Raw genomic sequence first — 71,399 nt, 5'->3', positions numbered from 1 at the left:
ATCCGAATTTGAATCCAATCATTGGATTAGCTGCTGATTTCTTCAAACTGAATTTTTGAAACTATTTCTGAATCTGCAGAGATTGCAGCAGCAGTTTTAAATCAGAAACTTCTGCCTCTGAACAATAACAATGCTATCTTCAAGCATCTCGAGAAAGAAGGTGGAACTGAAGTGTTTATACAAAGATCATTCTGATCCCTATGTACAGAGGAAACTAGATAAAAGAAAATAGAATAGAAGGAAGGAAAACCAAGGGCTGCAAAAAATTTGAAGGGAAGGAAAATGATGAGAATGACACTTTAGGAGCTATCTTGGAATGAGATTTAGTCCTGCTATAAGGTTCTTGAAGCTCCATTGAACTCGAATCCTAATTCTGAATTTCTGAAATGGAGCAACTAAACCTGGGAATCTGATTCTGGAAATTTGAAGCTGCATCAACAGATGAAGAAAAAAACATGTTCGTGCCAAAAGTTAATGCTGTTTTTGACCAATACCAATCTGATTTTACTCTCCTATCAATTCAGTGCCAAATGATACCCTCATCCTAGCTGAATTCTATTTAATTTAAACTGAAGCTATCTCAGAATCTCAATTCTGAAACTTAGGCCGTAATTATGAAAATTCTGGTTTTGAGTTCTAAAGTTCTGAAGCTTAAAGTCGCAGAAACTCCTTAAGATTTCTGGAACTGATCTATGGAATATGGCGATGCAGAAATCCTTCATGCTTGAGCCTGAAACTAATTTATGAAGATCCTGGAACGTGCGGAAGCTCAACTTAGTGAGGTTATGCTGGATGTTGTTTTCTTTGAATCTGAAAGTGATCTTGAAGATTTGAATTTCTGATCCAACTTCTCAGATTCAAGCTGTGGTCAGAAGCTAAATACTGTACTGTTTTGATATTGGATTAAAATGTTGAGCTTCCATTATAGTGTCACTTACCCATACAGTAGCTCTAATCCAATCTGCAGCTCTCCAACCTCAATTAAAGCTGAATTCTGGAAGGTTGAGCTGAATCTGATACTCATTTGAAATTTCCAGAATTGATGGGATTTCAAGGGAATGGGGTAGTTTAACAGTAGAAAGAATATCTGAGTTCTGTAATTGCCTTTAATGCAAATGCTTTTGAGTAATCCATGTGCCAATTTGGAAGCCTATTTTCAAATTTTTGGAGAAACAAATGTCATAAATTCTTAGACGTAGGGTGAAGTTGATACAAGGTAGCAATTGGAAGAGAAAATTTGCAAACTTCAGATACAGTTTTGAAAGTGGAATGTTTTCAAGAATCTAGAAATACTCAACACATAAAGGTGAGAAGATTTTGAGAGATGAAAGTGTCGTGTTTGAAACTAATTAGAAGCTGTAATTTTCAGCATTTAACAAGAGTTCGGTTCTGAAATTTTGAACCAAGAAACGTTGAAAGAGCATCACTTCTTCATTGATTCATGGTGAAGTTATATAGAGACATTCCCTTATATAAATCTATCGGCCAACTCATCAGGTTTATTCTTGCAAAACTCTATCACTACCTCATTGATTCTTTTCCTCATACCCATTTTGTTTGCTTCACTTAGTTCTTTTGAATCTATTTCATTTCTTAATAAATGTTTTTGATTCATGCATCCTATGTGTTTATGGTGATGGAGAAGTAGAAAATAAGTAAGCTTATGGTAGTGAAATATTGTGAGTGATATTCAGTGAACCCCCACTTCCATGTCTGAGTGTGAGAGTTAGAATAGATGCATTTATCTTGTGAGATTGAATCTTTCTTAATTGTTCAAATGGATGAAATCACCATGTGTCAAATTTTGTTCCAACATAGCATAAGCATATAATAGTTTACATATATGAAATGAGTTGAGTTCTTGATATACTTCAATCGACGTTGTTGTAAACTCTAGAAACTACGAACAACTCGTAATCGGGATAATAGTCACAAGTATCGAACTATTATCATTGTTTCACGTCTCAACCCTCGACCTAGTGATATGCAACTGTGAACGATCGACTCCTTCCGCAAGCAATCTACAACAACCTCTAGCAATCTCCCCTTTTTCCACTTTTCCACCTCAAACCTTTTATATACTAATGCATATTATGGGGATAATGGGGATTAGGAGGTTATAGATAATGGGTCATGATCCCATGATCCACCTTTGCATGTTAATATGCCCCAATGTGGGCAAATACCAACAACATGCTTATTGATTATTACAGTGATTGTATTCATGATTGTTTTGATCTTTAGATGATCTTAGTTAATTATCTTTTATGATCTTCTAAATATTGCTAGAAAAATTAGGGAGATGATTTTTTGTTTTGTTTTGTCTCTTAGTTTTATTTATTTGTACGATATTTTGACTCATAGATGTATAATTGATCTTCTCATGTATTAATTTCATGTTTATATCATATTTCATGAGTTGCATTTATTTTTGAACTTAATTACAAATTATCTACTATTTTTAGTATTTGATGCTAATATTCGAATATATTATTTATAGGCATTAAAGGATCATGGACCTAAGTCAGATCGGACCAAATTGAGCTCAAATCTGGATATAAATGAGAAGATCAAGCTCTGAAGAAATCTAGACTATCCAACCAAGATCTAAGGAGATTCGAGTCATCCATCATGATCTGATCCATCCAAGCTCAAGGGAAAATAGATGATCACCATAAATTAAGATCTGACCCTTTGATTCCATATTTGAGTTGTTCCGGCATTGATCCAAATGCAGAGTAATTATGGTTGTTGATTCATATCTGATCATATTCAAAAGAAGGAGAAGTGAACCCAGAGAGGTAACATTTTTGATGAAGGATAGAAGGTGTGTGATCACGCAACAGAAGAGGATCTTCTTCCTGTAGAATCTCTATCCACAATCTACTGGAGGTACAATACTTACTTATCTATCAAGATGGCTTAAGTTGATAATCTCAAGTTGTCGGCCTGGTTGAGTAGGTCGATCGCCAATATCGTTTTGGAGCTACCAAGTCCGATTCAGAGAGGAAATTTGTCAAAACGCCGATTAGCCAAGTTATCAAGTCGGTAAGTACTCCGAGTCAAAATTGATGAAGTTGATGCTGACAGCTCAAGACGAATGTCGAACAAACCCAAAGCCTGATTCTGAGTTGCCTGAGGAGCATCGCCCAAGGAACAACAACGTCCAGTCTTGAAGTGAGGCAGTCTACTTAAAATAGATTCGTCCCCTCTGGCAGTGCTAAGAGGTCATGCTTGAATGTTTCTTTCCCAAGATAAAACGGTGAAACTATGATACAACCTAGTACAGATTGACATAGTAAATTGATAACGTATACATGTATACTATCATGGATATCTACCAAACGATAAATTACTAGGCAGAAAGAAGAAAGAAATAAGGGAATCTCTCTTCCCTTTTGCTTTTCCTTTTATAAGAATTCTTCAGAAGAAGGTTCACAAGCTTTTTTTTTTGCTCATACTCCTTACTCCTTATAAAGAAGTGTTGAGCAACTTTGTCATGCATGTGTATTTGTGCATGCATGACACTTGTGCTTAACATGCACTACGTGTGTTTGTACATGCATGGCACTTGTGCTTAAGCATGCATCGTAAGCAACAAAATGTGGCTTGTATGAATAATGTGGCTAGAAGCAAGGAATAACATGAGGCATGCCAAGTGTCACTTTTTTGTTGAGCCACATAGTGATGGAGTAAAAGAAAGAGAACAACAAGTTGCGCAACAAGCTTATGATATGGATCATGCTCAACCCACTCTAGATATTAATGATGATCCATTATACATCAATGGAGGCCCAATTACAAGGGCTAAGGCTAAAAAGATGAAGGAAGCACTTAATGTGCTAATTGAAGATTGTGAAGGCCAAAGCTACCATTTAAGAAGGTTTGACCAAGAGCAAGTCATCCGTCTTAGTCAACCTAATTCAAGGCTTAGATGATCTGAATTAGCATTTAAGTCTTATATCTATGTAGTATGGATATGTAGGCTCAATTTGGACTCAATTTCTACCTTTATTTGGGTTGTAATAATGTCATAAGCTTAAAATGACTAAGTAGTCTATATAGGCCTTTACTAAATGAGCTTTTTGGCCTTTTAGGGTTTTTTTGGTCACCCTATAAAGGGGGTGACGACCACGCATGGATTTTTGATATATTTTTCAATCTAAAGCATGGTGAGGCTCTCGCTTGTTGGTTCTTCATTGAACTAAAACTTATCAAGGCATCTCCTTGTGGTGTTCAAAGACTTATCAACCTCAATCCCAAGGTTGTGGCGTCTTCCATCTTCTATACCAAGGTTCGTGCTTTCCTAAGCATTGGGTCGAAGTTTCTTTTCATCCATCTTATCATCTTAAACCTTCCTTCTTTCTGTCTTCAATTCGTTGTGAGTTCAACATCATTTGGTATCAAAGCTTTGGGTTTTTTTTCCTAAATTGATTTTGTTATCCTTTTATTTGTGCTTGAATCTTTGTCTATTTGTTCAACATTATCTACTTATCGTTATCATCTCGATCTTAGTGAGTTTTATTCGTCTTATTGCTATCAAATTATTTTTAGCAAAAAAAAAATATTTTCGATAAAAAAAGGAGGTCGAAATTCAATATATATATATATTCAGCAAAAAGGCTGAAATTTAAAAAAAAAAAAATATTTTTGGAAAAAAAGAGGCCGAAATTTGAAAAAAAAAATTAAAAAAAAAGGAAACAAAAAAAGGGTGAGTGTAGAGAATTGTTATTTTTATACTTACACTCTCCAATTCCGCATTTCCTTTAAAGTTTTGCCTATTATACCTGCACTTTCCAATTTTGCATTTCTAGTATATTTGCACTTTCCAATTCCACATTTCCTTTAAAGTTTTGCCTATTATACTTGCACTTTCCAATTCCGCATTTCCTTTAAAGTTTTGCCTAGTATATTTGCACTTTCCAATTCCGCATTTCCTTTCAAGTTTTGCTTAGTATACTTGCATTTTCCAATTCCGCATTTCCTTTCAAGTTTTGCTTAGTATACTTGCATTTTCCAATTCCGCATTTCCTTTTAAGTTTTGCCTAGATTTAATTCTGACACCTACCTAGATTATGTTATGGCAAATTCCTTTTAAGTTCTTATTTCAAGTATCTTTATCTTTTAGTCCCGCATTCTCATAAGTTTTGCCTAGATTTAATTCTGGCAAATTTCCTTTCTGAACTTAATTTAAGTTTTCAATTCTGCAATTTGCATTCTTCTATCAATTTCTTTCTTTTAATACCCTTGGGATTTTCAATTAGTCAATGATCATTTACAAGGAATTGCCACAATTCTAAGTTCTTTAAAGAGCTAACATTAATGAGTTGAGTAATTGAGTGATAACATATTGCATTAATGGCGACAAGTTGAGAAGAAGCAAGACCTAGAGAAATACTTGAACAACGTGCCTTGAGACAACACTTGAAATACATGGAAATCAAATTCAATCAAATCCTCAATAGATTGGAGAGACAGGATGTTGTAATTACTGAATTGCAAAATAGCCAAGCTAGAGTTCCTACATGAAGTTCAAGGTAATATAACTATGAAGACAACAATGATGATGATGATGACATTTCTGAGGACATTGATGATAGAGCTTCTAGTGGCAAATCTGGTGGTATCAAAATTGGTGGTAGAAGGGGAAGAATGAGTGATTATGTTGATAGAAACTTGGGAAATATCAAAATAAAGATTCCTTCTTTTCAAGACAAAAGTGATCCAGGCGCATATTTGGAGTGGGAAAAGAAAGTGGAATTAGTATTTGGTTGTCACAACTACTCTGAAGAGAAGAAGGTAAAATTTGCTACCGTCAAATTTACTGATAATGCTATTATTTGGTGGGATCAAGTTATTCTAAGAAGGAGAAGAAACAACGAGAGACACATTGACACTTGGGAAGAGATGCAATCAATTATGAGAAAGAGGTTCATTCCATCACATTACTATCGAGATTTGTACCAACGGCTACAAAGTCTAACCCAAGAATCCAAGACCGTAGAGGAATACCACAAAGAGATAGAGATTGCCATGATTCGAGCCAATGTGGGCGAGGACCGAGAAGCAACCATGACAAGATTTTTACAAGGTTTAAATTTAGAAATTGCAAATATAGTAGAGTTGCAACATTATGTGGACCTGGAAGATATGGTTTATATGTCCATGAAAGTTGAAAGGCAACTCAAATGGGAGGGTTCAATCAAGCATGGTCAAAGTTCTAATTCATCCACTTGGAAATCTAGTTGGAACAAAAGAGATGATAAAGTTGCATCAAAGAGAAGACCGAGTTTTTAAAGAATAAAGATGCTAATTCTCTATTAGTTAAAGGTAAAGAACCTATCTAATCTTCAAGAAACAAAGATATTAAATGCTTTAAGTATTTGGGAAGAGGACATATTGCTTCACAATGTCCAAACAAAAGAAGTATGCTTTTGAAAGAAAATGGTGATATTAAAACTGAGAGTGAGTCCAAAGATGATAATGCCTTTCCACCATTGATGGAAAGTGATTTAGAAGAGTATGCTGTTGAAGGTGAAGCCCTTGTCACTAGGCGTGCTCTAAATGTGCAAGTGAAGGAAGAAGATGAAGAACAACAAGATAACAAATTTCATACCCGTTGCCACATCAAAGACAAGGTATGTAGTATGATTATAGATGGGGGAAGTTGCACTAATGTGGCTAGTACTATCTTGGTTGAGAAATTATGCTTACCTACCACTAAACATCCTAGACCTTATAAACTACAATGGTTGAATGATTGCGGGGAAGTTAAGGTCACTAAGCAAGTGCTGGTTTCATTATCCATTGGTAGGTATCATGATGATGTTCTTTGTGATGTAGTACCAATGCATGCAAGTCATCTGCTTTTAGGTAGACCATGGCAATTTGATAGGAGGGTCATGCGCGATGGGTTCACAAATAAATATTCTTTGAAGATGCATGGTAAACTTGTAACTCTTGTACCATTAACTCCTAAGCAAGTATATGAAGATCAATTAAGAATCAAAAATGAGAGTGAAAAAAGAAAAGATTGTGAGAGAAAAAAAAATGGAAAAGAAAAGGAGTGTGAGAAAAGAAAAAGTGTGGATGAGAGGAGTGAAAAAAAGAATGAAAAAGAGAAAAAAAAATCAAGAGCAAAGGAGTAAAAAAGAGAGCTTTTATTCAAAAGAAAGAGAGATTAAGAGAGTTTTTTTATTCTCAACAGCCGATGATTGTACTTTTGTATAAGGAGGCTAATTTCAACACTAACAATCTTAACCCTTCTTTGTCTAGTGTTGTTAAATCTCTTTTGCAGGGATTTGATAATGTCTTTCTGGAAGAAGTTTCTGATGGATTGCCGCCACTTAGGGGAATAGAGCACCAGATTGACTTCATCCCAGGAGTAGTCATTCCTAATCGACCAGCCTATAGGAGAAATCCTATGGGGATAAAGGAGCTTCAAAAGTAAGTTGAAGAGTTGATGAGAAAAGGGTATGTTTGAGAAAGTTTGAGTCCTTGTGCAGTTCCTGTTTTGCTTGTGCCTAAGAAGGATGGAACATGGAGAATGTGCGTTGATTGTTGGGTTATCAACAAGATTACGGTAAAGTATCGTCATCTTATTCCTAGATTAGATGATATGCTAGATGAACTACATGATTCTTACATTTTCTCTAAAATTGATTTGAAGTATGACTATCATCAAATTCGCATGCGTGAGGGAGATGAATGGAAAACTGCTTTTAAGACTAGGTATGGTTTGTATGAATGGTTAGTCATGTCATTCGGGCTAACTAATACACCTAGTACTTTCATGAGATGAATGAATAATATTTTACGTGCTTATATTGGGAACTTTGTTGTAGTATATTTTGATGACATCTTGATTTATAGTAAAAATTTAGATGAGTATCTCAATCATTTACAAAAAGTTCTACTTGTTTTGAGAAATGAAAAATTGTATACTAACCTTCAAAAATGTTCTTTTTACACTAATCAGATAGAGTTTCTTGGTTATATTGTTAGTGCTAACGGAATAGCAGTTGATGAAGAAAAGGTTAAGGTAATACGTGAATGGCCAACACCAAAAACAATAACTGAGGTACGTAGTTTTCATGGGTTGGAAAGTTTCTACAGTGGGTTTGTTAAAAATTTTAGTTCTATAGCTGCACCCTTGATTGAAGTTGTTAAAACGAATGTTGGGTTTTGTTGGGATAGTGAACAAGTTTCAGCTTTCAACTTACTTAAGGAGAACCTAAGTTCGACACCATTACTTGCATTACCTAACTTTGCTAAAGCTTTTGAAATTGAGTGTGATGCATCAGGAATAGGTATTGGAGCTGTGCTAATACAAGAAGGTCAACCCCTTGCTTATTTTAGTGAGAAACTCAGCAGAGCGGCTTTGAATTATCCAACTTATGACAAGGAGATGTATGCATTGGTGAGAGCATTAGGGACTCGGCAGCCTTACTTGTGGCCCAAATAGTTTGTTATTCACACTGATCATGAATCATTGAAGCATTTGAAGAGCCAAAGTAAGTTGAATAGACGTCATGCAAAATAGGTAGAATTCATTGAATCATTCCCTTATGTGATCAATATAAACAAGGTATGGAAAACATTGTTGTCGATGCTTTGTCTCGAAGGTATACCTTGATCTCTACTTTGAACATTAAATTGTTAGGATTTGAATACATTAAAGATCTATATTCTAATGACCTTGACTTTGGAAATATGTTTGAAGTTTGTAAACATGCTGTATTTGGGAAGTTTTATAGGCATGAGTGGTTTCTTTTTAGAGTGAATAGGTTGTGTGTGCCAAATTGTTCATGAGGGAATTATTAATCCAAAAATCTCATGGTGGGGGACTAATAGGACATTTTGGAGTTAAAAAAACTCTAGAAGTGTTTGTAGAGCATTTCTTTTGGCCACACATGAAACGAGGTGTAGTCAAATTTTGTGAGAAGTGTATTACATGTAGGCAAGCAAAATCTAGATCTTTACCTCATGGACTGTATACACCTTTACCAATTCCTAGTGAACCTTGGGTTAATATTTCCATGGACTTTGTTGTAGAACTTCCAAGGTTTAAACGAGGTATGGATTCTATTTTTATGGTTGTGGATGGATTTTCTAAAATGGCTCATTTTATTCCTTGTAGGAAAACAGATGATGTTAATCATATTGCTGATCTATTTTTTAGGGAGATCGTGCGGCTTCATGGAGTACCGAGGAGCATAGTTTCATATTGTGATGCAAAGTTTCTAAGCTACTTTTGGAAGACATTATGGGGAAAGTTAGGAACAAAGTTTTTGTTTTCCACAACTTGTCATCCACAAACAGATGGACAAAATTGTTGGTGCAACCTTAGGTCAAGGTTGACCTGGTTGACCCGACTCGAGGTGACTTGACTCGAGTTGTATTTTGATGTTTGACTTGGGAAGATTGTCGGTGCAACCTTAGGTCAAGGTTGACCTAGTTAAGTTGCATGTTGATGTTTGACATCGTGAGAGAATTCTATTCTTGATATGGGACAAGAATAGATGTTTGGGAGATTATTGGTGCAACCGTAGGTCAAGGTTGACCTGGTTGACCTGATTCGGGAAAAAGTCCAAGTATGGAGACTTGGCAACGGAAAAGTCCAAGCAGGGAGCTTGGCACTGGAAAAGTCCAAGTATGGAGACTTGGCACTGGAAAAGTCCAAGCAGGGAGCTTGGCACGCGAAAAGTCCAAGTATGGAGACTTGGCACGGGAAAAGTCCAAGTATGGAGACTTGGCACTGGAAAAGTCCAAGTATGGAGACTTGGCACGGAGAAGTCCAAGCAGGGAGCTTGGCAAGAGGAAAAGTCCTAACTGGGATGTTAGGCAGTGTGGAAAGTCCTGGTGAGTGAAGCCAGGCAGTGGAAAAGTCCTAACTGGGATGTTAGGCAATGAGAAAGTCCTAACTGGGATGTTAGGCAGTGTGGAAAGTCCTGGTGAGTGAAGCCGAGCGGTGGGAAAGTCCTAACTGGATGTTAGGCGGTTGGAAAGTCTGGTGAGTGAAACCAGGCAAGGAAAATCCGATGGATCGGGATGATCGGACTTACGGTGTTGGAAAATCCGATGGATCGGGGATGATCGGACTTACGGTGTTGGAAAATCCGGATGGATCGGGGATGATCGGACTTCGGTGTTGGAAAGTCCAAGTAGGTCAAAGGATTGACCGGACACTTGGTGGGGAGTCTTAGCAGGTCAAGGGAGTGACCGGATGTTAAGCATGATGAACCAATAGGTCAAGGTTGACGGATATTGGTTTGGACTTGGTTTGGGCAAAACCAAGCTCTGGATCGGTCTCGCCGATCGGTCCAGGAGTGTTCTGATCGGTCTTGAGACCGATCGATTCCACTCGATAGCATCTTGTGGAGTTCTGATCGGTCCACGCACCGATCGTGCAACGATCGAGCGGAGAAAAGAGCTCGATCGATCCGTGGACCGATCGGTGTATGCTCGATCGGTCTCCACGATCGATCGATCAAGAGACGAGTGCGATTCTCTGTGAGAGAGCTGGGATCGGTTGGGGAATCAGATCAACTGCGACGATCGGTCCGCACCGATCGGATAGGCCTCGGGTGCATCGGTCTGGGGACCGATCAGGTGTCGAACAGAGGGTTCATACGCCTAGGCTGATCGGTCTGGTGACCGATCAGAGTTCTAGCCGTTGCGACGCAACGGCTAGTTTCTTCGCTGTTTCTTCTTCTCCTGCTTCTAGCTTGCTGCTGCTTGCGATCTGAGCTTTGTTGAGCTCTCCCCAGTAAGCTTCGTGTGAGCTTCCAGTTGACGGTCAGCTGCTGCTGTTGTCCGAGAAGTTGTTGCTTCCCAGGCAGTCGACGAGAAGGCGAGTTAGTGTTTGTACATTGTTCTTGTCTTTTTACTTGTATTCCTTGTATTCTAGTTTGTTGTTGCAAACGTTTGTGGCGAGGTTTCTCCACCCACAAGGAGTATATTGTATTTGCCGGTTTTCCGGGGGCTCATCCACCGACGGATTGATAGGGCTCGTCCACCTCACGGACACGCCGAGGAGTAGGAGTTCATCTCCGAACCTCGTTACATCCTTGCGTTTGAGGTTTGCTTTCTTCTCCTTAGTTTCTTCCTTGTATTTCCGCTGCGACTAACCTAATCGTAGGAAGGAAGAAACGCGAAAGATTGGGGTCGGCTATTCACACCCCCCCTCTCTAGCCGTACAAAGGATCCTAACAAGTGGTATCAGAGCGAGGCCGCTCTTCGACGGATCAACACCCGGGGGAGCACGGGCTAGAGATGGATCTCTATGGAGAAGATGTCACGATTCAACCCTTCTACGAGTCTCACGACAACTTCACATATTGGAAGGTAAGGATGATGTATTTTCTTAGGACTAATATGTTAAATTGGTTTTGTGTACAAGAAGGGTTTTCCCCACCGATGGATGAGGAAGGAAAACCTATCAAGAAGAAGGAGTGGACGAAAGAGCAAATCCACCAATCCACAATCAACGACGAGGTAACGAAAATTCTTGAATTTTCATTACCTAGTGATATCTTGCATAAGATAGGTAGATACAACGATGCCAAGGAATTGTGGAACAACTTGGCAAAGTTCCATGAGGAGAGCTCAAATTCAAGCCATGAAGAGGAGCTAAGTGAGCCAAGTAGCTCACATCATGGAGGGAGCGAATTGGGAGTTGAGGGCTACTCAACATCCAAGGAAGAAGAGGAGGAGAGTTCCTCTTGTTCAAGTTCGAAGCAAGAAGAAGAGACATCTACCTCCGGAAGGGATGAGGAAGAGAGCTCACACCCATCCCCAAACCTAGGTAACTCAAGCATTTCAATTTCAAATAAGTTACATATAATATGCTTTGAGTGTAGGGAACATGGACATTACAAGAGTAAGTGTCCAAAGAGGGTAAGAAAGACTCCACCGGCGCCAAAGGTCAAGGAAGCCGGAGTCCCGAAACGCAAGGGCAAGGAGCACATCGTGTGCTTCCAATGCAAGCAAAGGGGACACTATAGGAGCCATTGTCAGGGGAGGCAACCTCACAAGGGCAAGAGACCGGGCACAACGATAGGGGGAGCTAAGGCAAACCCTAAGGTAACCTCTAAGGTTCATTATTGCAATTCTAATAAAACTCATGCTAGTAGTTTTGTTGCAATTGTTAATAATGATAAGCATGTTAACTTTAGGAACCAATACATGTGCTTAGGAGCTAAACATATTAGCCTAGGTAAGGATAACACTAGAAATATCAACCCTAGGATTAACGCTTCTAAAGTTAAGGAAAACCTAGGTAGAAATCCCAAGAAGACTAGACATATGCCTAGGAATATCTCAAGAGAAAATGACAAATTAAAACTTGAGGTATTAGAGAGGGAAAATCAAGTCTTGAGGTCAAGACTTGATAATTTGGAAAAGGCTCTTAAAAACATAGAGAAGTCATCTCTAGGGTTTAAGGGTCAAAAACCAATGTCCAAGGACAAGAAAGGTTTAGGTCACAAACCTAAGTCCCAATTGGTCAAGCCCACTTATCATAATGTTCCATTCGATTATGGAACAAAACCTAAGGCTAGGAAGACCATTACCAAGGTCACAAGGGGAGTCACCCATATAGTTGACCTTGATGAGACCCAAATGACCAAGGCTTTAAAGCCTAAGAGGGTCATTAGGAGGGTTGCTAGGGAAGTTATCCCTAGTGAATATTTAGTGAACCCAATGAGCTCTAATAGGTATTGGGTTCCTAGGAGCATCTTCTCTACCCCATAAATGGGTTAGAGAGTGTCAACTCCAATAAGAAGGGTAGTTAACCCAACTTTGAGGAAATTGACACTCAAGGAGCATTTTCAAGGTTTTGTGAACCTTTGAAAATGAAATGAATTATCATTTACTCCTTTGAAGAGTTAAATGTGCCTAAAGATTGGAAATCTCATTTTTGATCTCAATTGGCACAATTTGGAAAAACCTAGAAAAATATCAAATTGGGATTTTGATATTCTCTTAGGTAATCAAGGCAATCCGGGCCTTAATTTAGAAGTGCTACTCTTGTAAAATTTTAAATGGTATAAATCAAACAAGAGATCAAGAAATGCCAATTTGGGTTTTGACATTTTCTTGGAGCACTTTGGGCAATCTAGGATTTGAATTTAAGTTAGCTAAGTGATTAAGGATACTTAGATAGGGAATTTAGATATTTTATTTGTGCTAACTTGCCATGATTGGTTGCCATATGTCATGCCATGACATCATATTTAATTTAATTATCATTTGAAATGTCATGATAATGATTAGGTTATCTATATGTCATGTGTTAGTTTAGTCTCAAACTTTATGCCATGTCATCTTCTCTTGCATTAATAATCAATTGAATTGATTTAAGGATGAAAAACACATTTTGATATTGAGATCAAATTTGTGTTTAGAAAATGCATGAGACCTTAGTCTAAGATACCTAAACCCATATCTCACATCAAATTGACTTGAATGTGGTTTGATACATCTTAGATGTGTGTGAGATATTAGGATCATGAGTTAGGATCAAGGTGCATAGTCCTTGTACCTAGATGAGCCTAATTCAAGAAAGGAGGATCATAGGGAAAGCTTGTGTACAAGTCATGTACATCTAGCCCTAAGATTATGGTCCTAAATTCAAATGGTTTTAAAAGCATTTTAAAATTGATTTGAAAAACCTTGATGAAGCTTTCCTAGTGATAGCATTTATCATTGAACATTGTGATACAAAGTTGAGTTAAACTTGAACTATTTCAAAGTTTTTGAACTTTGTATCAAGATTGAAAAATGGAAGTTATTTTCATAGAAAACTATTTTTCCTTGATAGTATATGTTATGAGGAGTGTATCCTCAAAGTTTCATAATTTTTGAAATTTTCTAGAATTGTTTATGGGTTTCTGAATTTCGAGAAAAAATTCAGGAATTCTGATAAGGGATCTTGGATCGGTCACTGGACCGATCCAGACAGGAGTGGATCGGTCACTGGACCGATCGAGGGAAGTATGGATCGGTCAGGAGACCGCTCCAGTAAGAGGCAGTGAGGCAGTCCGATCCCAGTGAATGTGGATCGGTCTGGGGACCGATCCAATGGGATCCTGATCGGTCTGGTGACCGATCAGGGCGTGCCAAAAGTTGAATTTCAACTGTATATCTGAAATTCCAGCTGTGAAAGTTTGTGGTTTAGGTTTCTAAGGGTTTGAAACTCTCCATGACATTGTTGGTGCAATGGTCAAGGGGGAGTTGACCTTTAGGGGGAGTTTTACCTAATTGTCAAGGGGGAGTTGACTTTTAGGAGGAGTTTTTACTCCTTAAGACTTTTGGGGATTAGTGATATGGGGTTATCACTAAGTTGATTGTTGTGTTTAGTATCAAGGGGGAAATTAAGAGTTTCAATGAAAGGTATGAGACTTTCATTAGGAAGAAACTCTTGACCTTGATACTCTCCTTTTTCTTTTTGATGTGTGTCAAAAAGGGGAGAGTGTTCATTGGAGAATTATTGGAGAACCCAAGTTAGGTTATCAGGTTAACCTAAGCTAGGGGAAGAATGTCAAGGAATGTTCAAGGTAGAACATTGGAATTCTTTTTGATGTGTGTCAAAAAGGGGGAGAATTATTGGAGAACCCAAGTTAGGTTATCGGGTTAACCTAAGGGGAGAATGTCCAGAGAATGTTCAAGGAAAGAACATGGACATTGGAAGATGGTTGGGAAACCTAAGTTAGGTTATCGGGTTAACCTAACTTGATTATGGTTTTGTCAAACATCAAAAAGGGGGAGATTGTTGGTGCAACCTTAGGTCAAGGTTGACCTGGTTGACCCGACTCGAGGTGACTTGACTCGAGTTGTATTTTGATGTTTGACTTGGGAAGATTGTCGGTGCAACCTTAGGTCAAGGTTGACCTAGTTAAGTTGCATGTTGATGTTTGACATCGTGAGAGAATTCTATTCTTGATATGGGACAAGAATAGATGTTTGGGAGATTATTGGTGCAACCGTAGGTCAAGGTTGACCTGGTTGACCTGATTCGGGAAAAAGTCCAAGTATGGAGACTTGGCAACGGAAAAGTCCAAGCAGGGAGCTTGGCACTGGAAAAGTCCAAGTATGGAGACTTGGCACTGGAAAAGTCCAAGCAGGGAGCTTGGCACGCGAAAAGTCCAAGTATGGAGACTTGGCACGGGAAAAGTCCAAGTATGGAGACTTGGCACTGGAAAAGTCCAAGTATGGAGACTTGGCACGGAGAAGTCCAAGCAGGGAGCTTGGCAAGAGGAAAAGTCCTAACTGGGATGTTAGGCAGTGTGGAAAGTCCTGGTGAGTGAAGCCAGGCAGTGGAAAAGTCCTAACTGGGATGTTAGGCAATGAGAAAGTCCTAACTGGGATGTTAGGCAGTGTGGAAAGTCCTGGTGAGTGAAGCCAGGCAGTGGGAAAGTCCTAACTGGGATGTTAGGCAGTTGGAAAGTCCTGGTGAGTGAAACCAGGCAAGGGAAAATCCAGATGGATCAGGGATGATCGGACTTCTGGTGTTGGAAAATCCAGATGGATCAGGGATGATCGGACTTCTGGTGTTGGAAAATCCAGATGGATCAGGGATGATCGGACTTCTGGTGTTGGAAAGTCCAAGTAGGTCAAAGGGATTGACCGGACACTTGGTGGGGAGTCTTAGCAGGTCAAGGGAGTGACCAGATGCTAAGCATGATGAACCAATAGGTCAAGGTTGACCGGATATTGGTTTGGACTTGGTTTGGGCAAAAACCAAGCTCTGGATCGGTCTCCAGACCGATCCAGTGATACTCAGTGTTTCCTGATCGGTCTTGAGACCGATCAGATTCCACTCAGTAGTTCTGGAGTTTCTGATCGGTCCACCGATCGATCAGCGATCAAAAGGAAAAAGCTCTGATCGGTCGAGGGACCGATCAGTGTATCTGATCGGTCTCCACGATCGATCGATCAAGAGACGAGTGCGATTCTCTGCCTGAGAGGTCGGATCGGTCCGGGGACCGATCAGATAGGCCTGATCGGTCCGCAGACCGATCGGAGATTGAGCGCGACACTGATCGGTCCGGGGACCGATCGGTGTCGAACAGAGGGTTCATACGCCTAGGCTGATCGGTCCGGTGACCGATCGAGTAGCTGCGACGCAACGGCTAGTTTCTTCTTCGCATTTTCCTTCTAGCTCCTGACTGCGATCGAGCTTTGTTGAGCTCTCGTGTAAGCTTCGCATGACGATCGGCTACTGCTGTTGTCCGAGAAGTTGTTGCTTCGCAGTCGACGAGAAGGCGAGTTAGTGTTTGTACATTGTTCTTGTCTTTTTACTTGTATTCCTTGTATTCTAGTTTGTTGTTGCAAACGTTTGTGGCGAGGTTTCTCCACCCACAAGGAGTATATTGTATTAGCCGGTTTTCCGGGGGCTCATCCACCGACGGATTGATAGGGCTCGTCCACCTCACGGACACGCCGAGGAGTAGGAGTTCATCTCCGAACCTCGTTACATCCTTGCGTTTGAGGTTTGCTTTCTTCTCCTTAGTTTCTTCCTTGTATTTCCGCTGCGACTAACCTAATCGTAGGAAGGAAGAAACGCGAAAGATTGGGGTCGGCTATTCACACCCCCCCTCTCTAGCCGTACAAAGGATCCTAACAAAAATGAGGTAGTAAATCAAACTTTATCTACTTTATTGAGAGCTATCATTCAAAAGAATTTAAAAGGTTGGGAAGATTGTTTACCACATGTTGAATTTGCTTATAATAGATCTATGCATTCTACTACTAATTTTTCACCTTTTGAAGTGGTATATGGGTTCAAACCTTTAACTCCTTTAGATTTGTCACATTTGCCTATCTCTGAGCGTGCCAGTTTAAATGGTACCAGAAAAGCTGAGTTTGTGAGGTAATTGCATGAGAAAGTTTGATTGCAAATTGAAAAGAGGGCTGAACAATATGCTGCGCAAGCCAACAAGGGATGAAAGAAAGTGTTGTTTGAACCCGGAGATTGGGTTTGGGTCCATATGAGGAAGGAAAGATTCCCTATTAAGCGTCGTACTAAGTTGTATCAACGAGAAGATGGTCCATTTTAAGTCATTGCTCGAATCAATGCTAATGCATACAAGCTTAACTTACCAGGTGAGTATAATGTGAGTGCTACATTTAATGTTTCTGATCTTTCACCTTTTGATGTAGGTGATCAAGATTCGAGGATGAATCCTTTTGAGGAGAGGGGGAATGGAGTAAAAGAAATAGAATAACAAGTTGTGCAACAAGCTGATATCAATCATGCTCAACCCACTCTAGATATTATGATGATCCATTATGCATCAATGGAGGTCCAATTACAAGGGCTAAGGCCAAAAAGATGAAGGAAGCACATAATGTGCTAATTGAAGATGTGAATGCCTAAACTACCATTTAAGAATGTTTGACCAAGTCATCCGGCTTAGTCAACCTAATTCAAGCCTTAGATGAGCTGAATTAACATTTAAGTCTCACATCTATGTAGTATGGATATGTAGGCTCAATTTGGACTTAATTTCTACCTTTATTTGGGCTGTAATAATGTCATACGCTTAAAATGGCTAAGTAGTCTATGTAAGTCTTTATTAAATGGACTTTCTTTTGGCCTTTTAGGGTTTTTTTGTCACCCTATAGCTATAAATAAAGGGGGTGACGGCCACACATGGATCATTAATATATTTTTCAATCTAAAGCACGATGAGGCTCTCGCTTGTTGGTTTTTCATTAAACTAGAACTTATCAAGGCATCTCCTTGTGGCGTTCAAAGACTTATCAACCTCAATCCTAAGGTTGTGGCATCTTCCATCTTCTATACCAAGGTTCGTGCTTTCCTAAGCATTGGGTCAAGGTTTCTTTTCATCCATCTTATCATCTTAGACCATCCTTCTTTCCGTCTTCAATTCGTTGTGAGTTCATGAGATATCTTTCTCGTTAGGTTCACATCATCCACATAGGCTAAGCAAGCACACGCAAAAGAGATTCGTGGCAACTTCTGACTGATACATGTGGGCACACTGTGCTCCAACCGCGTCAACTTTTTGCAGTAGTGTTCACACAAGAACATTTGGATTGGTGTATTTTGGACCCTAAATTCATACTCCCTCTTGCACTATCGATCATTCGTATTGTCACTTGTTCTATATGGGACTAATAACTAACAAGTCATGTTTCCATTCATATTTTTCCAACACTTCCACCTTCCACCGTTGGCTGTCGGAGCTCCATCCACCAATTGGTGTTAAGAGATTTTCCTTCCCTATCCATCATCCAGCTCCAGTGTTCCATCATCTTCATCATTCACATAGTGATTTTGGCAGACTCGCAATCGAGCAGGGGCAGAGAGGGAAGAGGATGACTGTGATTTCTGAGCTGACATCTTCGACAATATTTAGTGATCTTCTTCCAGTGGGGTTTCTGACCACATCCTTCTGGAGTGAAGGGATTTTCCTTCTGATTCTGTCCTAAAGCGGGAAGGTGGAAAGCTGGGGATGTGGCGGCTTCACTGACCGGCTATAGAGTTCACTCCGCTCTGCAAAACAAGTAATATTAGTGTTGAGCTAGGGAAGGGATCCCCAACATTGGCCCTCCAATGCTTAAGTCAGTCATTGGAAGTACAGAAGGAAAGCGGAGTAATACTAACGTAGGTGTAAATAGTGAATAACGCGTACCTCCGCCGATGATAGACCCCCCCCCCCCTTTATATAGAGCTTTGGTGGGCAACGTGCATGCTCCTCGATGCATGGGCAGGTTCTATAATATGTCCCATGAAGGGACCTATCAGGAAAGTATTTCTAACATAATACCTTAATAGGGTATGCATATCTCTGACAAGACAGTAGAAGCTTCTGTCATATGATCTGCTTGTCGACCATGCCTCGTGTCAGCGGCACTATCTCCCAGAAGGATATCGAGTGATACGACCACAGTCCTGCTGCTTGGCCGAGCAGGGTAGCCGCTCGGCCGGGACTCCTCCGCTTCGTTGATGGTCAAGTCCCGCTGCTTGGCCGAGCGAGATAGCCGCTCGGTCGGGACCCCTTCGCTCTGTCTCAGTCGTTCTTCCCTGCGGTGACTGTGTAGTAGCGTGACCTCCACATTCGAACAAGCTCTCCGGTCTCCTTGGCATTCTGTTGCTCCATATTGAGCGTCTGAGTATCTTGTCATATTATCTCGAGCTAGACAGGTGGTCCACTCGGACACGTCTCGTGCCGATCGAGTATTGACCGTCTCGACCGATCATTGCAAACATCCTCCATTCGGCCTTTTGACACCCTTACGTTGACCACCTTGACTTTGACCTCCACCTTGATAGTTGACCCCATGCCAGATGGGCCTCCCTATATCGCCGCATCACCTTCCATCTCCAATGTTTCTTACTACCACAATGATCCGCTGACGGTGTCTACTTCCAACCGCCAATGATTCCTCCTCTTCACAAGAGATTCAGATCAGCTAAGCTATGGCAAACCCAAAGCTCGTCTGATCTTAAAATTGGATTTTTCTTTACAATTGATGACTTTTTCTTTATATTTTTCTTGTGCATAATCATTCACTGATATGGTGCATAAAGGTGGGGTCCGATAAGGTCAGGCAGTCAGAAGTCAAAGGGACATGACATTCAAAGACAATTAAAAGTCAAGGAGACATGGCGGTCAAAAGTAAAAAATGACGTGACAGTCAACAGTTAGAAGGGGAAAGAAAGAGTTAGACCACCCAATTCCCCGTCGGGTACGGACAGATCAAGGTCTCATATCTGAGACACAAGATGCAGCCTGGAGTAATGCCTGACCTACTCCTGTTAGGGTCGATTTATAGCTAAAAGGGGGGGGAGGGATAAATAGCTCATCGCGTTCGTTGTCTTGATGCTTCGTGATGATGTGCAGCGGAAAAGAACTCGAAGCAAACACTCACAACGCTAACAAGAGGATTTACTTGGTATCCACCTCAAGAAGAGGTGACTAATCCAAGGATCCACACACGACGCTCACTCCACTAATAAAATTCTCCTTCTCAGTAACTACCGAAGGTGGAGAAACCTCATACAACACTCACACATACAACAACTCAACGCAAGAAGAAAAATACAATGAATATAAATAAAAAAACTCTCTTTCTGCTCACTTGTTGCTTGTAATTGCCTCTTGAACCTTGGAAGTGCACCAGCACTTGTCCCCCAAGAGCTTCCAAGAACTGGCGAGATGTGTTGGAGAAGATTGCGTGAAGATCGGGGGGAAGAAAGATTTTCACGTTTGAATACTTCGTCGCCTTTATATCTGCCCTTCTAGGGTTTCCAATCAATTAGGGCTCCTCCCAATCGATTGCCACGTCAGATCCCAGCGATCTCGGTCGTCCAAAACCTATATCCTGTACAATGGTCGTATCCCAATCGATTGAGGAGGCTTAAATCGATCGACTGATTAATTTAGAGCGCCTCTGTGCACTTTGCTGGAAAAGCCTGAATTGATCAACCAATCGATTCAGTTTTCTCGCGTTACATGTAATTTCTAGCCCTCGATCGATCGGCTAATCGATTGGGAGGCTTCTGTTTGCACGATAAACACCCTCAATCGATCGACTAATCGATTGGACTGCTGTTTATCACAGCATTCTCCCAATCAATCGGCTGATCGATTGGGCTTTGGGCCAATCGATCAGCTAATCGATTGACTACCCTTGACTTGCTTAACTCAAGCTCAAGGGTCCCCTAATCAAACATCCAGTCAACCGTGACATGTTGGAACTCCTCGTGCCTAGTATCCGGTCAACCTTAACCTGTTGGGACTTCTTCACCAAGTGTCCGGTCAATCCTTTGACTCACTTTGACTTTTCTCCTTATGCCAAGTGTCTGGTCAACCTTGACCCACTTGGACTTACTATCTTGTGCCAAGTGTCTGGTCCTCCATGACCCACTTGGACTTCCACCAGATGTCCAGTCACCCTTGACCCATCTGGATTTCCTCGTGTCTGGCTTCACTCACCAGGTCTTTCCATTTGTCTAGCTTCACTCACTAGGAATTTTCATCTGCTTGGCTTCACTCACCGGGACTTTCCATCTGCCTGACTTCACTTACCAAGGCTTTCACCTAGCTTCACTCACTAGGATTTTCCCACTGCCCGGCTTCACTCACCAGGACTTTCACCTGCCTAGCTTCACTCACTAGGTCTTTCACCTGATTTCACTCACCAGGATTTTTCCATTGCCCGGCTTCACTCGCTGAGACTTTCACCTGCCTAGCTTCGCTCACTAGGTCTTTTACCTGACTTCACTCACCAGGATTTTCCAACTGGCTAGCTTTATTCACTATTTCTTTCACCTGGCTTCACTCACCAGAATTTTCCAACTGCCTAACCTCCAGTTAGGATTTTCCCAGTCAAGTATCCGGTCAACTCTTTGACCTACTTGACTGTTCTTCACATCAGACTAGTCAAACCATGACCAGAGGGGAATTGCTCCAATAATCTCTCCAATCGGATGATTACTCCTACAATCTCCATATATTGTCAAACATCAAAACTCAAGCTTGATCCAACTCAAGATTAATCAACCTAGTCAACCTTGACCCAGGGATATTGCACCAACAACCCCGACTGGTCGGGTTTCCTCAGCTCGGGCCGCATATTCAAGCCTGATACTTTTAGTAAGACAACTCCCGGTCGGTCCTTCAGCTATCCAAGTGTGAAGGATGGGATCCTTGCCACAGCTCGTCCCCCTTATTAAGACTTGAGTCAGGTGGCACACAGGAACGATCATCCCGAGTTGTCCGTAGGTAAACCCGGGCATGCCAGATAGCGCTAAGTGACAAACAATATCAGAGAATCGTAACTGTCTGTCAGAGAATAACTATCATCAGCCAGGAAATATTCTAGTGGTCGGCCTGTAAAATACCGGAAAATAGAGAATAATAATAGGGGAATTTTCGGGAATTTTTGGAAAATTTTCGGGAATTTTTCGGAGCTCGTATGGACGAGTTAACGGGGATAAAAATGGGGCCTGGAAAAGCCTGTTTAGGTCACCCCGTTTTAACGAGGAAAAGTTTTATTTCCTTTTCTTATTTAATTTCTTTTTCTCCCCGTTACTGTGCCGTTCCTTTTCTTCCCTCCCCGCGCGCGTGCAGAGCCATCTTCCCCGACGCCGTGCCCTAACCTTCAATGCGCCGAAGCCGCCGTCTCCTCTTCTCCTTTTCTTCCGCGATCCCCTCTCTTATGATTCCTTTTCCCTTCTTCTTCTTCTCCCGATTTTGCTTCCTCGCCGAATGACGGCGCCGATCGCCAGCCACACCTCCCCTGTGCCTTAGCTTGTGTTCACCGCCATGTCCTCTTGCGTTGCTGCCTGCCTCGACCCCTTTTCTGCCGCGCCGACCTCCGATCACCGTCAACGCTGAGCCTTAGACCCGACTAGTCGCGGCACCCTTTCTGCTTCGGCTTCCTCCCCACGGCAGAGCACCACTTCTCCCCTTACTGTGTCGTGCCCTAGTTTAGGTTCGGTCGAGCCCTTCCTCTGTGTCCTAGGTTCCTGTTGAGGTAAGATTGGGTTATTGTTGATATATTTGTAATCTCTATCGTGACTTCATCTTGAAACTGAATCGTAGAGAAGGATTTACAGCAGGTTGTTGTGTGTTGTGCATCAACATTCAGGGGTTGTGAGGAAGAGGAAGGCTTTGCTGTGAAATATTCTAACAGTAAAATTTGGATTTCCGGTGCAAAGCACGACTGCGAACCGAGGTAAGGGGGGTAGAGACCTGATATGTTTTGTAGTTAGACGATCATGTATAGCTTGATCAGAGGTATGAATTGAATTAGGTATAATTTGGATTTAATTTAGGCAGGTCGAGGAGGTTGGTTTAGGGTTTTGCCCTAAATAGTTTTAAGAATTTTGTTTAGCTATTTATGTAAATTGTAGCTAAATAAAATGTATTTATTTATATGTGACTCAGGGTTGTGACGCGAGACGAGTATCTCGACGTCGGAATTGGACCGGATACTATCCTTTCTTATTGGAGGCGGGTACTTTGACTTATGTCTTTTGATATGCATAATAATGTGTTTAACATATAGCAATGATTGTGTTATCCATTTATTTCGGTTGGTCACTACATGATCTGTCACATGTTTGCTTGTTTACTTATTATGCACTGTATGTTATTATTTACCTGATCATACATGCTTTAGGTAGTGACCCAATCATATGATACATTATGTTCAGGACCTAGGATTTATTTGATACCCTATCTGTTTGTGTACCTTCCATTTGATACATTGTCTTGTGGTACACATTTTATATTTATGTATGGAGCATGATATGCTATTTGTGATATTGTCATGTTTAGTGTCATGCATCATCTTGCATGATTGCATGCTGTGCGATTGTCTGCTCCATTATTGTTGAGCACATCGCCAGTTACATGTATCTGTACACACCACCACTCATGGGTTAGTGGTATATCAAACAGGTGTGTGGCAGTTCTGCTGTTTGGCTCCGTTGGTCTGGTGACTCAGCGTGGTAGCCGGCAGACAGTTCCGCTCTGTTTGGTTCCGTTGGTTTAGTGTAGCAGCGTTGTAGCCGGCAGGCAGTTGGACTTTGTTTGGCTCCGTTGGTCCGCTCATGGGTAGTGTGACGCAGCGTGGTAGCCGACAGAGATTCCTCCTCGTCATCGTGTACCGGGAGGTGAGAGCATTGCGCTCCCCCATTTATTATTTCGCGGTAGGAGTATGTGTGTACTCCGACAGCATCCCGTCCGCTCGGTCACTCATCAGGGGCAGTGATGTCAGAGTGCACGGTTGTCACAGCCCTACCCACTTGGACTCACCATTGTGTATGAGATGGCTGACTGGTGTCAGGGGTGACCATGTCATTGGCATCATATGCATGATGCATTTATTGCTTGTGTTTGCTGCATTTAGTTGCTGCATTTATATGGATGCATATGATTGACATGCATACAGGATTATGACACTTTCGGTCTGACGACCTGCTATCATTATACCTTGGTTCTGGTTAGTACAGTTTTCTCCTGTATTCTTCAGTTGCATTTTATCTTTCTTGTATCAGGAGACTGTACGCATGATTAGTGCTAGTTGTTATATTCCTTATTTTGCATATCAGTTGTACCTGCTGAGTGTTGGACTCACCCTGCCTCCATCGTTGTTATTTTTTTTCAGGTTGATGCTGTCAGGAGAGAGTTCCAGTTGCTAGTCCCTACAGACCTCGAGGATATTATTGGTCTTTTGGTTTTCTTACATAGACTATGCTAAATTTGTTTTGTTTGATGGTATGGATATGGTATGGATTTTGTAATGTCGATAGATTTGGTTTGGTTTTGCTTTTACTACATGCCTGCCTAGACGGCAGAAGAGGTAAATTGATCTTATCGTCGGATTTGTGTTTTATGAGTGTAGTTGAGTAGGGTGGATTTTGAGTCTTCTTATCATTGCTTATTAAACTGCGTGGAATGTCTGTGTGTTGTATTTTATTTTCTGTTATTATTCCAGCCGCATGTGGCTGAGGTATATGGAGATGTAGAAAGTTTCAGATTGTCCGCCGTACAGGGGAGATGTTGTCGAAATTTCTTCGGACAGGGACTCCTCCGGGGCGTGACAATTTAGTGATATCAGAGCCAAGTTTTACGATCTTTGTTTTCGTAGCGCCAAAGTTAAGCGATACTGGTTTGATTTTCGTGTTGCGGATTTTGAGATTTATCTGATACCAATTTATTGGAATTGATATCAGAGCAGGGTGTGATACCTGCTTTTGGTATTCTGGATATTTTTGTGTTAGCCCAGGTTTGCGAGTCAAACTGGGTATTTGTTTCAGATTTTAGTGTGGATTTTCGGTGATTTTCTCGTTCGGAATTTTGAGGTAAATTGGGGGACTGGACAGCGATGGAACATCTCCAAACAGCATATAGGTATGATGTTTAATTTTATAGTTTGTGACATGTATTAGCATTTTTATTATTTAGTACATGTCTGGTTGTTGTAACACATATTACATGTGATGGGTTAGCCATTGAGCATGGTTGACCTTAATAGAGATCAAGGATTATAGTCTCTGGTGATTTTTCATATCATACCATCAGTAGTTCTAGCTTCTGTTACTACTAGTAGGAGATGAAGGCACATACCAGCCTCTGCTATTGTTAGTTGGGTAATGGATGATACCTACATATTCCTGTTGACTTAGCCAGTAGAGTTTTTATACTCATATCTTTTGGATATTATGGTACCCGATACGATGAAAATTGGTCATTGGGGAGTTATCATGTTTGATCATTGTTGAGAATGGTATGAGGTTGAGGGATATTGTGAGATCAGATATTGTGATGTGTTGATTTTTAATGATTTATGAGAGTAAATGTTATGTGGTTGTCTGATGATCTATTACTAAATATTTGTTTTGATGATCTATTAGTGGATAACTATTTTGATGATCTATTATTTGGGTTGTCGTTGATGGTGACATAGTGAGTGTCATGTATGATATTCACAGGTTTGATGATTATAGTTGGTGATCAGATTATAAATCGGGTGCTAGAGAGTTTACGGTTGAGTGTGCCTATGAGATTTTAATAAATCTGGTTAGTTGTGGTTAGTTAACAGGATGATAAAAATTGATAATTGCTTCCTCTGATATTGGACTATGTGGATAAATAATGATTGATGTTTTGAATGCTAACTTGCTCTCATGGGGAGTAGAGACTTATTCATTTGATATTATGTGGGATGATATTTTTGAGGAGAAAAATGAGGGTGTCTTGATGTTCTTGAATTATGACTTTTTCTTTTGGGTCGTACACATTTATACATATGATATTATGTGGGTTGACATTTTCTAGTTTGAGTTGATGTAATTAGTGTTGAATTGACCCATGAACTAATTTAGTTATTTGACAATTTATTTGGGGGTCAAGTTGTTACTTGCTCTGGTGTCTATAAAGATGGATCCCTTCGGATAGTTTTGTATGGATTATGGATCAATGAACTGGTAGGATTTTTGTTGTGCTGCCTTTGGTTGTCATAATTGAAAATTTTTCTGGATCTGCTGAGTGGATACATGTTTGGAACATGATATCCGATTGATTATGAGTGGATTGGTTTGTGAATCCTGGCAACATTTTTTTTTATCATATAACTCCATATGAATGATTAGTAATGGTTTCAGATATTGAGGATATAAATTTTATTGAAGTGTTAAATGTAACCAATTTTTCATCAATGTCAAGGCTGGATGAAAATAGTTGAGTATTGTGTCGGATTTGGATAACATAGAAGGTAAAATAGGGAATGTCAGGTTGATTGGATTAAGTATGTTGATTTTTGCATATCTATGAGGTGTGTTCATATGATTATTATGTGTTGTAGGAGTTCTTGATAGACGGTTTAAATTGCACGTAGTGGGTGTATACTTGTCCAGTTATGATTATTGTGGGTTTCTAGTAGATTATATCCGAGTAGTTAGGCATATATGTCTGATTATTTATTGGAGGTATTTCGTCGATTAAATCTATGTTGTGAAATGTGCACATGTGTTTGAGTGTTTTATTGGAGGTATCTTATCGATTTAATCTGAGTTTTGATATGTGCATATGTGTTCGGTGTAATATTCGATGTATCTTGTTGATTATGTTTGTTCTGTGTGTACACTCGTGTCTTATGGCTTTGTTGGAAGTATTACGTTGATTTTACTCTTGGCATAGGTGTATATATGTCATGTGAGGTTGTTTGAGGTGTATTGTTGATTATATCTATGTTGATATATACACACGGGTTCGGTATGCATTGTTGGAGGTATCACGATGAATTATACCTATGTTGTGAGTATGTGTGGTGTGTACAGATTGGAGGATTATGTCGATCATACATATGTTGTGTGAGCAAGTGTGCCAGGTGTATTGTTGGTAGCAGCATGATAATTCTGCTTATGTTGAATGCAGGATGTGGAGTGTCTGCATTATGTCATTTGTTGGATTATCCTGTCAACCCATATTCTTATCAGTGGGTGACTCACTACGATGTTGATAGATTTGACGATGGGTTTGATGTGATTGCTGGATTGTTATACCTTTGGCTGCCCACAGTGATATATGGTTGAGTGATCTCGTGCAGCCTCTAGTTGGATAGTTAGGTGCCTTGGATACTTATGGATCGTTAGAGCTCCCACATATTATTGTTGGTTTGTGATAGAGCGTTGCTCTTACATATTTTGGATTGTTGTGGTGGAGCGTTACTCCCACCTATTACGGATTGTTTGTGGTAGAGCGTTGCTCCCACATATGTGGTATTTCTAGTGATGGAGCGTTTCTCTCACACTGGTGGATCTATTCTTGGTGATTTGTATTGTTGGTAATTATATTTCAGACTTATTATCAGGGATCTTATGGTTAGAAATGTCTGTGATACGGACATTATGGGTCATGATTTTACCATTAGGGTTTGGGAAGCCTTAGACGTTTTCAGAGACTTGATGATTTTGGTATTCCCAGGATGCTTGGATCGGTTTCCATTGTCTTTGTTGATGGTGTTGTGATCTATTTCGGATCCACGGTGAGTCACGTACATCATCTTTGCATAGTTCTAGAGATGTTTCGATGGAAACGTCTAGATGTGAAGATCAGTAGTGCGTATTTTTGGTTGTCTTCTGTGAGATGGTTGAGACACACGGTCACCAGTAGGAGTATACCGTGGTTCCACAGGAGATCGAGGTTGTTACCGTTGGGAGTAGACGGAGTCTATAGAAGAGATTCGCAACTTCCTTGGTTTGGCTCGATATTTCCGGAGATACGTTGAGGGTTTCTCTCGGATTGCTATGCCACTTACACGTTTGACTGGGAAAGGCGTGAAGTTCACTTGGACTGAGGATTATGAGATCAGCTTCCAGGAGTTGAAGCGGAGACTAGTGTCTGCTCCGATTTTGGTTTTACCTTCTGAAGAGGACGGATTCGTGCTTTATACCGACGTATCTCTACAGGGTTTGTGCGCTGTTTTGCTGCAGCACGGCAGGGTAGTCTTCTACTTCTCGATAGTTGAAGGAGCATGAGGAGAACTATCCAGTACATGACTGTGGCTGATCGCCATTATTTTTGCCTTGAAGATTTGACAGTGTTATCTGTACGGTGTTACATTTGAGATTCTCACTAACCATAAGAGTCTCAAATATTTGTTCACTTAGAAAGAAACTTAATCTCCGACTGAGGAGATGGATGAAATTTCTGAAGGATTACGATTTTACCATTAGCTATCACCAGGGGAAAAGCTAATGTGGTTGCCGATGTTCTTAGCCGAAAGTCTAGAGGGACTTTGGCTTGCCACCGAGTTGTGGTTATGGACTTGATTCAGGGATTCTCCGAATTGGGCCTTGAGGAGCAGGGACAGACAAAGCAAGGTATTCTGGTTACCAGGGTTGCTCAGACGTTGATCAGGACGAGGATACGAGAGCCCTAGGCTGCTGATCAATATTTACAGTTTATTTGCAGCCAGATAGCTTTCGGGCAGCAGACCGAGTTCACACGAGACTAGGAGGGTGTTATACACTTCCGAGGCAGATTTTGCGTACTTCGGTCTCATCCGGTCTTATAGGAGTTACTTCCGGAGGCTCATCGCTCATGATTTACTGTCCACCCAGGCGGTACCCGTATGTACCAAGATTTGAGGTGTTTCTATTGGTGGAACGACATGAAGGACGACATGAAGGAAGACATCGTGGATTTTGTAGCTAGATGTCTTGTCTGTCAGCAAGTGAAGGCCGAGCACCAGAGACCTGTCGGCTTACTTCAGCAGATTCCTAATCCTGAGTGGAAATGAGAACACATTACTATGGACTTTGTGGTGGGTTTGTCGAGGACACGACGAGGCCGTGACGCGATTTGGGTAATCGTTGATCGATTAACCAAATTCGCGCACTCGTTAGCGATCCGGAAGACTGATTTTCTGGATCGATTGGTAGATCTGTTTTGCCGGGAGATCATCATATCACGTGGTGTCCCGTTGACTATTATTTCGAATAGAGACCCCCGGTGCACGTCCCGTTTTTTGACAGAGTCTGCAGTAGGCCTTGGGCACGCAGCTCTGTTTCAGTACAACTTTTCATCCGCAGACAGATGAACCATCAGAGCGGACCATACATATTCTAGAGGACTTGCTGAGGTCATGTGTATTGGATTTTGGAGGCAGTTGGGAGGACCATTTGCCATGGGTAGAGTTCGCCTACAACAACGGTTCGCATTCGGCTATCCAGATGACACCGTTTGAAGCGTTGTGTGGTAGGTGTTGTCGGACACCCATCCTCTAGGATGAGGTTGGGGAGGCCCAGTTGTGGGTACCTCATAAAGCTCGGCGTGAGACAGAGTTGGTCCATACTATCAGACGGAGGATGTCAGAGGCATAAGACTGCCAGAAGAGTTATGCTGACCGGAGTCGGAGACTCTTAGAGTTCTCCATTTTCGACCATGTATTTATGCGAGTTTCACCCACGAAAGGGGTGAAGAGATTTGATTTCAGAGGTAAGCTAGCTCCGCGATACATTGGCCCTTTCCAGATCATGGAGAGAATTGGAGCGGTAGCTTATCGGCTGGCACTATCGCCGTCCTTGGCAGGCGTCCACGATGGATTCCACGTATCTATGCTGAGGAGATTCATACCCGACCGATACGTGTGCTGACAGATATCTCAGTTCCAGTTCAGCCTGACGTCACTTTTGAGGAGATTCTGGTATGGATTCTGGACCGGAAAGAGCGTCAGTTGTGGAACCAGACTATCCGACTGGTTAAAGTCGGATGGCAGCATCATTCGGATGAGGAGGCTACTTGGGAGCTCGAGGATACGATCCGAGCTCGATATCCCCATCTTTATACTTGAGGTATATGATTTAATTTACCGTTCAGCATTTATACTTTATATCTGTTGTTAGTACTTGCTGATGGTAGATAATGATATTTGGGGACCAAATTTTTATTAGTGGGGGAGAATGTAAAATACCGGAAAATAGAGAATAATAATAGGAGAATTTTCTGGAATTTTTGGGAATTTTTCGGAGCTCGTATGGACGAGTTAACGGGATAAAAACGGGGCCTGGAAAAGCCTGTTTAGGCTACCCCGTTTTAACGAGGAAAAGTTTTATTTCCTTTTCTTATTTAATTTCTTTTTCCCCCCGTTACTGTGCCGTTCCTTTTCTTCCCTCCCCGCGCGCGTGAGAGCCATCTTCCCCGGCGCCTTGCCATAACCTTCTATGCGCCGAAGCCACCGTCTCCTCTTCTCCTTTTCTTCCGCGATCCCCTCTCTTATGATTCCTTTTCCCTTCTTCTTCTTCTCCCGATTCTGCTTCCCCGCCGAGCGACGGCGCCAATCGTCAGTCACACCTCCCCTGTGCCTTAGCTTGTGTTCACCGCCGTGTCCTCTTGCGCTGCTGCCTGCCTCGACCCCTTTTCTGCCACGCAGACCTCCGATCACCGTCAACGCTGAGCCTTTGACCCGGCTAGTCGCGGCACCCTTTCTGCTTCGGCTTCCTCCCCACGGCAGAGCACCCCGGCAGAGCACCACTTCTCCCCTTACTGTGCCGTGCCCTAGTTTAGGTTTGGCCGAGCCCTTCCTCTGTGTCCTAGGTTCCTGTTGAGGTAAGATTGGGTTATTGTTGATATATTTGTAATCTCTATCGTGACTTCATCTTGAAACTGAATCGTAGGGAAGGATTTACAGCAGGTTGTTGTGTGCTATGCATCAACATTCAGGGGCTGTGAGGAAGAGGAAGGCTTTGCTGTGAAATATTCTAACAGTAAACTTTGGATTTCCGGTGCAAAGCACGGCTGCGAACCGAGGTAAGGGGTAGAGACCTGATATGTTTTGTAGTTAGACGATCATGTATAGCTTGATCAGAGGTATGAATTGAATTAGGTATAATTTGGATTTAATTTAGGCAGGTCGAGGAGGTTGGTTTAGGGTTTTGCCCTAAATAGTTTTAAGAATTTTGTTTAGCTATTTATGTAAATTGTAGCTAAATAAAATGTATTTATTTATATGTGACTCAGGGTTGTGACGCGAGACGAGTATCTCGACGTCGAAATTAGACCGGATACTATCCTTTCTTATTGGAGGCGGGTACTTTGACTTATGTCTTTTGATATGCATAATAATGTGTTTAACATATAGCAATGATTGTGTTATCCATTTGTTTCGGTTGGTCACTACATGATCTGTCACATGTTTGCTTGTTTACTTATTATGCACTGTATGTTATTATTTACCTGATCATACATGCTTTAGGTAGTGACCCAACCATATGATACATTATGTTCAGGACCTAGGGTTTATTTGATACCCTATCTATTTGTGTACCTTTCATTTGATACATTGTCTTGTGGTACACATTTTATATTTATGTATGGAGCATGATATGCTATTTGTGATATTGCCATGTTTAGTGTCATGCATCATCTTGCATGATTGCATGCTGTGCGATTGTCTGCTCCATTACTGTTGAGCACATCGCCAGTTACATGTATCTGTACACACTACCACTCATGGGTTAGTGGTATATCAGACAGGTGTGTGGCAGTTCTGCTGTTTGGCTCCGTTGGTCTGGTGACTCAACGTGGTAGCCGGCAGACAGTTCCGCTCTGTTTGGCTCCGTTGGTTTAGTGTAGCAGCGTTGTAGCCGGCAAACAGTTGGACTTTGTTTGGCTCCGTTGGTCCGCTCATGGGTAGTGTGACGCAGCGTGGTAGCCGACAGAGATTCCTCCTCGTCATCGTGTACCGGGAGGTGAGAGCATTGCGCTCCCCCATTTATTATTTCGCGGTAGGAGTATGTGTGTACTCCGACAGCATCCCGTCCGCTCGGTCACTCATCAGGGGCAGTGATGTCAGAGTGCACGGTTGTCACAACCCTACCCACTCGGACTCACCATTGTGTGTGAGATGGCTGACTGACATCAGGGGTGACCATGTCATTGGCATCATATGCATGATGCATTTATTGCTTGTGTTTGCTGCATTTACTTGCTGCATTTATATGGATGCATATGATTAACATGCATACAGGATTATGACACTTTCGGTCTGACGACCTGCTATCATTATACCTTGGTCCTGGTTAGTACAGTTTTCTCCTGTATTCTTCAGTTGCATTTTATCTTTCTTGTATCAAGAGATTGTACGCATGATTAGTGCTAGTTGTTATATTCCTTATTTTGCATATCAGTTGTACCTGCTGAGTGTTGGACTCACCCCGCCTCCATTGTTATTATTTTTTTTCAGGTTGATGCTGTCAGGAGAGAGTTCCAGTTGCTAGTCCCTACAGACCTCGAGGATATTATTGGTCTTTTGGTTTTCTTACATAGACTATGCTAAATTTGTTTTGTTTGATGGTATGGGTATGGTATGGATTTTGTAATGTCGATGGATTTGGTTTGGTTTTGCTTTTACTACATGCCTGCCTAGACGGCAGAAGAGGTAAATTGATCTTATCGTCGGATTTGTGTTTTATGAGTGTAGTTGAGTAGGGTGGATTTTGAGTCTTCTTATCATTGCTTATTAAACTGCGTGGAATGTCTGTGTGTTGTATTTTATTTTCTGTTATTATTCCAGCCGCATATGGATAAGGTATATGGAGATGTAGAAAGTTTCAGATTGTCCGCCGTACAAGGGAGATGCTGCCGAAATTTCTTCGGACAGGGACTCCTCTGGGGCGTGACACGGCCATTACCTGAGAATGGGACCTTCTTTCAACCAATGAGAGGGCACCATGTGTCCTCCATCACCCGACATTCTCTGACATCGGTTAGGCTCCAGAGGTACGCATTGTCATATAAAAAGGGAAGTCTTCTCCCTTAAGCAGGTATACTTACATTCGCACTCGTCTTCTACAGTTCTTTTTTCCTTCGTACATTGTTCTTCTGGGGGAAAAGTATCTGACTTGAGCGTCGTAGGATTTGCGTCGGGGACTTTTTCCCTGGTCTCTGGCCTCTAACGTTCCGTGTGCATGTCTGAGTGTGTGTAGAGCCTAAGTACCGCCGATCTCGTCATCGCCATCCTTGAGCTCCACATGGGAGTCCGTCTTTCCGGTACATATATACTAGGTGTGTCCAAATCGTCTCTCCGTCAATATAAACGCTATCTCAGTCAGCCTTTATCTGACTCATATTCTGGACATGATCATTAACAAAGCTTTTTTTTGTTTTTATCACGTCAGACAACTGCACTTAAAAATGGTTCTCTTCAGGCTGATATTCACTATTAGCTTGGGAAAGATACTAGCCAGGTTAGTTGGAAGTCACACTGCAGCCATGTTCTTTATTAATTTGTGCGAAGAACAGCATTGATTGCACCGACAATTTACAAGTGCTGTTGATTTCTTAGCCACCAGAAGTTGTTTGTTTATTGCAGATCATACTCCTCTATATGCTAAACGTTTCATCCTTTTTCCCCTCTGATGTTCGTACAGGTTTGGTGCATAAATGGTTAAGGACAAGAATCTTCTTTCGTCGTCAGATCAGTGTAAATTCTACAGCGGAAATTGTTATATCTTCCAGTATGCATATCCTGGTGAAATTAAAGAGGAAGATCTCATTGATACTTTTTTGGTTAGGAAAGAAGAGCATTGAGGTAATCTTTACTTTTGAAAAGTTGAACTTACTTAGTGATCACCAGGCTCAATTATTTTTCTTGGACTACATTTAGAGGACTAATAACAAATAGATTAATTATTTAAATGAATTTATTTACTTATAAAAATATTAAAATGTTGACAAAAGATGAATATGTTCGTCCAGTGCCTCCGTCAATCTGTCACAGGGCTAAAAATATTAAAATAATACTATAGCAAGTAGATTCACAATTTAATTAAAATTGTATTGAACTGATACTTGATGTGTTCATTTCAAAATGTTCTTCAAACTTACTTTGCTACATATTGCTACAATAGAATAGCATTATAAAGAAATTAACTTTATAGATTGAGTGTTTTCTAATACCTTAATCTTTTGAAAAACAACAATTAAGTGATTCTCTCCATGTAGTAAGTAGACTTTGTGCTTAAGAAATTTACTGCTTGAGTGTATTTCACTTAATTAATCTCGGAGGTAGATAGTTTTTCTTCTAATTCACTTATCGGGTAAAATTTGAAGATATATACCGATCCGCTATGTCTCTCCTCCATTCCAACATTCCAACTCCTTGCCATCATATCCATTTGGCAAGCCGGACAAGCGAGTAGTGATCCACATGATGATGTCGATGCATTCTTTATCCAGCCATCATTAGCTTAATTATTATTGTTAATTTGTTCCGTGTACTTAACAAACACAACTGATTCATCCAAATGGGACCTCTCTTTTCAAGAAATCATAAACAAAATCTTTCGTAGCCGGCCATCAACTTCATCACAGAACGTTGTGCCCATGCACAGTATCGGCTCGTAATTCATATATATATATATATATATATATATATATATTTTTGTTGAAAGGAAATAGAAATTTCGAAGGGAACAGGTACAACGACCGAAAGGCCACCCATCGCCGTCCGATGCGTCCTTCGCGCGTCTGGCCCCCCGACCCAACGGCTCAGATCGTCCCTCTGGGCCGGAACCGGGAAGGCGTTCGTTTCTTTGACGCGCTGCCCGATCGCGACCGTGCCAATCCGATGGCGTCCGCTTTAGGTTTATTAAAACCTCCCCTTCCGTCGCCGCCGCCTTCCTCAACTCTTCCCTCTTGTGGAGCGATTTTGTTGGCCTCTCCTTCGAAGTTCCGAGAAGCAAAACAAGGTACGCCTCTCCCTTCGCATCTTTTCAGGCCTCGCGATGGAGATTGATCGAGTAGTAGCTTCAAAGTTTCGATCTTGATCGCTATGAAATGAGAAAGTTCTGATCTTGGATGGTTTTCGGGCGTCTTCTCGGCTTTAATCTGTGATTTTGTTGTTTCTGGTTTATGTTCTAGTGGATTGGCTTGTAGCCATGGAGAATTTTAAGAGCTTTGTGTTTTTTTGTTCGTTTGCACTAAGAGTTTTGTTTTTCACGAAAGATAACTGGTCTTCGGTGAATTGCTTTGTTCTGAAGCGTGATTTGATTTGGCTTTTTGATTATCGTGCGATTTCTTGTTGATTTTGTTGGTGGGTTTGGTGAATCCCACATGTTATGTTATGTGTTCGTTGGTTGTAGGAGAACTGGATTATATAGAGGATGAAGTTGTTTTATTGCACTTGAGTAAGATTGCGGAAAACAACTATTGCCTTCTTCATGTTCTTATTGAAAAGAGAATAGTTTAGTGTTCAGAGCACCTACTTACAGTGTTCTTTCATTGCCTTGCCTTCTTGTTTTCAGTATTCTTTAGTTTGATACTTTGATTTTAGCCATGGAACGTCCAATTCGTGTAATTAATGACGATCTCTGCTTTCTGTATGGCTTTCAATGGACAAAGTCGGCCATGTTTTGATTTCCATGGCAGTAATCTCGGTATTTTTTATTCTTCAGTTGAGTTATTTTTATCCATTAGGAAGTGATTTTAGCACACTCTTGGTTTATTAGCTTAGACATAAGAGTTAGAAACGTGATTTTCAGTAGTTTTGCAAACTTATGCATCTTTAGAGTTCCCTATTGAGTGGTATAATAACAACAAATTAGAGCTCTTATTTCCTTATAATGTCTCTGAAAATAGTCAAGGCCCTGTCTTTTCTATTTTTTTCATCGTAACTATCGGTTGAGAGCTAGTTTAGTTAGATTCATAGATACTCTTTGTAACCACACTTTGTAAGAAGACAACAACACTGATATTGCTACATATCTATCGATAGTTCTTTTTCTTCATTTTCTAAACTGTTTGATTCTTCATTCTAATGTCATGCTAAGAATTTTTAGTAACAATTAGTTCCTTGAGTATATAATGGACCGTAGAGGATAAAATGAGTAAGTCCAACCATGAACCATGGACTTTATTTCATATGCGCATATGTATCTCCACAGTATCAATGATGCACTATATCAGTACCCTAAACCCTAAACCCTAAACCCTATACAGGCAATGATAGATAAAATGAAATTGGAAAAGTTTAAAGAGTGGAAATAAGTTCTCTATTTGTTTTTAGTTTCTATCATTGCATTGCTGCTATTTGCTATTTTTATTTCAGTCACAACTTAGAAACAGGAGCTGACTGAAATTATGTGTTTGTTTTCTAGGTTAGTCTCTCTTGGTTGCCGTTATCATCTTCTTCAGAAACAAAGAAGTTTTCACTTGTTGAAGAACTTAAATTTGCTTTTCATCTTTTCTCAAGTAGGTGTTTATGCAATACTATGGAGGACTCGATGGGCAGAAAGACTGCTAGTGGAATAATCATCAGCAAAGGTGGATGCAGCATAACTTTTAGGGAACAGAAGTTCCATGATAGAAGTATCCGGTACTGTAACCGGTTAGGATGTTGTGCTAGTCGCTATGCTGTTCAAAGCACCCAGGTAGGAGAAGACAACAAAAATTTCATTCGCTCAAGCTCATCTAAGTCATCGTCTTCTGTGGCTTTTAGAGAGCCAAGATTGAAACAAAGATTGGATGAAGAAGATGCTGCGGAAAGTAGTGATAGACAAGCCGATGGCAACAGACGCAAATATACAGATTCTGACAGAAGATTTGGTAAGAAAGAAAAATCAAAGTCTGTAGCGTTAAGACCAACAGTTAAACCAGCAAAGGTGCAGCGCTTATCAGAAAATGCATCTCGAGAAGTGAGATCAAAATTGAGTTCTAGAGCATCTAAGGAGGCAGCTAGGCAGCCCAAATCTCACTTCAAAGATAATTCAAATACATCTGGAAACAATCCCATGGCTCTTACACACATTGAACGAGATGTGTCATCCAGATCTGAGGATTATGGCTTGAATGATCTTAGACAAGCAGATGCCTCTGATCTTTCCCTGTCAAATTTTACATCTGCTGATTTTGCAGATGGAAGGGGAGAAAACGACTTAAGGAGGAGATCCCTTGGAAGTCGAAGCCTATCTTCCAGAGGCAAAAGCATTTATTCATCAGTTACTGCAACAAGTTCAGTTTCTTCAAGCATTAATTGTCTTCCACACAATTTAGCTTCTAATCAAAACCCAAGAAGATCCAGAAGCCAATCTACCAGTACGGGTGTTGTCTCAGTTAGAACAAGGCAGGCATCTAGTGGCACTCCTCGAACAAGGCCCTTAGGACAAGTAGATGAGTTCAACTTGCTGCTGGATCATCGAAGTTCATCAAGATCATCAAGAGATGCCATGTCCCGATTCGATGATTTTTCAGAAGATAATGATGGTTATCCACACTTAAATAGAAGTATTGCTGAGGTACCACTAACTTCTATTATTGTAGTAGTTATTCATTCTAATCTTAAGCCTACGTGTCTTACAAGTGGAGAATTGCCTCTAGTCGCTCTTTGTCATCATAATTCCCTCTAATTTTCTTAGATTTCATTTTGGCTCCATGCAGGTGCTACTGGAACTTGAGAGGATTGAACACGAAGGATTGACATTTGAGGAGGTTGTATGCATTCTGCACATTTGACAATTTATTTACACTGAAATGTTGAACAATATCTATTTCATAAAGATAAAAAACTACTGAGAAATCTTTTTTATTTCGATTCTGTATTAAGATACAATTAACACAACTTGTTGACCTTGCAGCAACTATCATTTCTTGAGAATCGTCTATTTTTGGATGGCCTGATCAACGACCAATACAGTGACATGAGGATGGATATCGATAGCATGACATATGAGGTTTCTTCTATCTTTTAAGTTATATGTAGTGTCATAAACTACTGATAAATTTCAATGCTCACTCAACTGCAATCAACACAAAGTGGAGTCATGCATTGATATGCATTTCAGTCTTCTAAAATTTATTAATGCAGTGATTCCAGCTGAATGTCTCAGGAATTTTTATTCCTCAAACAGGAATTGTTAGCACTGGGCGAGGAAATGGGTACAGTGAGCACAGCCCTTACAGAGGAAGCTGTGTCTAAATGTTTGAACAGAAGCAACTATGTGCCCACTTCTCCGATCTCTGGCTTCTCTCGCTCTAATGAAGGTGACACCAAATGCAGCATATGCCAGGTATATAGGTCATAAAGTGATTACTTGACACTGAATACACACTCTCAACAGTGGTTTTGCCTCCTGAAGTTTTCTAATTTCCAGCTCAGTAGTTAACTTCCACATGTATTGACACTCAATCAGATTCCTGTTTTGCTACCTTTTGAAGTATTGAATCTTTGAATTTCTCCAGGAAGAATGGGTTGCTGAGGATGAGATTGGCTCGTTGGTTTGTGAGCATTTCTACCATATTCAATGCATCGACCAGTGGCTTCGGTTAAAGAATTGGTGCCCCATCTGTAAAGCCTCTGTTACTCCTACTCCTTGAACATGATTCCTAGTGGTTTGCCACACCCTATAGAAGGATATTTGATATTTCTCTTGTTAATTGAAGCTCTCATCAAGTTGTAGATAACATTCTTTTAGACCCTAATAAACATAAACATAAACATAAACACAAATCTCTGTTGATGTGGGAATTTTCTTGTTAAAACCATTGTAGTTTCTTTTACTTTGCAGCTCTTTATCAATCATCAAATAACATGTTTCTGCTTTCTCAAGAAGATTGTATTGGATCAGCATGATGATGTTTTTAATACAAAGTTATCTATTTAAAACATTTTAAAGATGCTTAATAAGTTTTATGTGTTCTTAAATACACATATTAATTCAGGAAGATCAATATAAACGAGATTAAGTTAACTAAGTCTCCATTTTACTAAATAAGTCTAAAAAGAGAGAAGATCAAACACAACAATTTGACATGAAAACTTCAAAGTTCTTTGAAAGAAACAATAAGATGAGAAAAGGATAATGTCTCTAGCTTGATAAACATCTCAAGCTAAGATTTTCAATAAATAAATGAATAAATTTAAATATAGTCATGATCAACTCAACAGAATTTGCTTACATTCCTGATAACATTCTTTAAAGCATTCTTTTGTTTCACATCAAAATAATATATTTATCAATGCTAATAATATTGCCGAAATTTTCCAGTTAAAGATGTTGTAAGAAGTGTTCACACCACCAAAACCCAATGATATTCAATTGCTTGTAAGGCCTTTTCATGACTTCTCCATCGTGTTACCATTGGTGGGTTGACTTTGAGCTGGAGAAGAAGTCAACTCAAGATCACTGCAAAGTTAATGATCTACTTAAACATTGTTAAATTTCCAAATCAACTATTGAGTTGGATCCCATATTGGCTGAGATATTGGAATATTACCAACCCAATACTTCATCTTCTTGTGTTGACTTGGGTTCGTTATAGTGGCTATTAACAAACTCCTGCTGTGTCAGTCCTCCATTAATGCCCTTTTAATTTGCCTGGTCAGAGTTTACAAATAAATTTATAAATTATAAAAATAAAATGTATCAAAGTCTTACACTGTCATAATGAGTTTCTTTATTAGTGAAGCTGCTAAAATGTTGTTCATCATTATTATTATTATAATAATAGTAATAATAATTTAATATATCAAAATAAATGTTCATGTTTTCCATATAGATTCATCAGGGAGTAAAATGTAATTTATTTAATTATTGAGAGTAAGTTGAAGTTTCTAAACAGGGTTAAATGAAATTTCCATATTCTTGAACGGCCACCCGCCGCACCTAACTACAGCAAAAATGACCGTCAGATCAACCATCAACGGTTATAAATAGTCAACTCAGTCGCAATACGCTTCTCCCCGCTGTCACTGCGGCGTTAGGTGAGATCGCAACGTCGAAAGCCATGTTAACCTCTCCGTCACGTGCACCTCATCATAAAACGAAACCGAGTCGCGGCTCGACCGAGCCGGTTTCGCCCGGTCAAGTAGTAGGTAAGACCGGTCGTCAACATAACTGAGCCGCTCAACTCCTGCTCACGTGGCGCGACTGCAATGGCTTGATTCGTTTCGTAAGTCAACAATTCGCCTTGACTGAAGCCGATTAGCCGAGCCGATGGCCTTACCAACTCCTGGTCCCCTCACGGCAACACCTGTATATTATTGCCTCTCCTCCTCCCATTCTTCTTCTTTCTTCACGGCAGAGAGAGAGAGATAGAGGGGAGAGAGAGAGAGAGAGAGAGAGAGAGAGAGAGGAGAGAGCAGTGGAACGGAGAGAAATCTACTGATCGGGATGGGTTCAATTGCGCCGCCGAAGGAGACCATTTTTCGATCCAAGCTTCCGGACATCGAGATCATCAACGACATCCCGCTCCACACTTACTGCTTCGAGCGACTAGACCAATTCGCCGACCGGCCGTGCGTCATCGACGGCGCGACTGGCGCTGTGTTAACCTACTCCGAAGTGGAAGCCTCCGCACGCCGATTTGCGGCGGGGCTTTACAGCGTCGGGATCCGGCGGGGCGACGTGTTCATGATCCTCCTCCGCAACTCACCTGAATTCGTCATCGCGTTCCTCGCCGCATCGTTTGGCGGAGCCGCCGCCACCACGGCTAACCCTTTCTACACTTCCGGCGAGATCCAGAAACAAGCGGAAGGCGCCGGCGCCCGCCTTATCATCACCGAATCCTGCTACGTGGATAAGATCCGGCATTTAGCCGCGGAGCGCGGCGTCACTATCGTGACCGTCGGCGACGGCCCCGCCCCGGAAGGTTGTCGCGCCTTCGCCGACCTCCTGGCGGCGGACCCCGGTGCGATGCCGGCAGTCGAGTTCGATCCGGACGATGTGGTCGCGCTGCCCTACTCGTCGGGCACCACCGGGCTTCCCAAGGGCGTGATGCTGACTCACCGGAGCCTGATCACCAGCGTGGCCCAGCAGATGGATGGCGAAAATCCCAATCTGTATTTCCACCCGGATGACGTCATCCTCTGCGTCCTGCCCCTTTTCCACATCTATTCTCTCAACTCCGTCCTCCTTTGCTGCCTCCGCGTCGGCGCCTCCATCCTCATCATGCGGCGGTTCGAGGTCGGGCAGCTCCTTGACCTGATCCAACGCTTCAGAGTGACAATTGCGCCCTTTGTTCCGCCCATCGTGCTGGAGTTCGTGAAGAGCCCACTCGTCGACAGCTTCGACCTCTCGTCAATACGGATGGTCATGTCCGGGGCTGCTCCCATGGGCAAGGAGCTTGAGGACAAATTCATGGCTAAGCTTCCCAATGCTCTGCTGGGCCAGGTGAGGCCTTCCCCTCTTCCTCTAGACTACACAACACGCTTGGTCACTCCTGTTTCCTCGATTTCAGCTGTTTGGTAGGTTGTTAGTATAAGAAAGGGAAGTTCTGCAACACCTTTTTCGATGCCTTGCTCTCCTGCTAAGTCATTGCCAAATTTTATCCCTCGAATTCCAACTAATTATCGATACCAAAGTGCCATCTGCACATGCATCTCTCGGCATCATTCCAACACAATTATGAACATCCTTGTGTTCTTTCCTTATCTAATCAGGCATAGATCCATCTGAGCGAGGCATTTGAGGACTCTGTATGAGTGATTCATTTAGATGTGTCAAAGCATTTGCTAGTAACGTGCGATGTGTCAGTCTTCTCTGACAAATTTAATTTGCTGTTCCCACTTCCCCATGCTGAAGAACAGAATTGATGCTTATTTTGTAGATAGAACAAATAGTAAGAAAATAGCTCATTCTGACAATTGAAGTGGCTTCATTTGATTCTTGAATGGGAGTAAATGACAATGTGCAGTTCCTGCTTTGCTTCAGCATAAGGTTAAGGCCGGATGTAACAAGTTAATTTGCTTCAAATGTGACAGGGTTACGGGATGACAGAAGCTGGACCAGTGCTGTCTATGTGCTTGGCATTTGCAAAGGCGCCATTCGAGGTGAAGTCCGGTGCCTGTGGCACGGTAGTGAGGAACGCTGAGATGAAGATAATTAACCCAGAGACGGGTGCTGTGTTAGGCCGGAACCAGCGTGGTGAGATCTGCATCAGAGGTGCCCAAATTATGAAAGGTAAGCACGCTATATGCATGCCTCCCTTAGCCGATTCAAAATGTTTTATCCTCAAGTCTGCATTTCTGCCATTATTGATTGATCTATTACTCAGGATTCATCAAAGAAGTATACAAAAATTATATAATTTGGAGTGCCTAGTTTTAATAACTTATAATTCTTTGAAGATAGCAATGATTTAACTTTCTTTTCTTGTCAAAATTTGGTTCTTTTGGGGATCGAAGGTAAATAAATACCAAAAATCCAAAAGAAACAAGGATACATGCTATTGGCAACTTTTTAGATTAATCAAATCTAATGAGTTCAATTTAGTAAATCATGCCACGCCCTTTATATTCAGTTTTTGTCATATCATGCTCCAATCTCTAAGATTTATCGAATCATGCGTGAGTTTAATTTCTTTTCTCAATCCACCATCAAGTTTATTGTCTTTTAAATTTTGGACTCAAGTTGTAAGTTCTAGTGTCCCATAAATCCCTTTTTACCATTCTTGATGCTGCAAACCTGTATTTTGACTCGTGCTAAAGCCATAAAGCCAAAAATAATTTACGCACTTAAAAATGTGCTCTAAATCTTGGCACTATGTTGCAAATTATGTTAGGCTCACTGGAGCATAACAATACTAAAACGTGGTGAATTTGCCTAATCCTACTGCTTCTATTTCCCATCAAAGAGTTAAAAGCAGATGTCCAATTAAAAGATGTTTGTTTGGTGTAGTGTCTCAGATGTCCAATTAAAAGATGTTTGTTTGGTGTAGTGTCTTAGTTGACAAGAGTTCTACGATAACTTAGATCAAGGTCACATCATGGTTAGCAGCTTGTCCATTTTGTAGCTTTGATGAAGACAATAAATTCGTCCCTCTCAAACTGGCTCTTAAACATGTGCTTCTCAAACAGCGAGAAAGTACTGAGGCTTGCAAGTTGTCTCAATTGTTTGAATTGTGGTTTTTAATTAATCGACAAAAGATTACTGATGCAGTAATTTTTGCAGGCTACATCAATGATCCAGAGGCCACAAGGAACATCATAGATGAGGATGGATGGCTGCACACCGGAGATGTAGGCTATGTTGATAACGACGATGAGGTGTTCATCGTCGACAGGCTCAAGGAGATCATCAAATTCAAAGGCTTTCAGGTAGCCCCAGCTGAGCTTGAAGCACTACTTGTTATGCACCCTAACATCTCTGATGCTGCTGTAGTTCCGTGAGTCTCTTACAACACAAACAACACCGGTTACATTATCTAGTGAATTACCTTGAGTGATTCTCACTGTAACCTCAAAAGTATGCAATGCATGAATTAGCTCTTGATTTTGCAGGATGAAAGATGAAGCTGCTGGGGAAGTCCCTGTTGCCTTTGTTGTGCGGTCCAATGGATCAAAAATCACTGAGGACGAAATCAAGCAGTACATCTCAAGACAGGTAAAATCTTGCACAATGAATTCATAATCAGTAATGTATGTCTAAAAACTCCTACAACCAGCTTCAAATATGGGGAAAATTAATGATTTACTTTGGAGAGCTATCGATTCATAACTATGTGGCTTCAATGAAAAAGAAGACTAAAGAAAACTTTCATACTGAGCGCATGGGTCAGTACTAACCTCACGAAGAAAAAGTTTCATAGCCAGCGAATGCGACATCCATTTATCATCCATTTATGAGATAATTTAAGTCATGAACCTAGTAGAGCTGATTTGTTGTGATATGAATCTCGTCTAAAATGTCAAGTCCAATTGAATGTAGTAGAAACCTATGCATAATTTTGATATAGTAGAAAGATTTTGCATTTGGCAAGCTTTGGAAGCCTGAAAACCATTTTGATGTTAATTGTGAGGAAACTGAAATGCTCAAGGTCATTTCCTTAAGCTTTGACATTGTAAATTCAAAGTTTGATCTGTGACCAGGTGGTTTTCTACAAGAGAATCAACAAAGTTTTCTTCACAGAAGTCATTCCAAAGGCCCCTTCTGGAAAAATCTTGAGAAAGGATCTAAGAGCGAAGCTAGCCGAGCAATTCCCCATCGGTCCATTTCCATGATCGTATCGACACAGTCAGTATCTTCCCATGGCACTCTCGCGCAAGAACAAGAAGTGGTGTAATATTCTCAACATAGTTCATGTTTCCAAGTCATTCTTTTCGGTACTGTTTATTAACGTTGTTAATTGTTGATGCGAAGGCTGGTTGACCCTCCGACTTCAGCTATAGATTTGATTTTACTTGTTCTACACTTGGCGTTGTGTTTGTAATGTTAATGTGGATAGAGATATGACTTTGCTAAATGAAAGGTTGTTATTAGTTGGTTTCTTATCGAGTAAGAACTATGATTGTGTCAATTAATAACCATGCTAAAGTACAATATGATTACTTTGATCGGTTTTCTGTCACGTCAGTTGATTACATCAATCGATTTTTGAGTTTTTGATTTGTTGATTAATAATTGACTATTGACGGTTGGATTTAATCAAATTTTGGATTTTATGATTGAGACCGGTTCCAGTATATTAAAATGATGTTAAGATTTTTTTAAAAAAATAATTTTTTAAATTAACCAAATTAAAATTTTAAGATAAATTAATTCGATCAATCAGATGATTTTCACTCCCTCCAATATTCATATGTCTAATGTATTGGATTAATAGGGTTGGATGGTTGTTCTAGTCAGTTTTCGAGTAAAACCTTTCTCTCGTACTTCACTCTTTTTCAGATAGTGTAGCTACTCTGAATGGACAAGCTCCGGTGCTCCACCTATTTTCTCTAATGGTAAATTTACATGCAGTCCCATCGACAAACATAACTTTACATACATTCCTGAAAAAAAAAATTTGTTTTCACTCTCTAGTCTAATATACTTACCTAATTGTCCCTGATATTTTAAGTATAAAAAATCTAAAAATAAGTATAAATCCTCTTAAATTCAGTACATTAAACTAGAATTTAGTATATTTTCTATCAAATTGAGTACGATTTTTTTTCCACCTCAATTGGATGGAAAATATACTAGATTTACTTTAAATGGTACTCAATTGGATAAAAAATATACTAGATTTTCTTTAAATGATACTCAATTGGATGAAAAATATACTAGATTTTTTTCAAATTGTATTGAATTTAGGAGGAATTATATTAAATAGGAAAAACGTCGTACTCAATTTAATAGAAAATATACTCGATTCTAGTTTAAAATACTAAATTTAATAGGAATTATACTTATTTTTAGACTATTTATACCTAAAAAATATGAAGGACAATTTTAATAGAAAATATACTTGAATATACTAGATTTTCTTTAAATGATACTCAATTGGATAGAAAATATACTAGATTTTCTTTAAATGATACTCAATTAGATAGAAAATATACTAGATTTTCTTTTTATATATGCTGAATTTAGGAGGAATTATATTAAAACAGGAAAAAAAATATGCTCAATTTAATAGAAAATATACTCGATTCTAATGTAAAGTGTTGAATTTAAGAGGAATTATACTTATTTTTGGACCTTTTGTACCTAAAAAATTTGAGGGGCAATTAGGTCATAATATTTGCATGAAGGAGTTGAAGCAAACAAAACTTTGCATGAGGGAGTGGAAACAAAGTTTTTTATGAGTGAAGATTACATGCAAAATTCAAGTTATGATTGGAGATTTTTCTCTACTTTACCGTTTCTCTAACACGATTGAATCTTGAACCTTATGTTGTTACGGATTATCCCGGGGCATGGTACCGTGATAGGATACCTAAATGTCCGTGGTTCGAATCCTAATTATTCGATGGAAAATTTTCATGGGATCAGAACAATCACCTTAGAGATAATCAATAAAATTAATTAGGATTATTATTTTTTATATATTATCATGGATTAACCGGATGCTGAGTCGAGCGTAGTCATCTTTTGTCACAACGATTGAATATTGAACCGGTTTGGTTTCCGCAGAAAGTAAATTAGGGTTCGCCGATCGTTGAGCCCTTCCCCCACAACTTTACCCCATTCGTCTCTCAATCTCTGACGAAGCAGGCCTGTGTTTCAGGGTTCCGGGCGTCACTGCTGCCTACCTACCATCTCCGGCAGCGGCAAACCCATAGTGCTGCTCCTCTTCCCCCGTGTGATCAGTAGCACGCCTCACCCCTCGCCGTGCTCGCTCGCTCCAGAAGCAGCGTCGCAGCTCGAGTTCACGAGGTTCGACGACTGCGACGTGAATTCTTGTACCTGCTGCAGTATTGGGATTTTCTAGTGGGTTACCAGTGTAAGTAACGTTGTTGCTTCTGGTGATCTTGTGTTTCCTAAAGGACGACGTGTGATAGTAATTTTGTGTGCTTAGAGTTGAGTTTGGTCTACCAATTCTTGTGTGGGGAACTTTGACTTGCCACGACTAGTCCTGCTTGTGTTATCTTATTGCCTGTGCTTAGCAAATCATACCAGTGATTATTTCATGTGGATTATTTGAGGTATTATTTTGTTACATTGCTTGTAACATTTCTTGTATTATGTGCAGTATTGTTATATACAATAATGTAAGTTAATCTAGTTGTTTATCTGTTCTTGATGTATGGCATTTACTTCTTTATTGTTGCTAGCGTTAATAAACTTTTTGATAACAAATAGTTAAGACTAGTTACCTTAAGTTAGGACACAGTGGACATAAGACTTAACACAACATACTGAATGTTCTTTCGTGGGTGCTGTAAGTCTTTGGCTGGTAGCATAATCTCAGTACCATTAGCAGTTAATGATTTTATTTCCTTGTTCATACAGAAATCATGTCGGTGACTATGAGTTTAGGCTGTGTTTGGTAATCACGCTCTATTTTTCTGATTCCTGGCCTCCTTGTGTCCTAACATAGAATCTCACATATGTTGTTTGGTTGTTTAACTTGCGGTTGATTGGAATGGTATTGTAATCAATTATATGGCTGGTAGCTCTTGCTAGCTTGGGAGTGAAGTACTTTCACTCGATGAATTAGGCCTCTAGTCTCTTGTTACATGGAGGCCATGCTATTTGTTGGATATGAGAGTTCTGTTGATCCTGCTCTCCGCTTGATCTGGTGTATAATAGAAGCAGTTTGTTCTTACTTCCATCAAGATCACTTGATCATTCCTTCTATTCTAAAATTTTTTTCATTTTACTACTTTTTGTTTTTGTTTTGTTTGTAAGATTTAAATCAGCAAGATTCTATGATTCAGTCAATGATGTGAACCTAGGAGTTTGAGATTAAATCAATGGAGAGGGAGGATGTATACGAGCTTGGTCCTTGTGCATTATTGGTTTTCTTGGCTGATTAGTAGATATTTCTATACTTTTAGTATAAAGTAATACTTTCATAGGATGTTATTTTATAAAAATATTTTTAAGTAGATATTTGAAGGAAATATTATATGCTTTTAGCAAAGTTTGTGTATAACAATTTTTACTTAGCACATTTTAATAAAATTCATTCTAATTGGCCATTCATTTGGTAGACTTTGCTAGTTTGATGCCAGTTCAGTTCTGATAATTAAGGACCATAGTTCAATTCTCATTTCTACTAGGCATAATAGCTAACCAATGAAATCGATCTCTTTTTCATAAAGAGTTAACTTGGACTTTTACTTTTTTTCTTTTTCTGTGCTTAATTTACCAGCAAAAACTTTTTCTATTTATTTTTCTTCATGTTAATTACAAATATTGATGCCCTTGGTTACTTCTTCTATTTACTTTCAGAATAGGGTTAGGGTTCCATGCTTAGTAATTTTACTTGTTGAACTTACTATAGATTACTAACTTTTATCCAGGTGGTTGACTGGTTTCCAGCAAGTTACTCGTTGAGCTTCATTGAGATTGCTGGAATTTTGTAGTATAAGATGGTAAGAATATCTTGTTGTAGCTGTTGCTTATTTCTCCAATCATTTTGTTGATGAAATTCTGCAATGGTAATCATTTGCTATGTTAACAATATGCATCTTCCTAGTTCTCCAAACATGAGTTACATGTTTCTCTTTGGCTTCTTTAATTTCTAGTTGTCTAATATGGTCCCGAGTATAGAATCGAGTCACAGGTCGAGATCCGGATCCGTACTTGGTCATGCAACACGTAAGGGGGAAAGGGAGGAGGAAAAAGACTCGTCCTAGACAGAGTCCAAATCACTCAAGGGGGAAGACTCGTCCTAGACAGAGTCCTAATTGCTCAATTTTTCTCCCCTCCTTTATTAATACTGACACTCCTTATATAATTAGTCAAACATGACAAGATTAGGAAAGACTAACCATAAAGGAAAACAAGGAATCAAAAATAGAAAAACTAATTAGGTCATTATTTGTTTTCTACTATAGTAGTAGTTAAATTAGGTCATTATTTATTTTCTACTAATTAGGCAATAGCTAATTTATTTCTAATGGCTAATTAGGTAGTAATTAATTTGCTTCCAACTATAGCGATGTTCAACAAAGGCGTTCACCTCGACGTCCACATCATCAGTCCCCTCCTCGATACTGAGCTTGTCCTCAAGCTCGAAAGCGGGGTATAACGCCGCTAATAACATGAAGGGAAATTTCTGAATTCACTTCCCCCTCTTCCTCACCTTCCCTGTCATCATCAGACACTTCAATCCAAAACAAGCGTTTACACTTGTGACCCGTGGAGTAGGATTCATCACAGTTAAAACAAAGGCCCTTGGCTCTCCATTCTGCCATCTCGGCGCGAGTTAGACGCTTGAAAAATAAAACAGGTGGAGTCTCCTTGCTGATGTCCGAGGTCCTGGTCTTCGCCAAAGGAAGGCCTCCACTGCTGGTGTTGAGCTTGGTTGTGGTCCCGCCAATTCGTGCGCAGCAGCCCCCCTCCTTGATGGAAGCACTGCTTCCGTTCTAGTGCCCTGGCCATATTCATTGCAATGCCTAGGTTTTCAGGCTTCTGCAGTTCGATGTCGATACGGAGATCTTCGACTAGCCCTGCAGTGAATAAGTCAACTTGTTGTTGTGGTCGGAGGTCCGAGGTCCGAGCGAGGTGAGATTGAAATTGGCGCTGGTAGTCTTCTACAGAGCCTATCTGCTTCAGATTTGCTAGCTCTCCCAAAGGGTTGTTGTTTAGGGGCGGGCCAAAGCGGATATGACAGTGGTCTCTGAACTGCTTCCAAGTCATCTCTGGCTCTTCTTGCTCTACCTGCCCTACCAAGTGGAAGGCAGCAAGGCCAACCTTATCAGCCTCTGTGGTCCTTTGGTTGGTAAAGAATTTTTTGCACTTTTTAACCCAGCTCAGCGGATCCCCTTCTCGAGAATAGGTGGGGAACTCCATCTTTGAGTATCGCGAAGCCATGGTGCTGCTGGTTGGCAGTTTAGGTCTGGCCTCTGAGCCTTTAGAAGGGCTGTCTGTAGTGTGCAAAGGTCGTCATCTAGCATCTTGAACAGTACGAGAAATCTCGGCAATCTGCTCCTTTAGTCCTTGCTGGCGGGAAGTGATCTGTTCCATGAAAACTTATTGTTGTGACATCAATCTTTCCATGAAGGCCTCGAGTTTGGATGTGATAGGATCCGTGTCACCCATGACCGGATCTGATACCAAGTTGATATGGTCCCGAGTATAGGATCGAGTCACAGGTCGAGATCCGGATCCGTATTTGGTCATGCAACACGTAAGGAGGAAAGGGAGGAGGAAAAAGACTCATCCTAGACAGAGTCCAAATCACTCAAGGGGGAAGACTCGTCCTAGATAGAGTCCTAATTGCTCAATTTTTCTCCCCTCCTTTATTAATAATGACACTCCTTATATAAGGAGTCAAACATGACAAGATTAGGAAAGACCAACCATAAAGGAAAACAAGGAATCAAAAATAGAAAAGCTAATTAGGTCATTATTTGTTTTCTACTATAGCAGTAGTTAAATTAGGTTATTATTTATTTTCTACTAATTAGGCAATAGTTAATTTATTTCTAATAGCTAATTAGGTAGTAATTAATTTGCTTTCAACTATAGCAATGTTCAACAAAGGCGTCCACCTCGGCCATCCACATCATTGTCCAACATAATGAAACATCTTTTAAAACCAATTCTGTGCAAATAAATGTATTGGATTAATGCTTTAAATCACACAACATAATAGGGTGTCTTATATTTTTATACATGTTTTTTTATTGAATTTCATTCATAAGTTTCGTAAACACTCAAGTTTGGCCATTCAAAATGCCTAGCCAACATCTTTGACTAACTCTTTAATTTTTATCTTGGTACAACTTGATTCCTTTCCTCTTCTCTTTTCCTCTTTCTTCTGCAATCCCACATTTTGTCCATGCCAGAGCTCCTGCAGCCCTTTCAGCACCAATGACTCAGATTTTATTGAATTAAAAAATATCATTGTATGCATGACAAATATTTTCCACTATTGAAAAGTATCATTCTCCTCTCTGCTGCAAAGAAATGATGGTGTTGTGTCTCCATCTAATGCTTTCTGTTTACTTGTTTAGTCAGGCAGGAAGGAAACAGTTCTAGATTTGGCAAAGTTCATTGACAAGGGTGTCCAAGTCAAGCTAACAGGAGGAAGACAAGGTTGGTTACTTTAATTTTCATGTGTGCTAGACTTTGATCTTTTCAACTATTACATGAATTTAGTTCTTTCCTCAAAACTCTTATCGGGTGCCTAATGTCTCATGGTAGTCTTAGTCCCTGGGTCATGTGATGGTGGCTAGATATGTTTACTCAATGATACTCATCTACGTGGTATAGTTGTCTCCTGTTTACTGTGTATAAGTTTCAAGTTGATATGTGAAGCAAGCAATAAAAATAAATAAATCAAAAAGTCAAGAAGTAGATGGTTTATCACTATGTTTTAAGAATTAAATGTATGCATCATGTGGTCAAGACACTCCATAACACATGCAGGATACAAACTTGACAATATAAGGGTGCATTTATAGGCCATACCCTTGTTAATGTTAGTTAATTGATAATACTGTGTGACATAATGTATCAAAAATGGACTTACATATACCATCTCGTTTTTCAAATTCATCAACCCAATCTATTAAAGTTTGATATGCCTACACAATGGCAATGATCTTATTGGCGAGGCCAAAATAAACAAGAAAAAGGACAAACAAAGGAGCAAAAGAGGTCTTTCAATGACGATTCATGAGGATTTATTCGCAAGGGATGTCTTCCAGCAGCAGAGATTAAAACACTTGATAGTGATGTCCGGTTTTGCATGCTCTGGGTAAATATCCTAAGGGCTTGTACTAAGACTTCGGGGATTAGAATGATGTTTAGGTTGAGGTAACACGGCTTTCACCTTAAATTGTTATGTAAACTAGGTTACAACTTAAAATTTAATCTTGACTTAAATTCTTTGAAATGATCTTATCTTTAGTGAGCTATCTGAGCGCGTCTTTCATTGTAATTTTTGCTAATTTGGCCCATAAAAGTTTTGAGCTTCTTATGCATTCTCCTTGTTGTTCTAATTTCTGGAGTTTCCAGTTGAGGACTTTGAGGTACTTACTACCTCACTTGTAACCAATATAAATTTGCTTAACACGTAATGTCTTGATCCAGTGATGGGGACTCTAAAAGGCTACGATCAGCTGCTTAACTTGGTGCTAGATGAAGCTATAGAGTTTCTTAGAGGTAACTACTTTCCAAAAGTTGTCTATGATTAGTGTTTGCCCTGATTAACTGAATTGTTTTTGCTATTAATTTACATATGAATTTCTCCTTTGACGGCTTCATATACTTCAACCCGATTCTAGTATGCCATCAATGTTTTAAAACAAATCATTTTTATAATGCATGCAGACTTTGAATTGTATTGTCATGTTGCTAATTCTGAGTCCTTTTCTTCATGGTGCCTAAGGAATTTATAGGACCTAAAGGATGAACTCAGAAATTCAGCATGGACGTCGATTTAGTTAGTTTAATAAGCTAATAAAGCCGACAATATTCTTATTCTGTACGAGGCATTGCTCGTAACTTCCATCCAATGCTTGCAGATCCTGATGATCCACTGAAGACTACAGACCAGACTAGACGTCTTGGCCTTATAGTATGTTTTTTTAATCAAGTTTTTAAATTTTTTTATGATGGCTGAAAAAATGATCATTTCCAACAGGGTTGATTGGTGTATTTGTATGCAGATATGTAGGGGAACTGCTGTAATGCTTGTGTCACCAACTGACGGAACAGAGGAAATTCAAAACCCCTTCATCCAGCCAGATGGAGCTTAAATAGAAGTTTTAGCCACTTTGATTCTCACCATTGCTTGTCGCTTGGTTATTATTAATTCCCAGAAAAACATGAAAAAAAAAACTGCTGCATTGTCTGAATACTATTGCCAAGCCATGGTGTTGTTGCCTGTGCTTTTGTCATGTATTCCATCAATTTCTTAAAGCTCCATTTGATCATCTTTGCATGCATAGTAGAGTTATTGTTTGCAAGAAAAATGATCTATTTCTTCAAAGCAAAAGTCATAAAGCATGTCTACTTGGAGTTAGATTCAACACCTAGACACCAAAATCAAAACTAATCTGACTTCATTACAGAAGGTGACTAAGGTGGACTCAGAAGCGTTTGATGCGTTGATGAGGGAAATATAGTATTAGAGCAATACTACAGAAGGTGACTAAGGTGGACATTAAGAACTCTTTCCATTGCCAATGGCACCAAACAAAGACAGCCTCTTTTTAGCGACCTTTGAGCGATAACACCATGTCTCGAGTGCTTCTGTAAGGTCAGGATATCGAGCATGCTCTGATTTCAACCATTCCGCTAATATTTCAGCCTGGTTGTCAGATGGCAATGTGAGAATAATAGAAACAAAAGCCGATTCAAGTCCCAGCCAGATCTCACAGTCAATTTTAAGTGTCGAGCCTTCTTCGTGATCGGAATTGGGTTGCTCAAATAAAGGCCTCGCCCTCTGCATAAAAGGCAGCCAGACATTCACCATGAGTAGCCTCGTCGCTGTTGGGACTATCACATGTCCAAATACAACTGAGTCCAGAACCTTAGAGGTTACTTCAATTACTTTCAATTTGATCTCTAGTAAGTCAGCAGCTTCGGCGTCCATTTTTTCAGTGACTTTAACTATATTTCGAGATGCTTCCAGCCAATAGTGAGCCAGATGTTTCATCATTTCCATCTTATTCAAGATCTGACAAATCCATGAGATATCAGTGAGGAAGGGCTGCAACCTATTCTCCATGTTTATCTTCGTAACGATCTCTTGAGATTCATACAAAATAGATTCTAGATGACAATTGAATCGGCTTAGAAGATCACTGACACAATTCTTCACTGCCAATTTAATGTCTTGATTATCCAAGGTCAGCATGGGAGCATCATCATCCTCGGTAAGCATATACTCAAGCTGATCTTGAGCACTGGATTTCATGTCTCGCACAGACTGCGGAAGTGATGATGTAGCAAAGCGGAGAGTTGACATGAAAATACTGATTACTGAAATTGGATTGACTGGCTGGAGACGTGCGAGGATCTCCTCGTATTGAGAACCAAGATGAGGTATTATCTTCAAGATCTGCTCCTCGTCAGCTTCTTCCCAGGGAACAGATTCCAAATAGTCAATACAATATTGGCTAAGCTGATGACAACCAAGGCGAACAGCAACCTGAAGGATATCAATTGTGTTTCTTACACCATACCGAGTTTGTGGTTCTTTCGCATAAAGAAGGCGGAGGGCAACGACATAAGAATTAAACTCAAATTCTTCACAATAAACTTCAACACAGTATCGTGAATCCAGGATCTGACATGTTGGCCAGTCATCAGATAGGCGCTCCGCAAAGTACTTGCTTTTATCGATGAGAATACCTGAGTGACAATAGAACCAATTGTCACGACCTTCATGGGTCCTTATCCTGACAACAACATCACTGGTTGCACGGTCTCCAAATCTAACTAGAGTCTTCAATAGAGGCTTAATTTTAGAACTCTGGACACAGGAAAAAAAAAAAAACTTAGTTTTAGAACTCTAGACAAAAAAGGAAAACTCAAGAAATCTGAAACAGAACATTTGCTCTTCCAAATATACTCAAAATTAGAGAGTGATGATATCTAACATCAAATTCCATATATGCATTAATGAACTATCCTGAACTTGCATAGATTCTCAACTTATTCAAATGAATTTTAAGTGCATGTAAACACTGAAATATATGATTTATGACTATTAAACAACATATAGTGTTAGCAGACATGGTACTTGGATCACAACATACGTTGATGCCAATCAATACCAAGTGGATTAAAGACCTTTCCAAATATATTTAATTGAAACACAAATATTAAGACCAATTGATAGCATTTGTGAACGCAGCTAAGTCCCACTTATTTGCTGTTACTAAAAGTTGGCAGCATTTGGTACTTTAAAGATTTGAGCAAGAAATGTTTAGGATAATAGAAAACGAAAATATACCTCGAATATGTTTTAGCAAGAATAATATAACATTAAAAATGCAGAAAATACAAAAAGACCTTGGAGACATGCTAAGCACAACCCAATGAACAAGAGACACCCTTGGTGTGAAGTACTTTGCCATGCTTAATCCCAAGGTACAACTGTAGTATATCTTCATCAATAGGATGTGGGATGAACCTCTCTTAGACCATAAACATCAATTTGCCCAATAGAAGTAGAGAAGAAGATAAAAGCATACTATATTTCAAAACATACATGACGCAAATCTCCAAAGAAAATCTTCAACATAGTTTTTCTATTAATCCTAATAGAGTAGGACTAACATTCATTAAAAAACTAAAAGAAGACAGACAATTAGAGGGGTTGTAGCTATCTCCATTATCATCTTTCACAAAATGATTTTAGTTAACACCTAGTACAAGCCTTAAAAGATAAGGATACTGAGAGGTTACACCACCGCCATTAACACTTTAGAGGTTTTTAGTTTATTTGAAATGATAAGAATAGCAAATAAGAAAAGCCACACAAAACACATAGCAGAACACAAAACCTAAGGGTGGCCAACTCAACTCTTTGTTGATAACTTGATCATGTAAGAGGAAAAGACTCAGCAGTTAGCTACAATCTGTGTGCTTTTATGTCCATATTACAGTGTCCTGATTAAAAGATTCTAATTGAAAATTTTAAACTATGTGGATTTCTATGTTGCAGTTGTTTTGGTTGCAAAGACAAAAATTTAGATGATTTTGTCACTTCTTAGACTCTAATTCAGGATTTATTAACTAAAGGTAAGTGATCCTGTCCGAGCGCTGAGTTGACGGACGCTGGGGACGTGGCACGCTCTGCTATCTTCAACTGGTGGTGTGGCTCTCCGACGATCCTGCAAAGAAACCGGGCCGGGAGGGGTTCCTCGGCGACGGCCCTCCGACGCTCAAGTCAGGCAACGAACGAGGCAGAGTAACGTGGCTACAAATAGTTGAGCATACCTTCGTCGACGGGGTCTTTATATAGGACCCCGGAGAAGCGCGGGCACGTTTCCCGTCACGTGCACGCTTCCCCAAACATACCTTAACAAGCCTGTGTCAGAAAAGTGCTTCTGGCGTCATTCTACAATCGTCCGAGCATATCCCGGATGCGACGGTGGAAGAGGCGTCTCGAGGATGATATTGCCCTGTCTCTTTTGTCCTCTTGCGTTCCTTGTCTGTTCCTGGGCCGAGCGGATAGGCCGCTCGGCACTCATCTCACTCCTGCAACGATCATATGCTCGGCTAAGCCTGCTTCTGCCTGTGTTGCCTTGCGCACCGGCCGAACGATGCCCCCGTTCGACCCTTGAATCTTTTTATCGTGAGCATCGGAAACCCGACCCCTAGTCAGGTTGTGCTCCATTCGGTTCGGAGAACTCCTGGCCGGTCGGCCAGCCTTCGGGTCGCTTCGACCGATCAGCCAGTCTTCGGGTCGACTATCTTGACCTTTACCTCCTCGTGTCGTTGACCCTTTGCTGACGAGGATCCCCCGTCCTTATCACCGGATCACATGCCTCCCCTTCAAGTCTAGTCGAAGGAGGCACACAGTCCGACTGACTGGACTATGAATTTGGTCGAACGACCTTCACTTCGCCACTTCCGAAAGTGTATTCCCGATCGACTTTAGGAGGTCCCTTAGGCCGATCGGCGAGTTGGTGGTCATGCCTTGTAATTTTGATCTCCTTTCGTTGCTTGTCACGCTACTATTATGGGGGCAGTCGGCGTCGTCGGGTTTCCTCGAAATTCGTGCCAATCCTTATTAAGCTGCCCACGCGCGGGTAATGGCGCTCATTAAATGTCGTCCAATCATTGATAGCCACTTGGCATATCCGCCGTCATCGTACGGTGGGGGCGTAAACTCCGATGGGACATACGTCGGTTCAAATCTGATGGTCCGATGTCCTCGCTTCTTTCGATGACCTGGATCGGACGACTGTTGTGAACCGAGACCGGGGTTTAAGAGGCGGCGACACTGAACCTCCATTTCTCACCTTTGCCTTTGCGTTTTTGGCGACTTCTTCCGCGACCATCCTCCAAGCGTCCGCTTGCCTTGGTGCTCCGACAAACTCTCGGCCCTCTCCCTCGCACTTTGCCAGTAAGCCCCTTCCTATCTCTGCGTTCTTTCGATTTCTTCTTTTTTGGTGATCTTTGCACTGGTTCACTGTAGTTTCCGTCTTCTTCTCCAACCCTCTCAATCTTCTTTCCTCGGCTCTTCCTTTCTTGCTATTGTCCCGGTGATGGCTAGCACTTCACAGTCCTCCGGTCCTTCCCCCGGCCTATGGTATATGACCATGGTCAGCCGTTTCGACGAAACTGACGCCGGACGTTTCCTTAACGAATTTGAATTGTCTTCCGACCATTTTTCCGCGATCAATTTGTGGTCGGTCTGCGCTTCCCTCTACACTCCTTTATCCAGGAAGTTTGCAATTATTTCCGCATCCCGCTCGGCTAACTTGTACCCAACTCTTTTAGGCTGTTGTGCGGCGTAGTAATCCTCTTTAAGCTGCACGGTATTCCCTTAACCCCCAGAATTTTCCATAACTTTTACTACCCAAAGCAATCCGAGTGGGGTACTTTCCTTTTCCAGTCACGGATCGGCCTCGTCTTCTTCGATAAGATGCCGACCTCGAACAAGCATTGGAAGGAAAATTATTTTTTCCTTCGTTTTCCCGAGCTGCCTTCCTTTCGTAGCAAGTGGCAGACCACCGTGCCGGACCCGCCTAACCTCGGCATGCAACCAATCTACTGGCCGGCCGGAGGTTCAGATATCGACAAACTACTTCACGAGGGGTGTTGTATGTATTCGGCTTGAGCCCGATCCGAACGGAGATGGCTGATCTAGGCATCGCGCCGGTCGGCTCACACGAGGGCGAAAGTGAAGAGGCTCCAACTGAGGCTCGAGAGTCTGCTGCTCAGGGCACCGCCACTGGAGCGACCGGGGATGCTATTTCTTCGGCTGGTCAGCAGCCCGCATCAGAGGACGCTAAGCAACCGGCCGGCGACTCCCCCTTAATAACTCGCAAACGTCGCCGGATCGCCATTGCGCCCGTTGAGCCGGTGATTAAGCCAATCGACGCTCCCCCGGAGGCAACCGACCCACTACCTGCCGCGCATGAGACCATTTCTTCCGATCGGACCTCCTCCCAGCTCGACCAGCCAGCACCTTCGACTGGAGCAACCCCGTTAGCTCCGTGCCCTGGGTCCGCCTTCAGCTCAAGCACTCGGACATTACTTCCGCACCGATCGGTGAGTCTTCCAGCCGAACAGTTTCTACTCAAGCAGATCCGAGCGGGCGCCGAATGATCAAGTTCGTCCTCCGTCTTCCTACGGAGGAATTCCCTTTAGCGGCGAATCAGCCTGCCGCCCCTGAGCACCAAATCACTATCCGGGGTCCGCTCGCCCAAACGTGGGAAGACGCGAGGGCTCGCGTGGCTCTGATGACTCTTGGTCAGCTGGCAGACAGCCACATGCAGCAAGCCACCGGGGTATGTTTCTTAACGCTATCATGATGATCTCACCAGGTTATTGACGTTTATCCCTCTGAACGCAGCACTGGGTGGAGAACATTGCGGTCAGCAACCGTTTGGACTGCTGGCAGCTGAGCAGCGCAAATCTTCCGGCCTGGAAACCCGGGTGGCCGGACTTGAAACCAAGTCAAGTCCCACGACCATCAGATCACTGTGGCCACCAACAGAAAAAATAGGGCTGTTGCTGATTTGGACGCGATGAAGGTGGAGGTTCGAGTGTTGGAGCAGCGCGTCACGGAATTGACAAACTTGCTAGCCGCTGAGAAAGAGAGTCGATCGGCCACTGAAGATAAGTTGCAAGCTGATGTGAAAGATCTACAGGAATCTCTTGATTCATCCCGCGCGACGTTGAAGGAATATCAGGGAGGAGAGTCCGACCGCTTCGAAGTGCTGAGACGGAACTATCTCCGATCGGACGAGTTCGGTAACAAATTAAGCGATCGGCTCGTTTTGTCCTTCGAGGAGGCTATCCGGGCGACCATTGCATACTTGAAGGCCAAGGGTCATCTCCCAGAGGATACCTCCATCCCCCCCCCGAGAGATGGCCAGCTTGCTGGAATTCGTTCCGGAGTCCATCTTCGAGCCCCTGGAGTGAGGAGAGTTTGTGGGTTTCTCGGTGTCTTTTGTAACTCTTCCGACCGGCTCTAAGGGCCAGGCTTCATATCCTGTTATTTAACCTTTTTAACTGTCAATACTTTTGTCCCCCGATCAGAGCACGAGCTACAATCGTTATGTTAATCCTTTCCCATGTTTATAACTAAGCCGCTCGTACGGCCCCCCTCACTTATACTGGAATTTTCATTAAATGGTTGCGAAGTGCTTTTAGTACTTTGATCGTGCGACCGCTCGGTTCACATGCCGAGCCCCAGAGTACCTTCTCGTCGATGTATTCGGACGGAAGTACATTATCACTATTTTATCGCAGAGCCGGGGCCCGTATGACTTGTTGTCTACACCAGATAGTCTTCCGACCGGGGGATTTATAGTCGCCGGTCCGACCCAAGAGTTTATCGTCGCCGCTCGACGGTCTTCAAGCCGGGTGGTTTATAGTCGCCGATCCGACTCTAGGGTTTAACGTCGGAGCTCGACGGTCTTCAAACGGGTGGTTTATAGTCGTCGGTCCGACTCTAGGGTTTAACGTCGGAGCTCGACGGTCTTCAAGCCGGGTGGTTTATAGTCGCTGGTCCGACTCTAGGGTTTAACGTCGGAGCTCGACGGTCTTCTTCGAGCTTTGGGTTCAGATATTATACTCCCCGCCGAACGGCTCGGGGTCTTCGTCATGGCATCGCGCTGCCACCCGCTTCGTGTGCCAAGATCATGCCTTTGTTCTTATAGCTTTCATTCCTGCAACCAAGTGATACATCCGAACAGAATATTTCAACGTATATTACATCAGCGCACCTTTCATCCAGCCCGATAGGGCTAGAGGTGGTTTGCGCTCCACGGCCTCGCTAGCCTTCGTCCATCCTCATCTTCCAAATAATAAGCTCCCGATCGGAGCTTCTCGATAACTTTGAACGGTCCGGCCCAAGGAGCCTCCAGCTTGCCAACGTCCCCGACCGGCTTGACTTTCTTCCACACCAAGTCGCCCACTTGGAATGTTCGAGGAACCACGCGACGGTTGTAATTCTGCTTCATTCTCTACCTGTAGGCCATTAGCCGGACGGATGCTTTGGCTCGCTCCTCGTCGATCAAGTCCAATTCCAGCTGTCTCCGCTCGGCGTTATCCTCATCGTAGTTCTGGACCCGGGCGGACTCTACACCAACTTCGACTGGGACGACCGCTTCGCCGTCGTATATCAGGTGGAATGGGGTGACTCCCATTCCCTCCTTAGGGGTCGTGCGGATGGCCCACAAGACTCCCGGCAACTCGTCCACCCAGCTCCCTCCAATGTGGTCGAGCCGAGCCCGAAGAATTCAGAGTATCTCCCGGTTAGCTACTTCGGCTTGACCATTGCTCTGGAGATACGCCACGGACGTGAAATGCTGCTCGATGCCGTATTCCTTGCACCATTCTTCGAGTTGATTCCCGACAAACTGCCGCCCATTGTCTGACACGAGCCGACGTGGAATGCCGAACCGACAGATAATGTTTTGTCAGATGAATTTTTTGACCATGTGCTCGGTTATCTTGGCCAATGGCTCAGCCTCCACCCACTTGGAAAAGTAATCTACCGCCACCAAAAGAAATTTCCTTTGCCCGGTCGCCATAGGGAAGGGTCCGACGATGTCCATGGCCCACTAGTCGAACGGGCAAGACACTGTGGACGCTTTCATCTCTTCCGCCGGCCTATGTGAGAGGTTATGGTACTTCTGACAGGAAATACACGTGGCGACAATCCGAGCGGCGTCCGCATGTAGTGTTGGCCAGAAGTATCCGGCCAGCAGGATCTTCCTAGCCAAAGATCGGCCGCCCGGATGGCCCCCGCATGACCCTTGATGTACCTCCTGGAGAATGTACTCGGCGTTTTCCGAGTTGACGCACTTCAGCAGAGGTCGGGAGAACGCCTTTTTGCAAAGTTACTCCCTGATGAGCGTGAACCGGCCGGCTCTCCTTCTTAATAGCTGAGCTTCGTCCTGATTGGAGGGCGTGGCACCCGAGCGCAAAAACTCCGTGATGGTTGCTCTCCAATCGTTCGGGAATGTGAGGCCGTCCATCCGATCCACGTGTGCCACTAAACATATTTGCTCGACGGGTGGCTGGATGACAACTGGCGATATTGAGCTTGCGAGTTTAGCTAACTCGTCTGCCGCATGGTTCTCTGCTCGGGGTATCTTCTGGACTACCACCTCGGTGAAGCCGGCCTTGAGTTTCTCAAAGGCCTCCGCGTACAATCTGAGTCTGACATTGTTTATTTCAAAAGCACCCATGAGTTGCTGAGCAGCAAGCTGTGAATCCGAGTGGATCACTACTCGACTGGCTCCAACATGCCGCGCGGCTTGCAATCCGGCTATGAAGGCTTCATATTCTGCCTCATTATTTATTGCTCGATAGTCCAGCCGGACGGATAGATGCATCCGCTCTCCCTGAGGCGAAAGTAGTACTATCCCCATTCCGCTCCCGAGCCGAGTAGATGATCCATCCACATATACTTTCCATGTAGCTTCGGGCCCGGGTTTTTGTACCTCTGTCACGAAATCCGCCAAGGATTGTGCTTTGATCGCAGAGCAGGGTTGGTATTGGATATCAAACTCGCTTAACTCCGTCGTCCACTTGATAAGCCGTCCGGATGCTTCGGGGTTCAGGAGTACCCTTGCTAGCGGGTTGTTCGTCATCACAATAATTGTGTGCGCCAGAAAGTAAGGTCGAGACCGATATAGCGAGACTCGGCATCCTTTAAGATATGGCTTAAAAATACACTCCTCGCCGGCCTCACTAATCTTGACCCGATGATAAATAAATGCGGTTCACCTACTGGTTTTGTAAAGAATTCAGGTAAGTCTTTAATTCCTCGAACGCCCGATCGCACTCCTCGTCAAACTTGGCAGCTTTACGAGTATCTTAAAAACGCAAGCTCCGGTCGGCGGTCTTAGAGATGAACCTTGGCGACCTTATCCGGCCGGTGAGACTTCTCGGAGATTCCCGGGGCGTGTCTGCACTTTATCTTGGGTTCGCCTCATGCCTGGTCACAATATAACCAAGCGTCCGCCTCTTGCCCCAAACAGCACTTCTGGGTTAAGTTTGATGTCATACCTTCTTAACGTTTGGAAAGTCTCCTCCGTATCCGCGTAGAGGTTGGCCGCCGAAGGACTTGATAAGTATGTCGTCGTATACCTCAATCGTCCGATCTGCTCTCAAGACCTTGTTCATCAAACGCGGTAGGTGGCTCCGCGTTCTTGAATCCGAACGGCATTACATTGTAGCAATAAGTGGCCGTGTGAAGGTGACCTTCTCTTGGTCTTCTCGCGGCATGATGGTAGCCTTGTAGGCATCCAGCGTGCGTATTAGCTCGCACCGTGGAGTCCACGATCGATCCGGGAAGAGGATAGAGTCCTTGCACGCCTTGTTTATTTCCGAAGTCGAGACTCTCCACTTGTTGCCGGCTTGGAGACCGGGACCACGTTTGCAGTCACTCGAATTGTACTTCCTTATATGGCGGCCTCCGAGCTTTTATCTCCGCCGGATGATTGCGTTACTCATGCCCAAGTCTCTCTTCCTTTGCTTCAAGGGCGAGCGTCTTTTCATGCTTGGCGAGACCCTGTGGGTCGACCAGCGAAGACGTCACTGAGGCATTTGATCACCTTTTCCTCTCCTCCAGGATCGGACGTGGTGGCCTCGGTCGGGATGGGTCGTCTGCACCTCCTCTTTTCTTCATAGACTAAAGAAGGTGGCTTTTCGATAATGGCGTGTACCTCGACTCGCACTTCCGGCGGACTTTGACTCGGCCGGACCATCTCCACGTAGCGTCTTGACGGCCATCCGGTCTCCCGCACCTCCTACTGATCCTCCACCGAAATTTGATCTTGGCGGAAGGTGGAGGACCGGAACTCGTTGAGGCCTCGCCCAGATAACGTTATATCTGAGGCGTCGACCGTGATGAAGGTGGTGGTCCTTGTCCTTCTGACTCTTAGCCCAGAGATAGCCGGACTGGCCGTGGCGGGACTCATTCCGTGAATCCGTATAGGGGGCCGTCGTGCAGATGGTTCGGCTCGATCGATTTGTAATTGGTCGAAGGCCTTCTTGAAAATTATATTGACCGAATCGCCTGTCGATGAAAATCGGTGAATAGTGTAATCTATTCCGCTCGGATGATCGGCGTCGTGGGTACTTGACTCCTTGAAGGTCCACAGGCCGGCGATCTCGGGTCCGCTCGCCCTTTCTGGCTGCATCCGACCGCGTGGATCTTCAAATGCTGAACGTGGGTGTCCGGCGATGATGTTGATCTCTCCCAGAGCGCGTTGCCCTTGTTCTCCTCCTCCCGAGCTGAATCGACGCTCGATGGTGGGCTCCGTGTTCTGGTGGTGATGTTGCTCGGGGATCGCCTTTACATCCTCTGCGTGGGGCTCCGTTGTCGATCTGGAGTATGGTGAAGGCGACTCCTCGGTGCGGGAAGAAGCGATGGGTGGGAGGCTCATCGCGAGTGGCATTGGTCCATACCTTCCTTTGGGCGATCGGCGACTTGTTGGACGGTCGGGCGGCCGAGATGCGCTCGGCTTTATTGATGTATTCGTTGTATCATGACTTAGGAGCGATCGAAAGAAATCACCGCCGAGCCCTTGCGTGAGCGTTCACCATTGTTTCCGTTGGAATGGCCGTAGCCACTGGTTGAAACGGTGGCTCCCTCGCGCTTGACGGCTAACGCTTGTCTTCGTGAAATGATGAACGCCGTCAGAATTCCTTGAAGGTTGTCGTCTTGAAACCACCGTCCCGAAGCGTTGTGAGGAACACTCGGCGTTTACACCATATGTCTTGATCGAATTACCGGTGATCGTTGGTTGTTCGTTGTACTCCCGATAGCGGTAATGCCTCGGCGGTGGATCGCGGAGAATGGCCTCCTGATTGTGTCCGCTCGGGCGCCTTTCCTCTTAACGTCTCGGATGGGTGCCTCGTCGATGAGGATCCCTTGTCTTGATTGCTGCGCCACCTCAGGGCGTCCAGGCAGATGAAAGGTATTGGGCGAGTGGGGCACCGTTGTCTTTTGAGAGGCTGCTCTTGTCGGTGTTCGTGTGGCGCTCTGCCACCCGAAGCTGATGTCGTTGACGTCCGGCTTCTTCCGTCTTCTTGGCTCGGATTGGTGCGTTCCGGTTGATCTGTCCGGCCGCTGTATCTTCATTGGTGGTGTGGCTCTCGCGATCCTGCACGGGAGGGGTTCCTCGGCGGCGGCCTCCGCCAAGTCGAGCGAGGCGGTAGCGTGGCTCTGAATAGTTGCGCGTACCTTCGTCGACGTGCGGGGTCTTTATATAGGACCGGGCGTGCTTCCCAAACATACCTTAACAAGCCCGTGTCGAAAAGTGCTTGGCGTCGTTCTACAATCGTCCGTATCGGATCGGCGGTGGAAGCTTCCACGATTCGTGCTGACTTTCTTGTTTGGCGGCGGCGTCTCGAGATGATATTGCCTCTCTTTTGTCCTCTTGCGTTCCTTATGCATTCACGGCGGCGGATGGCGCTCGGCACTCATCTCACTCTGCAGCGATCGTATGCTCGCACACGTGTTGCCTTGCCGAACGATGCCCCCGTTCGACCCTTGAATCTTTTTATCGTGAGCATCAGAAACCCGACCCCTAGTCAGGTTGTGCTCCATTCAGTTCGGAGAACTCCTGGCCGGTCGGCCAGTCTTCGGGTCGCTTCGACCGATCAGCCAGTCTTCGGGTCGACTATCTTGACCTTTGACCTCCTCGTGTCGTTGATCCTTTGCTGACGAGGATCACCCGTCCTTATCACCGGATCAGTAAGGATTTATGAAGGCAATAAAAACTAACAAGAATTTATGTTCTTATTTTCATTGGATTGCTTTCTTAGATTTAAACTCCGCCCATGATGACCAGTCATGGCCGGTCCCAAGCCCGAATAAAGGAGGAGGGTTGCGTTGGGTTGCCAGCCAGCGTCAAACTATGGCAAATATTTCATGAATGAATCCATTAAACTATTATGCTAATGCTAGGTTGTTCACCGGAAGGAACGCGTTGCAGGGTCCGACTGTAACGTCTCGGCAAGAACCGCTACATCTCCAGAACTCGGGTGTAGTGATAAATATGCAAGAGTTCGCGTTACAGGGTCCGACTGTAACGTCTCAACAAGGACCGCTACATCTCCATGAGAACTTAGGTGTACTGTTAAATAGGCAAGAGTTCTCACACCATAGGTTTGATAAGAACAAATATGATAGGAAAACTAATAATCTAAGATTTGGAACATGGAACATAGGAACTCTCACTGGTAAATTAATGGAGGTAGTAGATATGATGATTAGGAGAAAAATTAATATTTTGTGTGTACAAGAGACAAAATGGACAGGTGAGAAGGCAAAGATGATAGAGAACTCGGGTTTTAAGTTATGGTACACTGGAAAGAGTAAAGTAAGAAATGGAGTGGGTATTATTGTAAATAGTTTGTTAAAGGATGAAGTTGTAGGAGTAGTTAGAAAAGGGGATAGAATTATATCCCTTAAGATATTAGTGACGAAAGAAACTATGAACATAGTTAGCGTATATGCACCACAAGTAGGATTAGATAAAGCTACCAAATCAAGGTTTTGGGAGGACTTAGATGAAATATTACAAAATATTTCACCAAATGAAAGAATTTTAATAGGAGGTGATCTAAATGGGCATGTCGGAGTGAAAAATGAGGAATATGAGAGAGTACATGGGAGTTATGGGTTTGGAACGAGGAATGAGGAAGGGAAAACTATATTAGATTTTGCGATAGCATATGACCTTATATTAGCTAATACGTTTTTTAAAAAAAGAGAAGAACACTTAGTCACATTCAAAAGTGGGAATAATAAATCGCAAATTGACTTTCTTATGGTTAGGAAGAATGATAGAAAGATTTGTAAAGATTACAAAGTCATTCTTGGAGAAAATTTAACTAGTGTTGAATATACACCTCAAGCATAGTATCAATAGAAGAAAGATATACACGACTTCTAGAATTAAGTGGTGGAAGTTAAAGGATGAGAAGCAACATACATTTAACGACAGAGTAGGAGTAAGTATTAAAAGAAATATATGACAACTCGAATATGACATGGGATAAGATAATATCAAAGTTAAAAATAATAGTCAAGAGTGTACTAGTCAAAGGAACGTGCACCACCAGGTAAAAAATCTTGGTAGTGGAATGAGAAAGTACAAGAGAAAGTGAAGGAAAACGAGAATTAAATATTTGTAAGAACGAGAAAAACTTTTAAAAAAATATACAGTAGTCAAGAAAATAGTAAATAAAACTAAGAATGAAACTTTTGAAAACTTAAATTGAAAATTAGATTAAAAAAGGAGGAAAGAGACATTTACAAAATAGTTGAAGTGAAAGAGAGGAAGACGAGAGATCTTATCCAAATAAAAAGTATTAAAGATGAATACAATAGAGTACTAGTAAATGATAAGGAAATAAAAGAGTGGTGGAAGAGGTATTTTCATCAACTTTTTAATGAAGGTTTAGAAGACCAACTTAACTTGGGTAATTTAATTAGGTCGAATGAGCGTGAAAATTTAAATTTTTATCGTAGAATTCAAACTTTAGAAGTAAAACAAACTTTAAATGAGATGCAAAATGGAAAATCAGTTGAACCAGATGATATTCCGATAGAGGTATAGAAGTGTCTTGGAAAACAAGGTATTGAATGACTCACAAAGTTATTTAACCTGATATTGAAAACTAAAAAAATGTGTGATCCATCCTTTATATAAGAAAATAAGGGAGGCGTACAAAATGATAGGCTATAGGGGTATTAAACTAATGAGTTATCTATGAAACTTTGGGAAAAGTAATAGAAAAAGATTAAGGAAGGAGACCGTGGTGGAAAATCAATTTGGGTTCATGCATAGAAGGTACATCTTCTTAGACAATTAATTGAAAAATATCGGGGGCAACAAGATCTACACGTGGTATTCATTGACTTAGAAAAGCGTATGATAGAGTCCCAGAGAAATTATATGGCGAATTTTAGAAAAGAGAGGTGTTAGCGTAACGTATATTGAACTAATTAAGGATATGTATGAGGATGTAACGATCGGAGTAAAGACTTCAGAAGCATTTTCGATAAAGATAGGGTTACATCAAGGATCATCTCTAAGTCCCTATCTTTATACACTAATTATGGACGAACTCACTGCACACATTCAAGACACAATATCGTAGTGTATGTTGTTTATATATGATATTATTTTGATAGATGAAACACGTGAAGGAGTAAATGTTAAACTAGAATCTTGGTAGGAAACACTAGAAGGAAAATATTTTAGGATTAGTAGAATAAAGACAGAATATATGAAATTTAAGTTTAGCAATATTAGATGTAATGAGGCAATTGTTAATATAGGAGATGACGAGTCGTCTGGAACTTAGAACTTTAAATATTTAGGATTATTTTTGTAAAATGATGGAGGGATTGAGAGAGATATCTTACATATAATACAAGCATAACGGTTAAAATAGAGGATAGCGTCGAGTATTTTATGTGACAATAAAGTACCTCTAAAACTTAAATGAAAGTTTAAAAATCATAATTAGACTTGCTATATTATACGGAGTTAAATGTTTGGCTATGACTTAAGCACATGAGCAGAAGATGAGAGTTGGAGAGATGAGAATGTTAAGGTGGATGTGTGGACGTACGAAGATGGACAAAATAAGAAATGAGAGCGTTAGAGAGAAAGTCGGAGTTGCATCTATTGAGGAAAAACTCAGAGACACGTTAAGATGAATGAGCATGTACTTAGACGACCAATAAATGCTCCAGTTAGGCGATGTGAAACTATGATAAACATGCATATCAAATGAGGAAGAGGAAGACCAAAAAAGACTTGGTTAGCAACAATAAAACAAGATAAAATTTATTTAAATATAGATGATGATATAATAGGAGATAGAGCTCAATGGCGTAAAAAGATTCATACAGCTGACCCCACCTAGTGGGAAAAGGCTTGGTTATTGTTGTTGTTGTTGTTGTTGCTTTCTTAGATTTAGATAGCATGCCTTGCATCGAATACAACGTTTTGTATGATAGAAATAGTAGAAGGGAAGAAAAAGAAGATGGACAAAAAAATGAAGACAAAGAAACAAAAATAAAAGAGCAAAAAACATGTTCTCTTTCCTTACTGGAGTGTATTACATAAATTTCTTTGCTTGATTAGAACAACATAGAAAAACAACATAAATTTTAAATGTCTAACATTGGCCAAACCTATCTTCTCTATCTCAATAAATCTCAATTCCAGAAAGAAAGATTTCACGGTCTATAAAGAAACAAATGCCCTTCTCTTATCTGTCTGAACTAAAGAACAAAAATTTCCCTACCTATCTCGACATAGATTTTCTTTCTTTTCTCTTCCCTTATTCCTGTTTCTTTCCTACAAAGCAGGTCCTTAATTTCAAGGCTAATCAATCTTCACTAATGAATATTAAACTGGTGAGGAATGATCTATGGTAGCATTCAAATTCCAAAATTGAAAAGTTCCAAACATTCAGATCGTCCAAGTTAGCAATCAGGAGTATTAAACACACGTATTATGGAATGTGTTTCTTAGTACCCTGTCAGTATCATAATAACATGAAACGACAAGATTAACCAGCCAAATTACCGCATTCAACTATTGATCAGGCAAAAGTAAAGTGCGGCAGAGATATCAGAAGGAGCTTTGAAACTAAATACCTGGATGAGGGGAGGGAGGGAAGAGCTAGGGCCTAGAGAACTGGCGCATTCCTTCGGCGAGACAATCGATGTAGACACCACCTCCCCGGCGGCCGAATCGGGCAGGGGGCTGACGACTTCAAGAGCCGCCGCCGGGGAAGGAGCATTACACCTCGGTGGCGCGGCCAGGCCGGGCGAAGCCACAGAGAGCAGGGCTCGAGAAGGGCAGCAGTCCCCTTGCTTGGAGAAGTTAACTTACCAGTTTATCCGTTCCTCGCGAACTTCAGAGTTGCGTGTCCGCTGATCGTCGACGAGGCCCCTTTGCCGAAGCTCGCGCGCGGCGAACGGCAGAGGGCTCGCGTCTTGGGCGGCGCTGGCGTGCGGCGATGACGGCGGCCGCGGCGGCGTCGAGGATAACGTCGATCTTTTCGCCCCCACCCGAATAGGCTGCAAAAAAATAAGGCGAAACCCCCCACCCGAATAGGTGGCAGACTGTAGGTGGAGTTCCTCCCTCTCCCCTCCTCTCTCCTCCATTCCATCCCATTACAGTAAACAGAACCCTAAAATAGCTTAAACAATTGTTAAACCATGGGGCATTTTTAAAAAAAAAATACCCGTGTTTTGGGTTGCTCTTTACGTGGGCCGGTCCGTTTCAATTAATGGGCTGTATATATTTGACTGTAGTACATTATTTTTTTAAAATTGTAATAACTACTTCTCATTTGGTACAATAATGTTGAAATAATAATATTTTTAATAAAAAAATACAAGAGGTGTCTTTTTTATTATTATTTTTTTAGAAGGAACCGTGTTTTTTTTAATATTTGCCTAATAATAGCATCATCTAAAATTTGAGTGAATAATAAGAATATTGATATTTAATTTGAGTTCGATTTAAAATAAAATTCAAATTCCATTTGAATTGTTTGAACCTCGATTTGAACATATTTGAATTATAATTTGAATTCGATTCAAGTGAATTCGTGAACAATTGAATTAAATAGTATAAGTTTAAATTTAATTTAAAAAATATTTAAATATGTTTAATTTTGGTTTGAATTTAATAATTTTAAATATTAATTGAATATTTTTTTAATCAGTTAAAAAGCTCACGGACCGATTTGATCGGTTTACACCTCTGATCTGAATGAACAAATCATGGCTTAATTTTGATTATAGAACTAAAAAAATACTTCTTTTAACGAGATAATTAATAATTATTTAGATATACAAATATAATTACAGCCTGAGTGTGACCCACGGAAAACAGGTGAATCAGGCGGCAAAAAGTTACATCTCCCACTTGTAACGGCTGTTACTTCTCTATTTGTCGCCTCTCCATTTCGGCGGCGATACGTGGACACCATGCAACGGATTCCTCCCTTGGCATTTATTATTATTAGTTTCGCGTCGCGGCCAAACGTTTTAATGTCCGATGGCAATTTGAGTCGTGCACGACTGGATTAATTAACCATGATGATATGACGAATCAGGAATGATCCTTAAAATTAGGGTTGAAGTTAAGGAAATTGATTGATAAGACAGGTCAAGATGAGAGAGAAGTTAATATTTGGAGCTAGTATGGTCACGTGACTTGATTGAATAATTTAGTTCATCGGTCTTGAGTCCTCCTGATTTGATAGAATTTTGAATCATCCTACTTCAATTCAGAACTAAGTTACCTTAGTTTGACTGAATATACTATACTAACGACTCGGCTCAACTCTTTATTCGAGTGGATGTTGAGTGCTTGAGATGATCATCATTCCTTAGCCGATATAATCTTGTTCGAGAACGAGATTAACTGAATATTAGAGAGAACTCGATTGATCTATCATCAAAACGTATTAATGACACATTAGTCCAACAACCTAATATTCATTTTTGGAGTTTTGTATAATCATTATCAGAGAATCAAGCTAGTATGTCTTGGGTAATCTGTACAATAGAAGCTTCCACTCTGCAAAGCACAAACATTGTGGGTCTATAGAAAAAGATTGTGGTATATCAAATTGGTTGGTCCTATTTTAAAAATGTATTGATATTTGTACAAGAGAGAAAACAATAGTACATAAAGGGTCTCCACTTATAGGTGTATGTAAGTTTGGTTATCAGAATTCACTATTCATCAGCTTTGTTCTTCATTTCTTCCTCCGCCCTTTGTCTGACTTGAGCGTCGGAATGCTTACGTCAGAGACCCCTTCTTGGCCCGGTCATTGACGTCTTCTTCTAACTCTTCTTTTTGATACGCAGGCTCGATTACGATACCATATCCCTCCTACTCAGAGTTTTCTCGTGGTCAACCTTGACGCCACTTACCTAGTACGTCATCTTCTTCAATTTCAGATAGGATTAAATTAACGAGATAAGAGGTTTTTTATTATTAGTTTTACTTAGGACAATGGTATACCAAACAATGAATTAACAGATAAATTTTTTAATGAACGATGAATCTAAAAATGTTAGATTGATAAGTCGTTCATTACGAGTACTTTCTAATTTATCCTTATAGCCAATAAAAAATTACTGTAAGCTCAAATTGATTACCTCATAATTAATCAACATAAATAGGAGACCTGATGCCTACTAAAAATATATATATATATAATTCAGTGTGATATATCCCTTTCACAATATATGTGACTGTGTTAGAAGGATAGTGATAACTTTACCTTTTATTGTCATATAGGAGGTATTTTATTTAGAAAGATTATTCTGCTAAAGTTGAATAACTTCTCATGATTCACTCGTTTTCAGATTAAGGTGACGACCTCACTTTTCAAGGGATTCATGAGCGGACGTTACGATATCAGTCCAAGACACGTATCGCGTTATTAAAAAAATTGATCCGTTAACTTTTTATAGTGTCGATCTAAGATAAATATAACTATAGAAATTATAGACCTATGAAAGGATAAATCTTAAATATCAGTTCCTAATAATTGACCATGCCAATTACGCCAAACACTTATCGCGTTATTAAAGATTTCGGAACAGGTTGGGGTCTCTGGAACACCGTCGTTACTGTCGCACGTCCTCGGCTCGCCGCATCCGCATCCACCACGTGCTCGTCACGTGCTCGTTCGTCTTCTTCTCTTCTCTTCTCTTCTCTTCTCTTCTCTTCAGCAAATAAAATTGATCGAGAATTCACAGTTTTACTATTCGAAAATTTGAGGATTCATAGAGTCCCAAAATTTTGCGTTCGCTGTTCATGCAAGCAGA

General features: G+C 41.5%; 5 protein-coding genes across 9 annotated transcripts in view; 3 read left to right on the top strand and 2 right to left on the bottom strand.

Moving 5' to 3' along the window:
- Window positions 1-34,589: 34,589 nt before the first annotated feature.
- Window positions 34,590-38,651, top strand: LOC121984691 (E3 ubiquitin-protein ligase MBR1-like). Of its 5 annotated transcripts, XM_042537772.1 has the most exons (7): window positions 34,590-34,738; window positions 36,244-36,418; window positions 36,487-37,282; window positions 37,425-37,475; window positions 37,622-37,717; window positions 37,895-38,053; window positions 38,226-38,651. In XM_042537772.1, the coding sequence occupies exons 2-7, from the start codon at window positions 36,399-36,401 to the stop codon at window positions 38,358-38,360; spliced, it is 1,257 nt and encodes a 418-aa protein (XP_042393706.1). In that variant the 5' UTR covers window positions 34,590-34,738; window positions 36,244-36,398; the 3' UTR covers window positions 38,361-38,651. The 5 variants fall into 5 exon arrangements, with proteins under 5 accessions (XP_042393706.1, XP_042393703.1, XP_042393707.1 ...); XM_042537769.1 differs by having other exon boundaries at window positions 36,244-37,282; XM_042537770.1 differs by having other exon boundaries at window positions 34,592-34,738; window positions 36,241-37,282.
- A 1,384-nt stretch (window positions 38,652-40,035) lies between these two features.
- Window positions 40,036-44,248, top strand: LOC121984690 (4-coumarate-CoA ligase 1-like). The gene is made up of 5 exons (XM_042537768.1): window positions 40,036-41,155; window positions 41,746-41,944; window positions 42,935-43,148; window positions 43,264-43,366; window positions 43,852-44,248. Exons 1-5 carry the CDS (start codon window positions 40,157-40,159, stop codon window positions 43,981-43,983), a joined length of 1,647 nt encoding a protein of 548 aa, XP_042393702.1. The 5' UTR covers window positions 40,036-40,156; the 3' UTR covers window positions 43,984-44,248.
- Window positions 44,249-45,880: 1,632 nt separating this feature from the next.
- On the top strand, window positions 45,881-52,253 carry LOC121984689 (sm-like protein LSM7). Its single transcript, XM_042537767.1, has 6 exons — window positions 45,881-46,190; window positions 47,716-47,787; window positions 50,377-50,458; window positions 51,458-51,529; window positions 51,892-51,944; window positions 52,036-52,253. Exons 2-6 carry the CDS (start codon window positions 47,785-47,787, stop codon window positions 52,123-52,125), a joined length of 300 nt encoding a protein of 99 aa, XP_042393701.1. The 5' UTR covers window positions 45,881-46,190; window positions 47,716-47,784; the 3' UTR covers window positions 52,126-52,253.
- Window positions 52,254-52,328: 75 nt separating this feature from the next.
- LOC121984688 (BTB/POZ domain-containing protein At3g05675-like) lies at window positions 52,329-68,432 on the bottom strand (the record flags this gene model as incomplete). The annotated part of the gene is made up of 2 exons (XM_042537765.1): window positions 52,329-53,846; window positions 68,199-68,432. Coding segments are annotated over 2 exons (1,548 nt in total), but the record flags the coding sequence as incomplete, so codon positions are not given.
- Window positions 68,433-71,073: 2,641 nt separating this feature from the next.
- LOC121987547 (protein GLUTAMINE DUMPER 2-like) overlaps window positions 71,074-71,399 on the bottom strand; it is an 843-nt gene continuing 517 nt past the window's right edge. The window contains exon 1 of the mRNA XM_042541303.1: window positions 71,074-71,399. This exon is cut by the window's right edge and continues 517 nt beyond it. The gene's annotated coding sequence lies outside the window, so the exon portion shown is untranslated.

The sequence above is a fragment of the Zingiber officinale genome, chromosome 5B, assembly GCF_018446385.1.
Source record: "Zingiber officinale cultivar Zhangliang chromosome 5B, Zo_v1.1, whole genome shotgun sequence".
NCBI lineage: Eukaryota > Viridiplantae > Streptophyta > Magnoliopsida > Zingiberales > Zingiberaceae > Zingiber > Zingiber officinale.
Note: the sequence above shows the minus strand (reverse complement) of the source record. Positions and strands in the feature narration are given on the sequence as shown.

Coding starts and splice junctions, on each gene's coding strand:
- LOC121984690 (XM_042537768.1), top strand. CDS start 40,157: ATGGGTTCAATTGCGCCGCCGAAGGAGACCATTTTTCGATCCAAGCTT. Junction 41,156..41,745: donor CCAATGCTCTGCTGGGCCAG/GTGAGGCCTTCC, acceptor CAAATGTGACAG/GGTTACGGGATGACAGAAGC. Junction 43,149..43,263: donor TCTGATGCTGCTGTAGTTCC/GTGAGTCTCTTA, acceptor TTGATTTTGCAG/GATGAAAGATGAAGCTGCTG.
- LOC121984689 (XM_042537767.1), top strand. Junction 51,530..51,891: donor AGCTATAGAGTTTCTTAGAG/GTAACTACTTTC, acceptor CAATGCTTGCAG/ATCCTGATGATCCACTGAAG. Junction 51,945..52,035: donor CTAGACGTCTTGGCCTTATA/GTATGTTTTTTT, acceptor ATTTGTATGCAG/ATATGTAGGGGAACTGCTGT.
- LOC121984691 (XM_042537769.1), top strand. CDS start 36,260: ATGGAGGACTCGATGGGCAGAAAGACTGCTAGTGGAATAATCATCAGC. Junction 37,476..37,621: donor AAGGATTGACATTTGAGGAG/GTTGTATGCATT, acceptor TTGACCTTGCAG/CAACTATCATTTCTTGAGAA. Junction 37,718..37,894: donor TCGATAGCATGACATATGAG/GTTTCTTCTATC, acceptor TTCCTCAAACAG/GAATTGTTAGCACTGGGCGA.